Genomic DNA, 65,436 nt, shown 5'->3' on the forward strand with positions numbered 1-65,436 from the left:
AGGCGTTGGAAATTGCTCCCAAGGATGAACCAGACTTGTGGAGGTCTACAATAATTCTTCCAAGGTCTTGGCTGATTTCTTTTGATTTCCCCATGATGTCATTCAAAGAGGTACTGAGTTTGAAGGTAGGCCTTGAAATACATCCACATGTACACCTCCAATTGACTCAAATGATATCAATTAGCCTATCAGAAGCTTCTAAAGCCATGACATCATTTTCTGGAATTTTCCAAGCGGTTTAAAGGCACAGTCAACTTAGTGTATGTAAACTTCTGACCCACTGGAATTGTGATACAGTGAATTATAAGTGAAATAATCTGTCTGTAAACAATTGTTGAAAAATTACTTGTGTCATGCACAAAGTAGATGTCCTAACCGACTTGCCAAAACTATAGTTTGTTAACAAGAAATTTGTGGAGTGGTTGAAAAACAAATTTTAATTACTCCAACCTAAGTGTATGTAAACTTACGACTTCAACTGTATATGTCTGCTACCCAACTACATTAAATTCCAAATAAATTAAATTCAAAATTATTAATGGAAAAAGTTCATTGCTTTGCCACATTTTTGCAGTATTACTGTTAGTGCCTTGTTGCAAACAGGATGCATGTTTTGCAATATTTTTGATTCTGTATAGGCTCCTTCATTTCACTCTGTCAATTAGGTTAGAATTTAGCTATTTGATTTTAAATATTAGGACCCATTTAGGTATAAAAAAATGAGAAAAAAGTATTTGATAAAATATCGAATTTAGCCTTTACTATTATAACCCATAGAAATGCAATGAATAACACATAAAACAATTGCAAAAAAGGTGTGTGAATACTTTCTGAAGGCACTGTATGATATCTGTGATCTGACTCACTGATACTTACTGATACTTTCTCCAGCCAACATTTTTTTCCCCCGACATTTCAGAAATGTACAATTGTCTTTTCAAGGGAGTGATTTACATTTTCAAGTTCATGGCACTCAACATCTCAGATGAGTACCGTCTGTATAATAATATGTCGACTACAACATTGATAAGATCAATTTGTGTTTATTTAAGTTTTATTACAATACATCTACAGTCTAAAGTGTATTTATTTATGTGTTTTTCTTAGGCATTATTTATTCAAGCGTTTTCAAAGTAATTTCCAAAGAGTTTGCCAAGAGTTGCGTTACAATTAGGAAGAAACTATATATTACAGAATAGACAATTAGGTTTCCAAGAATTTTATAATTTCCTTAGTTAATTTCATAATATACAAATGTATTTATATTCTATTATATTATTCATAGTCTATTGCAATATACTAAAACAACATATAAATAGAACAACATCACACATTTACTTTCAGCTTCATTACATTACCAGCATTATTTTGTTTTTATACATAATCATATAGACAAGCAATTACTTTAACTAAGATATTACTATTTGATTATTAGTCGTTTCTTAACATATCTTAATCTTAATAGCTGAAGTTATATATGCCTTTATTATAGAATATGTCATACTTAATGGGTTTATTTCAGTCCTAGAGTTATTCTGCTAAGAAGAAATAGATCAGCATTAAAACAATTAGTAAAGTGACCACTTCTTGAGGTCTGTTTCTTGCCATAGTGCTGCTATAGGTAGGTGCAGCCACTGTCGTTTGTGTAGCTGCTGTTGTGGTGGTTGCAGTAGTAGTAGTCGTGGAATTCTGGAATTCTGTTAAAAAAATAAATAAATCAGATTTAGACCATTTAAAAGCCTCTGCCAAGTCTATCCTCTTCCAAAAATATAAAAGACGCCAGATGTAGGCCACATGAGCAAAATCATGATTCATCCAAATCAGGGATGGGCAACTCGCGGCCAATAGCCTCCCTTTATTCTCTCTCTCTCTCTCTCTCTCTCTCTCTCTCTCTCTCTCTCTCATGTGTGCCTTGTTGAAAGTCCCTATTATGGCAAGAACATCTCAAATAAGCAAAGAGAAACGACAGTCCATCATTACTTGAAGACATGAAGGTCAGTCAAGTTTCTTCAAGTGCAGTTGCAAAAACCATCAAGCGCTATGATGAAACTGTCTCTCATGAGGACCGCCACAGGAAAGGAAGACCCAGAGTTACCTCTGCCGCAGAGGATACGTTCATTACAGTTACAAGCCTCAGAAATTGCAGCCCAAAATAAATGTTTCACAGAGTTCAAGTACCAGACACATCTCAACATCAACTGTTCAGAGGAGACTGTGTGAATCTGGCCTTCATGGTCTAATTGCTGCAAAGTAACCACTACTAAAGGACACCAATAAGAAGAAGATACTTGCTCGGGCAAAGAAACACGAACAATGGAAATTAGACTAGTGGAAATCTGTCCATTTGGTCTTCCTTTAAAATGGCAACATTTGCTCCTTGTCCCATGGCAAATGTGAGATGTGGGTATGAAGAATCACGAGCCACTGCAGCTCCTCATGATGAGATCCACTTCTTTGTGGCCCCCACACCCATCAAGTTGCCCATCCATGATCCAACAAAATCAGTGATACAAAACCAGAGCACCAGAATCGTCTTTGCTCATATCTACGGGTAAAGCTAGTCTTATAAGAGACTACCATGACTGAAATGGTTTTGAAATAAAAAGAAAGACCTTTAAATGAGGTACAATATTTCAAGTATGATATCATTTAGTCACAACTGATGAAACCAGAGCTGGTAATTAAGCTGTGGGCATAAAAAACAACAACAACATGGTGACACAGAGGGAAATATTGCTTCAAATAATCATGTGTAATGTATGAATTTACATACATATTGTGTTAAAATTCATTCTTACCCGCTTTGATACTGTCAGTAATAACATCTAAGAAGACGTTGGACGTGTTGATGGATGTCTTGAGGGAGTCCTCTACATTTGTAATGTTAGGGACCACAGACTGGTTTGTGAAGATTAAGTTGGTTGTCACACCCACAGAACCAGACCTAAAAATCAAAGAAATAGAATAAATGTGAAATGTGATAAGTTATTATTATTGGTTGTAGTAGTATTATTAAGGAATGGCAAATGTGAATTATATAATTTTTCTGCCTTCAAGTAAGTTGTAGAAACGTGGACCATAATGATAACTGATCATACCAGAAACTGATGATGATGCATCTGAGGAAGATTCCAGGATATACCTTTTTGTATCCTCGATTCAACTGTAGAAAGTCATCAGGGCACATCATGAGAATTTAAAGGACAAACAAAATGTGTACTAGGTACTAATTACTCTCAAGCAAGATTTTTTCCTAAATGTTCATTTCAAAATTTCTATTAATGTTAATGATCAACTTTTACCTCAGTTGTGACATTTAAAGCCAAAGTAAAGTAATCCTGGGACTGTGGATTTTTGTAGGCTTCCAAAAATTGTCGATTCATCCGGAACTGTAGAATAAGTACACCTTCATTTGCTCTTGGAGGGTCAGTGGATGCGGTGGTTGGGGAAACAGTAGTTGTTGTAGCAAGAGTTGTTGTTGTTGATGGTGAAGCTGTGGTCGTTGTGGGAGCAGCCAGGGTTGTTGTAGCAGCACCTGGTGCTGTGGCTGCAGCAGTGGTAGTTGTAGGGGCAACTGTGGTTGTTGTGGGAGCAGCTGTGGTTGCAGTAGGTGGGGCTGTGGTTGTTGTGGAGTTAGCTGTAGTTGTGGTAGCACCAGCTGTGCTGGTAGTTACAGCAGCTGTTGTTCTTGTGGCAAAAGCTGCTGTTGTTGTTGTGGTGGCAGTTGTAGTGGGAGCAACTGGTGTTATTGTAGCAGCAGCTTTAGTTGTTGTGGGGGCAGCTGTAGCTTTTGAGTGAGCAACTGTTGTTGTGGGAGCTACTGTTTTTGTAAATGGAGCTGTAGTTGTAGTTGCTGCTGCTGTGGTTGTTGTGGTTAAGGTGGGATAAGCTGTGTTTTTTGTGTTGGTGGCTGTGGTTGTTATGGGTAAAATTGTGATTGTTGTGGCAGCAGCTGTGGTTGTTATGTGAGCAGCTGAAATTGTTGTGGGGACGACTGTGGTTGTTGAAGAAACAGCTGTAGATGTCAACAGTGCTGCTGTGGTTGCTGTGGGAGCAGCTGTGGTTGTTGTGGGAGCCACTGTGGTTAACGTTGGTACTGCTGTGGTTGTTGATGGGGCAGCTGCAGTTGTTGTGGGGGTAGCTGTTGTCATAGCAGCAGCTGGGGATATTGTTACTGTTGCTGTTGGTACAGCTGTGGTTGCTGTTGGTGCAGCTGTGGTTGCTGTAGGTGAGGCTGTTGTTGTTGTGGAGTTAGATGTAGTTATGGTAGCTCCAGCTGCGTTGGTAGTTAGAGCAACTGTTGTTGTTCTTGTAGCAAAAGCTGCTGTTGTTGTTGTGGTGGTATTAGTGAGAGAAACTATTGTTATTGTAGGAGCAGCTGTAGTTGATGTGGGAGCAGCTGGGGTTGTTGTGGGAGACGCTGTGGTTGTTGTAACATCAGCTGTGGTTGTTGTGGGAGATGCTGTGGTTGTTGTGGGAGCCGCTGTGCTTGTTGTGGGTGCCGCTGTGGTTGCCGTGGGAGCCTCTGTAGTTGTTGTGGGCGCCGCTATGGTTGTAGTGGGAGAAACTGTGGTCATTTTGGTTGCCACAGTGGTTGTAGTGGGAGCCGCTGTGGTTGTTGTAACATCAGCTGTGGTTGTTGTGGGAGACGCAGTGGTTGTTAAATGAGTCGCTGTAGTTGTAGTAGGAGCCGCTGTGGTTGTAGTGGGAGCTGCTGTCATTGTTGTAACATCAGCTGTGGTTGTTGTGGGAGTTACTGTGGTTATTGTGGGAGTCTCTGTGGTTGTTGTGGGAACCCTTGTGGTTGTAGTGTGAGCCGCTGTGGTTGTAGTGGGAGTCGCTGTGATCGTTGTGGTTGCCACAGTGGTTGTAGTGGGAGACGCTGTGGTTGTAGTGGGAGACGGTGTGGTTGTAGTGGGAGACGCTGTGATTGTAGTGGGAGCAGCTGTGGTTGTAGTGGTAGCCGCTGTGGTTGTAGTGGGAGCCAGTGTGGTTGTAGTGGGAGCCGCTGTGGTAGTTGTGGGAGCTGCTGTGGTTGTTGTGGGAGTTGCTGTGGTTGTTGTGGGAGATGCTGTGGTTGTAGTGGGAGCCGCTGTGGTTGCAGTGGGTGCTGCTGTGGTTGTAGTGGGAACCACTCTGGTTGTAGTGGGAGCCACTGTGGTTGTAATGGGAGTCGCTGTGGTCGTAATGGGAGTCGCTGTGGTCGTTGTGGTTGCCACAGTGGTTGTAGTGGGAGACACTGTGGTTGTAGTGGGAGCCCCTGTGGTCGTAGCGGGAGCCGCTGTGGTTGTCATGGGAGCAGCTGGGGTTATTGTGGGAGACGCTGTGGTTGTTGTAACATCAGCTGTGGTTGTAGTGGAAGCTGCTGTGGTTGAAGTGGGAACCACTGTGGTTGTAGTGGGAGCCACTGTGGTTGTAGTGGGAGCCGCTGTGGTTGTTGTGGGAGCCGCTGTGGTTGTTGTGGGAGCCGCTGTAGTTGTTGTGGGAGCCACTGTGGTTGTTGTGGGGTAAGCTGCAGTTGTTGTGGGAACCACTGTGGTTGTTGTGGGAGCCACTGTGGTTGTAGTGGTAGCTACTGTGGTTGTAATGGGAGTCGCTGTGGTCGTTGTGGTTGCCACAGTGGTTGTAGTGGGATACACTGTGGTTGTAGTGGGAGCCCCTGTGGTCGTAGTGGGAGCCGCTGTGGTTGTTGGAACATCAGCTGTGGTTGTTATGGGAGCAGCTGGGGTTATTGTGGGAGACGCAGTGGTTGTTATAACATCAGCTGTGGTTGTAGTGGGAGCTGCTGTGGTTGTAGTGGGAACCACTGTGGTTGTAGTGGGAGCCACTGTGGTTGTAGTGGGAGCAGCTGTGGTTTTAGTAGTTGCTACTGTGGTTGTAATGGGAGACGCTGTGGTTGTAGTGGGAGCCGCTGTGGTTGTAGTGGGAGCCGCGGTGGATACAGTGGGAGCTGCTGTGGTTGTAGTGGGAGCCGCTGTGGTTGTAGTGGGAGCCGCTGTGGTTGTTGTGGGAGCCGCTGTGGTTGCTGTGGGAGCCGCTGTGGTTGTTGTTGGAGCCGCTGTGGTTGTTGTGGGTGTCGCTGTGGTTGTTGTTGGGTAAGCTGTGGTTGGTGTGGGAGCCGCTGTGGTTGTTGTGGGAAATGCTGTTGTTGTAGTGGGAGTCGCTGTGGTTGTTGTGGGAGCCTCTGTGGTTGTTGTGGGAGCCTCTGTGGTTGTTGTGGGGTAAGCTGTGGTTGTTGTGGGAGCCACTGTGGTTGTTGTGGGAGTCGCTGTGGTTGTTGTGGGAGCTTTTGTGGTTGTTGTGAGGTAAGCTGTGGTTGTTGTGGGAGCCGCGTTGGATATAGTGGGAGCCGCTGTGGTTGTAGTTGGAGCCGCTGTGGTTGTAGTGTGAGCCGCTGTGGTTGTAGTTGGAGCTGCTGTGGTTGTTGTGGGAGCCTCTGTGGTTGTAGTGGGAGTCGCAGTGGTTGTTGTGGGAGTCGCTGTGGTTGTTGTGGGAGCCGATGTGGTTGTAGTGGGAGCCACAGTGGTTGTAGTGGGAGCCACTGTGGTTGTAGTGGGAGCCGCAGTGGTTGTAGTGGGAGATGCTGTGGTCGTAGTGGGAGCTGATGTCGTTGTTATAACATCAGCTGTGGTTGTAGTGGGAGTCGCAGTGGTTGTTGAGGGAGTCGTTGTGGTTGTAGTGGGAGCCACTGTGGTTGTAGTGGGAGCAGCTGTTGTTGTAGTGGGAGCCGCTGTGGTTGTAGTGGGAGCCTCAGTGGTTGTACTGGGAGCCGCTGTGGTTGTAGTGGGAGCAGCTGTGATTGTAGTGGGAGCCGCTGTGGTTGTAGTGGGAGCCACATTGGTTGTAATGGGAGCAGCTGTGGTTGTAGAGGGAGCCGCTGTTATTGTAGTGGGAGCAGCTGTGGTTGTAGTGGGAGCCGATGTGGTTGTAGTGGGAGCCACAGTGGTTGTAGTGGGAGCCACTGTGGTTGTAGTGGGAGCCGCAGTGGTTGTAGTGGGAGATGCTGTGGTCGTAGTGGGAGCTGATGTCGTTGTTATAACATCAGCTGTGGTTGTTGTGGAAGCATATGGGGTTGTTGTGGGAGACGCTGTGGTTGTAGTGGGAGCCGCTGTGGTTGTTGTGGGAGCCACTGTGGTTGTAGTGGGAGCCGCGGTGGTTGTAGTGGGAGCCGCTGTGGTTGTAGTGGGAGCTGTTGTGGTAGTGCCAGCAGTGGATGTTGTCACCTCAGCTTTTGTTGTTGTTATGGGAGCTGTTGTAGTGGGAGACACTGTGGTTGTATTCGGAGCCGCTGTGGTTGTTGTGGGAGTCGCTGTGGTTGTTGTGGGAGCCTCTGTGGGTGTTGTGAGGTAAGCTGTGGTTGTAGTGGGAGTTGCAGTGGTTGTTGAGGGAGTCGTTGTGGTTGTAGTGGGAGCCACTGTGGTTGTAGTGGGAGCCTCTGTGGTTGTTGTGGGGTAAGCTGTGGTTGTTGTGGGAGCCACTGTGGTTGTTGTGGGAGCCACTGTGGTTGTAGTGGTAGCTACTGTGGTTGTAATGGGAGTCGCTGTGGTTGTAGTGGGAGCCGCAGTGGTTGTAATGAGAGCCGCTGTGGTTGTAGTGGGAGCCGCTGTGGTTGTTGTGGTTGCCGCAGTGGTTGTTGTAACATCAGCTGTAGTTGTTGTGGGAGCCGCTGTGGTTGTTGTGGGTGTCACTGTGGTTGTTGTTTGAGCCTCTATGGTTGTTGTGGGAGCCGCTGTGGTTGTTGTGGGAGTCGCTGTGGTTGTTGTGGGAGCTTCTGTGGTTGTTGTGAGGTAAGCTGTGGTTGTTGTGGGAGCCGCGGTGGATATAGTGGGAGCCGCTGTGGTTGTAGTGGGAGCCACTGTGGTTGTAGTGGGAGCGGCTGTGGTTGAAGTGGGAGCCGCTGTGGTTGTTGTGGGAGCCGCTGTAGTCGTTGTGGGAGTCTCTGTTGTTGTTGTGGGAGCCTCTGTTGTTGTAGTGGGAGTCGCAGTGGTTGTTGTGGGAGTCGCTGTGGTTGTTGTGGGAGCTTCTGTGGTTGCTGTGAGGTAAGCTGTGGTTGTAGTGGGAGTCTCTGTGGTTGTAGTGGGAGCCGCAGTGGTTGTAATGAGAGCCGCTGTGGTTGTAGTGGGAGCCGCTGTGGTTGTTGTGGTTGCCGCAGTGGTTGTTGTAACATCAGCTGTAGTTGTTGTGGGAGCCGCAGTGGTTGTAGTGGGAGATGCTGTGGTCGTAGTGGGAGCTGATGTCGTTGTTATAACATCAGCTGTGGTTGTTGTGGAAGCAGATGGGGTTGTTGTGGGAGACGCTGTGGTTGTTGTGGGAGCCACTGTCGTTGCTGTGAGGTAAGCTGTGGTTGTAGTGGGAGTCACAGTGGTTTTTGAGGGAGTCGTTGTGGTTGTAGTGGGAGCCACTGTGGTTGAGATGGGAGCAGCTGTGGTTGTAGTGGGAGCCGCTGTGGTTGTATTGGGAGCCTCAGTGGTTGTACTGGGAGTCGCTGTGGTTGTAGTGGGAGCAGCTGTGGTTGTAGTGGGAGCCGCTGTGGTTTTAGTGGGAGCCGCAGTGGTTTTAGTGGGAGATGCTGTGGTCGTAGTGGGATCTGATGTCGTTGTTATAACATCAGCTGTGGTTGTTGTGGAAGCAGATGGGGTTGTTGTGGGAGATGCTGTGGTTGTAGTGGGAGCCGCTGTGGTTGTTGTGGGAGCCACTGTGGTTGTAGTGGGAGCCGCAGTGGTTGTTGTGGGAGCCACTGTGGTTGTAGTGGGAGCCGCTGTGGTTGTTTTGGGAGCCACTGTGGTTGTAGTGGGAGTCGCAGTGGTTGTAGTGGGAGCCGCTGTGGTTGTAGTGGGAGCCGTTGTGGTAGGGCCAGCAGTGGATGTTGTCACCTCAGCTTTTGTTGTTGATTTGGGAGCTGTTGTAGTGGGAGACACTGTGGTTGTATTTGGAGCCGCTGTGGTTGTTGTGGGAGTCGCTGTGGTTGTTGTGGGAGCCTCTGTGGGTGTTGTGAGGTAAGCTGTGGTTGTAGTGGGAGTCGCAGTGGTTGTTGAGGGAGTTGTTGTGGTTGTAGTGGTAGCCACTGTGGTTGTAGTGGGAGCCTCTGTGGTTGTTGTGGGGTAAGCTGTGGTTGTTGTGGGAGCCACTGTGGTTGTTGTGGGAGCCACTGTGGTTGTAGTGGTAGCTACTGTGGTTGTAATGGGAGTCGCTGTGGTTGTAGTGGGAGCCACAGTGGCTGTAATGAGAGCCGCTGTGGTTGTAGTGGGAGCCGCTGTGGTTGTTGTGGTTGCCGCAGTGGTTGTTGTAACATCAGCTGTAGTTGTTATGGGAGCCGCTGTGGTTGTTGTGGGTGTCGCTGTGGTTGTTGTTTGAGACTCTATGGTTGTTGTGGGAGCCGCTGTGGTTGTTGTGGGAGTCGCTGTGGTTGTTGTGGGAGCTTCTGTGGTTGTTGTGAGGTAAGCTGTGGTTGTTGTGGGAGCCGCGGTGGATATAGTGGGAGCCGCTGTGGTTGTAGTGGGAGCCGCTGTGGTTGTAGTGGGAGCCGCTGTGGTTGAAGTGGGAGCCGCTGTGGTTGTTGTGGGAGCCGCTGTAGTTGTTGTGGGAGTCTCTGTGGTTGTTGTGGGAGCCTCTGTTGTTGTAGTGGGAGTCGCAGTGGTTGTTGTGGGAGTCGCTGTGGTTGTTGTGGGAGCTTCTGTGGTTGCTGTGAGGTAAGCTGTGGTTGTAGTGGGAGTCGCAGTGGTTGTAGTGGGAGTCGTTGTGGTTGTAGTGGGAGCCACTGTGGTTGTAGTGGGAGCAGCTGTGGTTGTAGTGGGAGCCGCTGTGGTTGTAGTGGGAGCCTCAGTGGTTGTACTGGGAGCCGCTGTGGTTGTAGTGGGAGCAGCTGTGGTTTTAGTGGGAGCCGCTGTGGTTGTAGTGGGAGCCGCAGTGGTTGTAGTGGGAGATGCTGTGGTCGTAGTGGGATCTGATGTCGTTGTTATAACATCAGCTGTGGTTGTTGTGGAAGCAGATGGGGTTGTTGTGGGAGATGCTGTGGTTGTAGTGGGAGCCGCTGTGGTTGTTGTGGGAGCCACTGTGGTTGTAGTGGGAGCCGCAGTGGTTGTTGTGGGAGCCACTGTGGTTGTAGTGGGAGCCGCTGTGGTTGTTGTGGGAGCCACTGTTGTTGTAGTGGGAGTCGCAGTGGTTGAAGTGGGAGCCGCTGTGGTTGTAGTGGGAGCCGTTGTGGTAGGGCCAGCAGTGGATGTTGTTACCTCAGCTTTTGTTGTTGATTTGGGAGCTGTTGTAGTGGGAGACACTGTGGTTGTAGTGGGAGCCGTAGTGGTTGTAGTGGGAGCCGCTGTGGTTGTAGTGGGAGCCGTTGTGGTAGTGCCAGCAGTTGATTTTGTCACCTCAGCTTTTGTTTTTGATATGGGAGCTGTTGTAGTGGGAGACACTGTGGTTGTATTTGGAGCCGCTGTGGTTGTTGTGGGAGTCGCTGTGGTTGTTGTGGGAGCCGCTGTGGTTGAAGTGGGAGCTGCTGTGGTTGTTGTGGGAGCCGCTGTAGTTGTTGTGGGAGCCGCTGTGGTTGTAGTGGGAGTCACAGTGGTTGTTGAGGGAGTCGTTGTGGTTGTTGTGGGAGCCGCTGTAGTTGTTGTGGGAGTCTCTGTGGTTGTTGTGGGAGCCTCTGTTGTTGTAGTGGGAGTCGTAGTGGTTGTTGTGGGAGTCGCTGTGGTTGTTGTGGGAGCTTCTGTGGTTGCTGTGAGGTAAGCTGTGGTTGTAGTGGGAGTCGCAGTGGTTGTTGAGGGAGTCGTTGTGGTTGTAGTGGGAGCCACTGTGGTTGTAGTGGGAGCAGCTGTGGTTGTAGTGGGAGCCGCTGTGGTTGTAGTGGGAGCCTCAGTGGTTGTACTGGGAGCCGCTGTGGTTGTAGTGGGAGCAGCTGTGGTTTTAGTGGGAGCCGCTGTGGTTGTAGTGGGAGCCGCAGTGGTTGTAGTGGGAGCTGCTGTGGTCGTAGTGGGATCTGATGTCGTTGTTATAACATCAGCTGTGGTTGTTGTGGAAGCAGATGGGGTTGTTGTGGGAGATGCTGTGGTTGTAGTGGGAGCCGCTGTGGTTGTTGTGGGAGCCACTGTGGTTGTAGTGGGAGCCGCAGTGGTTGTTGTGGGAGCCACTGTGGTTGTAGTGGGAGCCGCTGTGGTTGTTGTGGGAGCCACTGTTGTTGTAGTGGGAGTCGCAGTGGTTGTAGTGGGAGCCGCTGTGGTTGTAGTGGGAGCCGTTGTGGTAGGGCCAGCAGTGGATGTTGTTACGTCAGCTTTTGTTGTTGATTTGGGAGCTGTTGTAGTGGGAGACACTGTGGTTGTAGTGGGAGCCGTAGTGGTTGTAGTGGGAGCCGCTGTGGTTGTAGTGGGAGCCGTTGTGGTAGTGCCAGCAGTTGATGTTGTCACCTCAGCTTTTGTTGTTGATATGGGAGCTGTTGTAGTGGGAGACACTGTGGTTGTATTTGAAGCCGCTGTGGTTGTTGTGGGAGCCTCTGTGGGTGTTGTGAGGTAAGCTGTGGTTGTAGTGGGAGTCGCAGTGGTTGTTGAGGGAGTCGTTGTGGTTGTAGTGGGAGCCACTGTGGTTGTAGTGGGAGCAGCTGTGGTTGTAGTGGGAGCCGCTGTGGTTGTAGTGGGAGCCTCAGAGGTTGTACTGGGAGCCACTGCGGTTGTAGTGGGAGCAGCTGTGGTTGTAGTGGGAGCCGCTGTGGTTGTAGTGGGAGCCGCAGTGATTGTAGTGGGAGATTCTGTGGTCGTAGTGGGAGCTGATGTCGTTGTTATTACATCAGCTGTGGTTGTAGTGGGAGTAGCAGTGGTTGTTGAGGGAGTCGTTGTGGTTGTAGTGGGAGCCACTGTGGTTGTAGTGGGAGCAGCTGTGGTTGTAGGGGGAGCCGCTGTGGTTGTAGTGGGAGCCTCAGTGGTTGTACTGTGAGATGCTGTGGTTGTAGTGGGAGCCGCTGTGGTTGAAGTGGGAGCCGCTGTGGTTGTTGTGGGAGCCGCTGTATTTGTTGTGGGAGTCTCTGTGGTTGTTGTGGAAGCCTCTGTTGTTGTAGTGGGAGTCGCAGTGGTTGTTGTGGGAGTCGCTGTGGTTGTTGTGGGAGCTTCTGTGGTTGCTGTGAGGTAAGCTGTGGTTGTAGTGGGAGTCTCTGTGGTTGTAGTGGTAGCCGCAGTGGTTGTAATGAGAGCCGCTGTGGTTGTATTGGGAGCCGCTGTGGTTGTTGTGGTTGCCGCAGTGGTTGTTGTAACATCAGCTGTAGTTGTTGTGGGAGCCGCAGTGGTTGTAGTGGGAGATGCTGTGGTCGTAGTGGGAGCTGATGTCGTTGTTATAACATCAGCTGTGGTTGTTGTGGAAGCAGATGGGGTTGTTGTGGGAGACGCTGTGATTGTTGTGGGAGCCACTGTGGTTGCTGTGAGGTAAGCTGTGGTTGTAGTGGGAGTCACAGTGGTTTTTGAGGGAGTCGTTGTGGTTGTAGTGGGAGCCACTGTGGTTGCAGTGGGAGCAGCTGTGGTTGTAGTGGGAGCCGCTGTGGTTGTAGTGGGAGCCTCAGTGGTTGTACTGGGAGCCGCTGTGGTTGTAGTGGGAGCAGTTGTGGTTGTAGTGGGAGCCGCTGTGGTTGTAGTGGGAGCCGCTGTGGTTGTAGTGGGAGCCGCTGTGGTTGTAGTGGGAGCCGCAGTGGTTGTAGTGGGAGATGCTGTGGTCGTAGTGGGATCTGATGTCGTTGTTATAACATCAGCTGTGGTTGTTGTGGAAGCAGATGGGGTTGTGGGAGACGCTGTGGTTGTTGTGGGAGCCACTGTGGTTGTAGTGGGAGCCGCAGTGGTTGTTGTGGGAGCCACTGTGGTTGTAGTGGGAGCCGCTGTGGTTGTTGTGGGAGCCACTGTGGTTGTAGTGGGAGTCGCAGTGGTTGTAGTGGGAGCCGTTGTGGTAGTGCCAGCAGTGGATGTTGTCACCTCAGCTTTTGTTGTTGATATGGGAGCTGTTGTAGTGGGAGACACTGTGGTTGTATTTGGAGCCGCTGTGGTTGTTGTGGGAGCCTCTGTGGGTGTTGTGAGGTAAGCTGTGGTTGTAGTGGGAGTCGCAGTGGTTGTTGCGGGAGGCGTTGTGGTTGTAGTGGGAGCCACTGTGGTTGTAGTGGGAGCAGCTGTGGTTGTAGTGGGAGCCGCTGTGGTTGTAGTGGGAGCCTCAGTGGTTGTACTGGGAGCCGCTGTGGTTGTAGTGGGAGCAGCTGTGGTTGTAGGGGGAGCCGCTGTGGTTGTAGTGGGAGCCGCAGTGGTTGTAGTGGGAGATTCTGTGGTCGTAGTGGGAGCTGATGTCGTTGTTATAACATCAGCTGTGGTTGTAGTGGGAGTAGCAGTGGTTGATGAGGGAGTCGTTGTGGTTGTAGTGGGAGCCACTGTGGTTGTAGTGGGAGCAGCTGTGGTTGTAGTGGGAGCCGCTGTGGTTGTAGTGGGAGACTCAGTGGTTGTAGTTGGAGATGCTGTGGTCGTAGTGGGAGCTGATGTCGTTGTTATAACATCAGCTGTGGTTGTTGTGGAAGCAGATGGGGTTGTTGTGGGAGACGCTGTGGTTGTAGTGGGAGCCGCTGTGGTTGTTGTGGGAGCCACTGTGGTTGTAGTGGGAGCCGCAGTGGTTGTAGTGGGAGCCGCTGTGGTTGTAGTTGGAGCCGTTGTGGTAGGGCCAGCAGTGGATGTTGTCACCTCAGCTTTTGTTGTTGATATGGAAGCTGTTGTAGTGGGAGACACTGTGGTTGTATTTGGAGCCGCTGTGGTTGTTGTGGGAGTCGCTGTGGTTGTTGTGGGAGCCTCTGTGGGTGTTGTGAGGTAATATGTGGTTGTAGTGGGAGTCGCAGTGGTTGTTGAGGGAGTCGTTGTGGTTGTAATGGGAGCCACTGTGGTTGTAGTGGGAGCCTCTGTGGTTGTTGTGGGGTAAGCTGTGGTTGTTGTGGGAGCCACTGTGGTTGTTGTGGGAGCCACTGTGGTTGTAGTGGTAGCTACTGTGGTTGTAATGGGAGTCGCTGTGGTTGTAGTGGGAGCCATAGTGGTTGTAATGAGAGCCGCTGTGGTTGTAGTGGGAGCCGCTGTGGTTGTTGTGGTTGCAGCAGTGGTTGTTGTAACATCAGCTGTAGTTGTTGTGGGAGCCGCTGTGGTTGTTGTGGGTGTCGCTGTGGTTGTTGTTTGAGCCTCTATGGTTGTTGTGGGAGCCGCTGTGGTTGTTGTGGGAGTCGCTGTGGTTGTTGTGGGAGCTTCTGTGGTTGTTGTGAGGTTTGCTGTGGTTGTTGTGGGAGCCGCGGTGGATATAGTGGGAGCCGCTGTGGTTGTAGTGGGAGCCACTGTGGTTGTAGTGGGAGCCGCTGTGGTTGAAGTGGGAGCCGCTGTGGTTGTTGTGGGAGCCGCTGTAGTTGTTGTGGGAGTCTCTGTGGTTGTTGTGGGAGCCTCTGTTGTTGTAGTGGGAGTCGCAGTGGTTGTTGTGGGAGTCGCTGTGGTTGTTGTGGGAGCTTCTGTGGATGCTGTGAGGTAAGCTGTGGTTGTAATGGGAGCCACTGTGGTTGTAGTGGGAGCCGCAGTGGTTGTTGTGGGAGCCGCTGTGGTTGTTGTGGGAGCTGCTGTGGTTGTTGTGGGAGCCACTGTGGTTGTAGTGGGAGTCGCAGTGGTTGTAGTTGGAGCCGCTGTGGTTGTAGTGGGAGCCGTTGTGGTAGTGCCAGCAGTGGATGTTGTCACCTCAGCTTTTGTTGTTGATATGGGAGCTGTTGTAGTGGGAGACACTGTGGTTGTATTTGGAGCCGCTGTGGTTGTTGTGGGAGCCTCTGTGGGTGTTGTGAGGTAAGCTGTGGTTGTAGTGGGAGTCGCAGTGGTTGTTGCGGGAGTCGTTGTGGTTGTAGTGGGAGCAGCTGTGGTTGTAGTGGGAGCCGCTGTGGTTGTAGTGGGAGCCTCAGTGGTTGTAGTGGGAGCCGCAGTGGTTGTATTGGGAGATTCTGTGGTCGTAGTGGGAGCTGATGTCGTTGTTATAACATCAGCTGTGGTTGTAGTGGGAGTAGCAGTGGTTGTTGAGGGAGTCGTTGTGGTTGTAGTGGGAGCCACTGTGGTTGTAGTGGGAGCAGCTGTGGTTGTAGTGGGAGCCACTGTGGTTGTAGTGGGAGCCTCAGTGGTTGTAGTTGGAGATGCTGTGGTCGTAGTGGGAGCTGATGTCGTTGTTATAACATCAGCTGTGGTTGTTGTGGAAGCAGATGGGGTTGTTGTGGGAGACGCTGTGGTTGTAGTGGGAGCCGCTGTGGTTGTTGTGGGAGCCACTGTGGTTGTAGTGGGAGCCGCAGTGGTTGTAGTGGGAGCCGCTGTGGTTGTAGTTGGAGCCGTTGTGGTAGGGCCAGCAGTGGATGTTGTCACCTCAGCTTTTGTTGTTGATATGGAAGCTGTTGTAGTGGGAGACACTGTGGTTGTATTTGGAGCCGCTGTGGTTGTTGTGGGAGTCGCTGTGGTTGTTGTGGGAGCCTCTGTGGGTGTTGTGAGGTAATATGTGGTTGTAGTGGGAGTCGCAGTGGTTGTTGAGGGAGTCGTTGTGGTTGTAATGGGAGCCACTGTGGTTGTAGTGGGAGCCTCTGTGGTTGTTGTGGGGTAAGCTGTGATTGTTGTGGGAGCCACTGTGGTTGTTGTGGGAGCCACTGTGGTTGTAGTTGTAGCTACTGTGGTTGTAATGGGAGTCGCTGTGGTTGTAGTGGGAGCCGTAGTGGTTGTAATGAGAGCCGCTGTGGTTGTTGTGGGAGCCGCTGTGGTTGTTGTGGGTGTCGCTGTGGTTGTTGTTTGAGCCTCTATGGTTGTTGTGGGAGCCGCTGTGGTTGTTGTGGGAGTCGCTGTGGTTGTTGTGGGAGCTTCTGTGGTTGTTGTGAGGTAAGCTGTGGTTGTTGTGGGAGCCGCGGTGGATATAGTGGGAGCCTCAGTGGTTGTACTGGGAGCCGCTGTGGTTGTTGTGGGAGCAGCTGTGGTTGTAGTGGGAGCCGCTGTGGTTGTAGTGGGAGCCGCAGTGGTTGTAGTGGGAGATTCTGTGGTTGTAGTGGGAGCCGCTGTGGTTGTAGTGGGAGCCTCTGTGGTTGTACTGGGAGCCGCTGTGGTTGTAGTGGGAGCAGCTGTGGTTGTAGTGGGAGCCGCTGTGGTTGTAGTGGGAGCCGCAGTGGTTGTAGTGGGAGATTCTGTGGTCGTAGTGGGAGCTGATGTCGTTGTTATAATATCAGCTGTGGTTGTAGTGGGAGTAGCAGTGGTTGTTGAGGGAGTCGTTGTGGTTGTAGTGGGAGCCACTGTGGTTGTAGTGGGAGCAGCTGTGGTAGTAGTGGGAGCCGCAGTGGTTGTAGTGGGAGCCTCAGTGGTTTTACTGGGAGATGCTGTGGTCATAGTGGGATCTGATGTCGTTGTTATAACATCAGCTGTGGTTGTTGTGGAAGCAGATGGGGTTGTTGTGGGAGACGCTGTGGTTGTAGTGGGAGCCACTGTGGTTGTTGTGGGAGCCACTGTGGTTGTAGTTGGAGCCGCAGTGGTTGTTGTGGGAGCCACTGTGGTTGTAGTGGGAGCCGGTGTGGTTGTTGTGGGAGCCACTGTAGTTGTTGTGGGAGCCGCAGTGGTTGTAGTGGGAGCCGCTGTGGTTGTAGTGGGAGCCGTTGTGGTAGGGCCAGCAGTGGATGTTGTCACCTCAGCTTTTGTTGTTAATATGGGAGCTGTTGTAGTGGGAGGCACTGTGGTTGTAGTGGGAGCCACAGTGGTTGTAGTGAGAGCCGCTGTGGTTGTAGTGGGAGCCGTTGTGGTAGGACCAGCAGTGGATGTTGTCACCTCAGCTTTTGTTGTTGATATGGGAGCTGTTGTAGTTGGAGACACTGTGGTTGTATTTGGAGCCGCTGTGGTTGTTGTGGGAGTCGCTGTGGTTGTACTGGGAGCCGCTGTGGTTGTAGTGGGAGCCGCTGCGGTTGTAGTGGGAGCCGCAGTGGTTGTAGTGGGAGATGCTGTGGTCCAGAGCGATGCTGTGGCCGCTGTGGTTGTAGTGGGAGCTGATGTCATTGTTATAACATCAGCTGTGGTTGTAGTGGGAGTCGCAGTGGTTGTAGTGGGAGCAGCTGTGGTTGTAGTGGGAGCCGCTGTGGTTGTAGTGGGAGCCTCAGTGGTTGTACTGGGAGCCGCTGTGGTTGTAGTGGGCGCTGCTGTGGTTGTAGTGGGAGCTGCTGTGGTTGTAGTGGGAGCCGCAGTGGTTGTAGTGGGAGATGCTGTGGTCGTAGTGGGAGCTGATGTCGTTGTTATAACATCAGCTGTGGTTGTAGTGGGAGCCGCTGTGGTTGTAGTGGGAGCCGCTGTGGTTGTAGTGGGAGCCGCTGTGGTTGTTGTGGGAGCCGCTGTAGTTGTTGTGGGAGTCGCTGTGGTTGTTGTGGGAGCCTCTGTGGTTGTAGTGTGAGTCGCAGTGGTTGTTGTGGGAGTCGCTGTGGTTGTTGTGGAAGCCTCTGTGGTTGCTGTGAGGTAAGCTGTGGTTGTAGTGGGAGTCGCAGTGGTTGTTGAGGGAGTCGTTGTGGTTGTAGTGGGAGCCGCTGTGGTTGTAGTTGGAGCAGCTGTGGTTGTTGTGGGAGCCGCTGTGGTTGTAGTGGGAGCCGCTGTGGTTGTAGTGGGAGCCACTGTGGTTGTAGTGGGAGCCGCAGTGGTTGTAGTGGGAGATGCTGGGGTCGTAGTGGGAGCTGATGTCGTTGTTATAACATCAGCTGTGGTTGTTGTGGAAGCAGATGGGGTTGTTGTGGGAGACTCTGTGGTTGTTGTGGGAGCCTCTGTGGGTGTTGTGAGGTAATATGTGGTTGTAGTGGGAGTCGCAGTGGTTGTTGAGGGAGTCGTTGTGGTTGTAGTGGGAGCCACTGTGGTTGTAGTGGGAGCCTCTGTGGTTGTTGTGGGGTAAGCTGTGGTTGTTGTGGGAGCCACTGTGGTTGTTGTGGGAGCCACTGTGGTTGTAGTTGTAGCTACTGTGGTTGTAATGGGAGTCGCTGTGGTTGTAGTGGGAGCCGTAGTGGTTGTAATGAGAGCCGCTGTGGTTGTTGTGGGAGCCGCTGTGGTTGTTGTGGGTGTCGCTGTGGTTGTTGTTTGAGCCTCTATGGTTGTTGTGGGAGACGCTGTGGTTGTTGTGGGAGCCACTGTGGTTGTAGTGGGAGCCGCAGTGGTTGTTGTGGGAGCCACTGTGGTTGTTGTGGGAGCTGCTGTGGTTGTTGTGGGAGCCACTGTGGTTGTAGTGGGAGTCGCAGTGGTTGTAGTGGGAGCCGCTGTGGTTGTAGTGGGAGCCGTTGTGGTAGGGCCAGCAGTGGATGTTGTCACCTCAGCTTTTGTTGTTGATATGGGAGCTGTTGAAGTGGGAGACACTGTGGTTGTTGTGGGAGCCGCAGTGGTTGTAGTAGGAGCCGCTGTGGTTGTAGTGGGAGCCGTTGTGGTAGGGCCAGCAGTGGATGTTGTCACCAAAGCTTTTGTTGTTGATATGGGAGCTGTTGTAGTGGGAGACACCGTGGTTGTATTTGGAGCCGCTGTGGTTGATGTGGGAGCCACTGTGGTTGTAGTGGGAGCCGCAGTGGTTGTAGTGGGAGATGCTGTGGTCGTAGTGGGAGCTGATGTCGTTGTTATAACATCAGCTGTGGTTGTTGTGGAAGCAGATGGGGTTGTTGTGGGAGCCTCAGTGGTTGTACTGGGAGCCGCTGTGGTTGTAGTGGGAGCAGCTGTGGTTGTAGTGGGAGACGCTGTGGTTGTAGTGGGAGCCGCAGTGGTTGTACTGGGAGATGCTGTGGTCATAGCTGGATCTGATGTCGTTGTTATAACATCAGCTGTGGTTGTTGTGGAAGCAGATGGGGTTGTTGTGGGAGACGCTGTGGTTGTAGTGGGAGCCACTGTGGTTGTTGTGGGAGCCACTGTGGTTGTAGTGGGAGCCGCTGTGGTTGTAGTGGGAGCCTCAGTGGTTGTACTGGGAGCCGCTGTGGTTGTAGTGGGAGCAGCTGTGGTTGTAGTGGGAGCCGCTGTGGTTGTAGTGGGAGCCGCAGTGGTTGTAGTGGGAGATGCTGTGGTCTTAGTGGGATCTGATGTCGTTGTTATAACATCAGCTGTGGTTGTTGTGGAAGCAGATGGGGTTGTTGTGGGAGACGCTGTGGTTGTTGTGGGAGCCACTGTGGTTGTAGTGGGAGCCGCAGTGGTTGTTGTGGGAGCCACTGTGGTTGTAGTGGGAGCTGCTGTGGTTGTTGTGGGAGCCACTGTGGTTGTAGTGGGAGTCGCAGTGGTTGTAGTGGGAGCCGCTGTGGTTGTAGTGGGAGCCGTTGTGGTAGGGCCAGCAGTGGATGTTGTCACCTCAGCTTTTGTTGTTGATATGGGAGCTGTTGTAGTGGGAGACACTGTGGTTGTAGTGGGAGCCGCAGTGGTTGTAGTGGGAGCCGCTGTGGTTGTAGTGGGAGCAGCAGTGGTTGTAGTGGGAGATGCTGTGGTCGTATTGGGAGCTGATGTCGTTGTCATAACATCAGCTGTGGTTGTAGTGGGAGCCGCTGTGGTTGTTGTGGGAGCCTCTGTGGTTGTAGTGGGAGTCGCAGTGGTTGTTGTGGGAGTCTCTGTGGTTGTTGTGGGAGCTTCTGTGGTTGCTGTGAGGTAAGCTGTGGTTGTTGTGGGAGCAGCTGTGGTTGTAGTGGGAGACACCGTGGTTGTATTTGGAGCCGCTGTGGTTGTTGTGGGAGCCGCTGTGGTTGTTGTGGGAGTCGCTGTGGTTGTTGTGGGAGCTTCTGTGGTTGTTGTGAGGTAAGCTGTGGTTGTTTTGGGAGCCGCAGTGGATATAGTGGGAGCCGCTGTGGTTGTGGTGGGAGCCGCTGTGGTTGTAGTGGGAGCAGCTGTGGTTGTAGTGGGAGCCGCTGTGGTTGTGGTGGGAGCCGCTGTGGTTGTAGTGGGAGCAGCTGTGGTTGTAGTGGGAGCCGCTGTGGTTGTAGTGGGAGCCGTTGTGATAGGGCCAGCAGTGGATGTTGTTACCTCAGCTTTTGTTGTTGATATGGTAGCTGTTGAAGTGGGAGACACTGTGGTTGTTGTGGGAGCCGCAGTGGTTGTAGTAGGAGCCGCTGTGGTTGTAGTGGGAGCCGTTGTGGTAGGGCCAGCAGTGGATGTTGTCACCAAAGCTTTTGTTGTTGATATGGGAGCTGTTGTAGTGGGAGACACCGTGGTTGTATTTGGAGCCGCTGTGGTTGATGTGGGAGCCACTGTGGTTGTAGTGGGAGCCGCAGTGGTTGTAGTGGGAGATGCTGTGGTCGTAGTGGGAGCTGATGTCGTTGTTATAACATCAGCTGTGGTTGTTGTGGAAGCAGATGGGGTTGTTGTGGGAGACGCTGTGGTTGTAGTGGGAGCCGAAGTGGTTGTTGTGGGAGCCACTGTGGTTGTAGTGGGAGCCGCAGTGGTTGTAGTGGGAGCTGCTGTGGTTGTAGTGGGAGCCGTTGTGGTAGGGCCAGCAGTGGATGTTGTCACCTCAGCTTTTGTTGTTGATATGGGAGCTGTTGTAGTGCGATACACTGCGGTTGTAGTGGGAGCCGCAGTGGTTGTAGTGGGAACCGTTGTGGTAGGGCCAGCAGTGAATGTTGTCACCTCAGCTTTTGTTGTTGATATGGGAGCTGTTGTAGTGGGAGACACTGTGGTTGTATTTGGAGCCGCTGTGGTTGTTGTGGGAGTCGCTGTGGCTGTTGTGGGAGCCTCTGTGGGTGTTGTGAGGTAAGCTGTGGTTGTAGTGGGAGTCGCAGTGGTTGTTGAGGGAGTCCTTGTGGTTGTAGTGGGAGCCACTGTGGTTGTAGTGGGAGCCTCTGTGGTTGTTGTGGGAGTCGCTCTGCTTGTTGTGGGAGCTTCTGTGGTTGTTGTGAGGTAAGCTGTGGTTGTTGTGGGAGCCGCGGTGGATATAGTGGGAGCCGCTGTGGTTGTAGTGGGAGCCGCTGTGGTTGTAGTGGGAGCAGCTGTGGTTGTAGTGGGGGCCGCTGTGGTTGTAGTGGGAGCCTCAGTGGTTGTACTGGGAGCCTCAGTGGTTGTACTGGGAGCAGCTGTGGTTGTAGTGGGAGCTGCTGTGGTTGTTGTGGGAGCCGCTGTGGTTGTTGTGGGAGCCTCTGTGGGTGTTGTGAGGTAAGCTGTGGTTGTAGTGGGAGTCGCAGTGGTTGTTGAGAGAGTCGTTGTGGTTGTAGTGGGAGCCACTGTGGTTGTAGTGGGAGCAGCTGTGGTTGTAGTGGGAGCCGCTGTGGCTGTAGTGGGAGCCTCAGTGGTTGTACTGGGAGCCGCTGTGGTTGTAGTGGGAGCAGCTGTGGTTGTAGTGGGAGCCGCTGTGGTTGTAGTGGGAGCAGCAGTGGTTGTAGTGGGAGATGCTGTGGTCGTAGTGGGAGCTGATGTCGTTGTCATAACATCAGCTGTGGTTGTAGTGGGAGCCGCTGTGGTTGTTGTGGGAGCCTCTGTGGTTGTAGTGGGAGTCGCAGTGCTTGTTGTGGGAGTCGCTGTGGTTGTTGTGGGAGCTTCTGTGGTTGCTGTGAGGTAAGCTGTGGTTGTTGTGGGAGCAGCTGTGGTTGTAGTGGGAGCCACTGTGGTTGTAGTGGGAGCAGCTGTGGTTGTAGTGGGAGCCGCTGTGGTTGTAGTGGGAGCCGCTGTGGTTGTAGTGGGAGCCTCAGTGGTTGTACTGGGAGCAGCTGTGGTTGTAGTGGGAGCTGCTGTGGTTGTTGTGGGAGCCGCTGTGGTTGTTGTGGGAGCCTCTGTGGGTGTTGTGAGGTAAGCTGTGGTTGTAGTGGGAGTCGCAGTGGTTGTTGAGAGAGTCGTTGTGGTTGTAGTGGGAGCCACTGTGGTTGTAGTGGGAGCAGCTGTGGTTGTAGTGGGAGCCGCTGTGGCTGTAGTGGGAGCCTCAGTGGTTGTACTGGGAGCCGCTGTGGTTGTAGTGGGAGCAGCTGTGGTTGTAGTGGGAGCCGCTGTGGTTGTAGTGTGAGCAGCAGTGGTTGTAGTGGGAGATGCTGTGGTCGTAGTGGGAGCTGATGTCGTTGTCATAACATCAGCTGTGGTTGTAGTGGGAGCCGCTGTGGTTGTTGTGGGAGCCTCTGTGGTTGTAGTGGGAGTCGCAGTGGTTGTTGTGGGAGTCTCTGTGGTTGTTGTGGGAGCTTCTGTGGTTGCTGTGAGGTAAGCTGTGGTTGTTGTGGGAGCAGCTGTGGTTGTAGTGGGAGCCACTGTGGTTGTAGTGGGAGCAGCTGTGGTTGTAGAGGGAGCCGCTGTGGTTGTAGTGGGAGCCGCTGTGGTTGTAGTGGGAGCCGCTGTGGTTGTAGTGGGAGCCGCTGTGGTTGTAGTGGGAGCCGCAGTGGTTGTAGTGGGAGATGCTGTGGTCGTAGTGGGAGCTGATGTCATTGTTATAACATCAGCTGTGGTTGTTTTGGAAGCAGATGGGGTTGTTGTGGGAGACGCTGTGGTTGTAGTTGGAGCCGCTGTGGTTGTTGTGGGAGCCACTGTGGTTGTAGTGGGAGCGGCAGTTGTTGTAGTGGGAGCCGCTGTGGTTGTAGTGGGAGCCGTTGTGGTAGGGCCAGCAGTGGATGTTGTCAACTCAGCTTTTGTTGTTGATATGGGAGCTGTTGTAGTGGGAGACACCGTGGTTGTATTTGGAGCCGCTGTGGTTGTTGTGGGAGCCGCTGTGGTTGTTGTGGGAGCATCTGTGGGTGTTGTGGGAGCAGCAGTGGTTGTAGTGGGAGCCTCAGTGGTTGTACTGGGAGCCTCAGTGGTTGTACTGGGAGCAGCTGTGGTTGTAGTGGGAGCTGCTGTGGTTGTTGTGGGAGCCGCTGTGGTTGTTGTGGGAGCCTCTGTGGGTTTTGTGAGGTAAGCTGTGGTTGTAGTGGGAGTCGCAGTGGTTGTTGAGAGAGTCGTTGTGGTTGTAGTGGGAGCCACTGTGGTTGTAGTGGGAGCAGCTGTGGTTGTAGTGGGAGCCGCTGTGGTTGTAGTGGGAGCCTCAGAGGTTGTACTGGGAGCCGCTGTGGTTGTAGTGGGAGCAGCTGTGGTTGTAGTGGGAGCTGCTGTGGTTGCTGTGGGAGCCGCTGTGGTTGTAGTGGGAGCCTCTGTGGGTGTTGTGAGGTAAGCTGTGGTTGTAGTGGGAGTCGCTGTGGTTGTTGAGAGAGTCGTTGTGGTTGTAGTGGGAGCCACTGTGGTTGTAGTGGGAGCAGCTGTGGTTGTAGTGGGAGCCGCTGTGGTTGTTGTGGGAGCCTCAGTGGTTGTACTGGGAGCCGCTGTGGTTGTAGTGGGAGCAGCTGTGGTTGTAGTGGGAGCCGCTGTGGTTGTAGTGGGAGCAGCAGTGGTTGTAGTGGGAGATGCTGTGGTCGTAGTGGGAGCTGATGTCGTTGTCATAACATCAGCTGTGGTTGTAGTGGGAGCCGCTGTGGTTGTTGTGGGAGCCTCTGTGGTTGTAGTGGGAGTCGCAGTGGTTGTTGTGTGAGTCTCTGTGGTTGTTGTGGGAGCTTCTGTGGTTGATGTGAGGTAAGCTGTGGTTGTTGTGGGAGCAGCTGTGGTTGTAGTGGGAGCCACAGTGGTTGTAGTGGGAGCAGCTGTGGTTGTAGAGGGAGCCGCTGTGGTTGTAGTGGGAGCAGCTGTGGTTGTAGTGTGAGCCGCTGTGGTTGTAGTGGGAGCCGCTGTGGTTGTAGTGGGAGCCGCTGTGGTTGTAGTGGGAGCCGCAGTGGTTGTAGTGGGAGATGCTGTGGTTGTAGTGGGAGCTGATGTCATTGTTATAACATCAGCTGTGGTTGTTTTGGAAGCAGATGGGGTTGTTGTGGGAGACGCTGTGGTTGTAGTTGGAGCCGCTGTGGTTGTTGTGGGAGCCACTGTGGTTGTAGTGGGAGCGGCAGTTGTTGTAGTGGGAGCCGCTGTGGTTGTAGTGGGAGCCGTTGTGGTAGGGCCAGCAGTGGATGTTGTCAACTCAGCTTTTGTTGTTGATATGGGAGCTGTTGTAGTGGGAGACACCGTGGTTGTATTTGGAGCCGCTGTGGTTGTTGTGGGAGCCGCTGTGGTTGTTGTGGGAGCATCTGTGGGTGTTGTGGGAGCAGCAGTGGTTGTAGTGGGAGCCTCAGTGGTTGTACTGGGAGCCTCAGTGGTTGTACTGGGAGCAGCTGTGGTTGTAGTGGGAGCTGCTGTGGTTGTTGTGGGAGCCGCTGTGGTTGTTGTGGGAGCCTCTGTGGGTTTTGTGAGGTAAGCTGTGGTTGTAGTGGGAGTCGCAGTGGTTGCTGAGAGAGTCGTAGTGGTTGTAGTGGGAGCCACTGTGGTTGTAGTGGGAGCAGCTGTGGTTGTAGTGGGAGCCGCTGTGGTTGTAGTGGGAGCCTCAGTGGTTGTACTGGGAGCCGCTGTGGTTGTAGTGGGAGCAGCTGTGGTTGTAGTGGGAGCTGCTGTGGTTGTTGTGGGAGCCGCTGTGGTTTTAGTGGGAGCCTCTGTGGGTGTTGTGAGGTAAGCTGTGGTTGTAGTGGGAGCCGCTGTGGTTGTAGTGGGAGCCGCAGTGGTTGTAGTGGGAGATGCTGTGGTCGTAGTGGGAGCTGATGTCATTGTTATAACATCAGCTGTGGTTGTTTTGGAAGCAGATGGGGTTGTTGTGGGAGACGCTGTGGTTGTAGTTGGAGCCGCTGTGGTTGTTGTGGGAGCCACTGTAGTTGTAGTGGGAGCGGCAGTTGTTGTAGTGGGAGCCGCTGTGGTTGTAGTGGGAGCCGTTGTGGTAGGGCCAGCAGTGGATGTTGTCAACTCAGCTTTTGTTGTTGATATGGGAGCTGTTGTAGTGGGAGACACCGTGGTTGTATTTGGAGCCGCTGTGGTTGTTGTGGGAGCCGCTGTGGTTGTTGTGGGAGCATCTGTGGGTGTTGTGGGAGCAGCAGTGGTTGTAGTGGGAGCCTCAGTGGTTGTACTGGGAGCCTCAGTGGTTGTACTGGGAGCAGCTGTGGTTGTAGTGGGAGCAGCTGTGGTTGTTGTGGGAAACGCTGTGGTTGTTGTGGGAGCCTCTGTGGGTTTTGTGAGGTAAGCTGTGGTTGTAGTGGGAGTCGCAGTGGTTGTTGAGAGAGTCGTTGTGGTTGTAGTGGGAGCCACTGTGGTTGTAGTGGGAGCAGCTGTGGTTGTAGTGGGAGCCGCTGTGGTTGTAGTGGGAGCCTCAGTGGTTGTAGTGGGAGCCGCTGTGGTTGTAGTGGGAGCAGCTGTGGTTGTAGTGGGAGCTGCTGTGGTTGTTGTGGGAGCCGCTGTGGTTGTAGTGGGAGCCTCTGTTGGTGTTGTGAGGTAAGCTGTGGTTGTAGTGGGAGTCGCAGTGGTTGTTGAGAGAGTCGTTGTGGTTGTAGTGGGAGCCACTGTGGTTGTAGTGGGAGCAGCTGTGGTTGTAGTGGGAGCCGCTGTGGTTGTAGTGGGAGCCTCAGTGGTTGTACTGGGAGCCGCTGTGGTTGTAGTGGGAGCAGCTGTGGTTGTAGTGGGAGCCGCTGTGGTTGTAGTGGGAGCAGCAGTGGTTGTAGTGGGAGATGCTGTGGTCGTAGTGGGAGCTGATGTCGTTGTCATAACATCAGCTGTGGTTGTAGTGGGAGCCGCTGTGGTTGTTGTGGGAGCCTCTGTGGTTGTAGAGGGAGTCGCAGTGGTTGTTGTGGGAGTCTCTGTGGTTGTTGTGGGATCTTCTGTGGTTGCTGTGAGGTAAGCTGTGGTTGTTGTGGGAGCAGCTGTGGTTGTAGTGGGAGCCACAGTGGTTGTAGTGGGAGCAGCTGTGGTTGTAGAGGGAGCCGCTGTGGTTGTAGTGGGAGCAGCTGTGGTTGTAGTGGGAGCCGCTGTGGTTGTAGTGGGAGCCGCTGTGGTTGTAGTGGGAGCCGCTGTGGTTGTAGTGGGAGCCGCAGTGGTTGTAGTGGGAGATGCTGTGGTCGTAGTGGGAGCTGATGTCATTGTTATAACATCAGCTGTGGTTGTTTTGGAAGCAGATGGGGTTGTTGTGGGAGACGCTGTGGTTGTAGTTGGAGCCGCTGTGGTTGTTGTGGGAGCCACTGTGGTTGTAGTGGGAGCGGCAGTTGTTGTAGTGGGAGCCGCTGTGGTTGTAGTGGGAGCCGTTGTGTTAGGGCCAGCAGTGGATGTTGTCAACTCAGCTTTTGTTGTTGATATGGGAGCTGTTGTAGTGGGAGACACCGTGGTTGTATTTGGAGCCGCTGTGGTTGTTGTGGGAGCCGCTGTGGTTGTTGTGGGAGCATCTGTGGGTGTTGTGGGAGCAGCAGTGGTTGTAGTGGGAGCCTCAGTGGTTGTACTGGGAGCCTCAGTGGTTGTACTGGGAGCAGCTGTGGTTGTAGTGGGAGCTGCTGTGGTTGTTGTGGGAGCCGCTGTGGTTGTTGTGGGAGCCTCTGTGGGTTTTGTGAGGTAAGCTGTGGTTGTAGTGGGAGTCGCAGTGGTTGCTGAGAGAGTCGTAGTGGTTGTAGTGGGAGCCACTGTGGTTGTAGTGGGAGCAGCTGTGGTTGTAGTGGGAGCCGCTGTGGTTGTAGTGGGAGCCTCAGTGGTTGTACTGGGAGCCGCTGTGGTTGTAGTGGGAGCAGCTGTGGTTGTAGTGGGAGCTGCTGTGGTTGTTGTGGGAGCCGCTGTGGTTGTAGTGGGAGCCTCTGTGGGTGTTGTGAGGTAAGCTGTGGTTGTAGTGGGAGCCGCTGTGGTTGTAGTGGGAGCCGCAGTGGTTGTAGTGGGAGATGCTGTGGTCGTAGTGGGAGCTGATGTCATTGTTATAACATCAGCTGTGGTTGTTTTGGAAGCAGATGGGGTTGTTGTGGGAGACGCTGTGGTTGTAGTTGGAGCCGCTGTGGTTGTTGTGGGAGCCACTGTAGTTGTAGTGGGAGCGGCAGTTGTTGTAGTGGGAGCCGCTGTGGTTGTAGTGGGAGCCGTTGTGGTAGGGCCAGCAGTGGATGTTGTCAACTCAGCTTTTGTTGTTGATATGGGAGCTGTTGTAGTGGGAGACACCGTGGTTGTATTTGGAGCCGCTGTGGTTGTTGTGGGAGCCGCTGTGGTTGTTGTGGGAGCATCTGTGGGTGTTGTGGGAGCAGCAGTGGTTGTAGTGGGAGCCTCAGTGGTTGTACTGGGAGCCTCAGTGGTTGTACTGGGAGCAGCTGTGGTTGTAGTGGGAGCAGCTGTGGTTGTTGTGGGAAACGCTGTGGTTGTTGTGGGAGCCTCTGTGGGTTTTGTGAGGTAAGCTGTGGTTGTAGTGGGAGTCGCAGTGGTTGTTGAGAGAGTCGTTGTGGTTGTAGTGGGAGCCACTGTGGTTGTAGTGGGAGCAGCTGTGGTTGTAGTGGGAGCCGCTGTGGTTGTAGTGGGAGCCTCAGTGGTTGTAGTGGGAGCCGCTGTGGTTGTAGTGGGAGCAGCTGTGGTTGTAGTGGGAGCTGCTGTGGTTGTTGTGGGAGCCGCTGTGGTTGTAGTGGGAGCCTCTGTGGGTGTTGTGAGGTAAGCTGTGGTTGTAGTGGGAGTCGCAGTGGTTGTTGAGAGAGTCGTTGTGGTTGTAGTGGGAGCCACTGTGGTTGTAGTGGGAGCAGCTGTGGTTGTAGTGGGAGCCGCTGTGGTTGTAGTGGGAGCCTCAGTGGTTGTACTGGGAGCCGCTGTGGTTGTAGTGGGAGCAGCTGTGGTTGTAGTGGGAGCCGCTGTGGTTGTAGTGGGAGCAGCAGTGGTTGTAGTGGGAGATGCTGTGGTCGTAGTGGGAGCTGATGTCGTTGTCATAACATCAGCTGTGGTTGTAGTGGGAGCCGCTGTGGTTGTTGTGGGAGCCTCTGTGGTTGTAGAGGGAGTCGCAGTGGTTGTTGTGGGAGTCTCTGTGGTTGTTGTGGGATCTTCTGTGGTTGCTGTGAGGTAAGCTGTGGTTGTTGTGGGAGCAGCTGTGGTTGTAGTGGGAGCCACAGTGGTTGTAGTGGGAGCAGCTGTGGTTGTAGAGGGAGCCGCTGTGGTTGTAGTGGGAGCAGCTGTGGTTGTAGTGGGAGCCGCTGTGGTTGTAGTGGGAGCCGCTGTGGTTGTAGTGGGAGCCGCTGTGGTTGTAGTGGGAGCCGCAGTGGTTGTAGTGGGAGATGCTGTGGTCGTAGTGGGAGCTGATGTCATTGTTATAACATCAGCTGTGGTTGTTTTGGAAGCAGATGGGGTTGTTGTGGGAGACGCTGTGGTTGTAGTTGGAGCCGCTGTGGTTGTTGTGGGAGCCACTGTGGTTGTAGTGGGAGCGGCAGTTGTTGTAGTGGGAGCCGCTGTGGTTGTAGTGGGAGCCGTTGTGTTAGGGCCAGCAGTGGATGTTGTCAACTCAGCTTTTGTTGTTGATATGGGAGCTTTTGTAGTGGGAGACACCGTGGTTGTATTTGGAGCCGCTGTGGTTGTTGTGGGAGCCGCTGTGGTTGTTGTGGGAGCATCTGTGGGTGTTGTGGGAGCAGCAGTGGTTGTAGTGGGAGCCGCAGTGGTTGTTGTGGGAGCCACTGTGGTTGTAGTGGGAGCCGCTGTGGTTGTTGTGGGAAATGTTGTTGTTGTGGGAGTCGTTGTGGTTGTAGTGGGAGCCACTGTGGTTGTAGTGTGAGCCTCTGTGGTTGTTGTGGGGTAAGCTGTGGTTGTTGTGGGAGCCACTGTGGTTGTAGTGGTAGCTACTGTGGTTGTAATGGGAGTCGCTGTGGTTGTAGTGGGAGCCGCAGTGGTTGTAGTGGGAGCCGCTGTGGTTGTAGTGGGATCCGCTTTGGTTGTTGTTGTTGCCGCAGTGGTTGTTGTAACATCAGCTGTAGTTGTTGTGGGAGCCGCTGTGGTTGTTGTGGGTGTCGCTGTGGTTGTTGTTTGAGCCTCTATGGTTGTTGTGGGAGCCGTTGTGGTTGTTGTGGGAGTCGCTGTGGTTGTTGTGGGAGCTTCTGTGGTTGTTGTGAGGTAAGCTGTGGTTGTTGTGGGAGCCGCAGTGGATATAGTGGGAGCCGCTGTGGTTGTAGTGGGAGCCTCAGTGGTTGTACTGGGAGCCGCTGTGGTTGTAGTGGGAGCCGCTGTGGTTGTAGTGGGAGCCGTTGTGATAGGGCCAGCAGTGGATGTTTTTACCTCAGCTTTTGTTGTTGATATGGTAGCTGTTGAAGTGGGAGACACTGTGGTTGTAGTGGGAGCCGCAGTGGTTGTAGTGGGAGCCGCTGTGGTTGTAGTGGGAGCCGTTGTGGTAGGGCCAGCAGTGGATGTTGTCACCAAAGCTTTTGTTGTTGATATGGGAGCTGTTGTAGTGGGAGACACCGTGGTTGTATTTGGAGCCGCTGTGGTTGTTGTGGGAGCCACTGTGGTTGTAGTGGGAGCCGCAGTGGTTGTAGTGGGAGATGCTGTGGTTGTAGTGGGAGCTGATGTCGTTGTTATAACATCAGCTGTGGTTGTTGTGGAAGCAGATGGGGTTGTTGTGGGAGACGCTGTGGTTGTAGTGGGAGCCGCTGTGGTTGTTGTGGGAGCCACTGTGGTTGTAGTGGGAGCCGCAGTGGTTGTAGTGGGAGCCGCTGTGGTTGTAGTGGGAGCCGTTGTGGTAGGGCCAGCAGTGGATGTTGTCACCTCAGCTTTTGTTGTTGATATGGGAGCTGTTGTAGTGGGATACACTGTGGTTGTAGTGGGAGCCGCAGTGGTTGTTGTGGGAGCCGCTGTGGTTGTAGTGGGAACCGTTGTGGTAGGGCCAGCAGTGGATGTTGTCACCTCAGCTTTTGTTGTTGATATGGGAGCTGTTGTAGTGGGAGACACTGTGGTTGTATTTGGAGCCGCTGTGGTTGTTGTGGGAGTCGCTGTGGCTGTTGTGGGAGCCTCTGTGGGTGTTGTGAGGTAAGCTGTGGTTGTGGTGGGAGTCGCAGTGGTTGTTGAGGGAGTCCTTGTGGTTGTAGTGGGAGCCACTGTGGCTGTAGTGGGAGCCTCTGTGGTTGTTGTGGTAGTCGCTGTAGTTGTTGTGGGAGCTTCTGTGGTTGTTGTGAGGTAAGCTGTGGTTGTTGTGGGAGCCGCGGTGGATATAGTGGGAGCCGCTGTGGTTGTAGTGGGAGCCGCTGAGGTTGTAGTGGGAGCAGCTGTGGTTGTAGTGGGAGCCGCTGTGGTTGTAGTGGGAGCCTCAGTGGTTGTACTGGGAGCCTCAGTGGTTGTACTGGGAGCAGCTGTGGTTGTAGTGGGAGCTGCTGTGGTTGTTGTTGGAGCCGCTGTGGTTGTTGTGGGAGCCTCTGTGGGTGTTGTGAGGTAAGCTGTGGTTGTAGTGGGAGTTGCAGTGGTTGTTGAGAGACTCATTGTGGTTGTAGTGGGAGCCACTGTGGTTGTAGTGGGAGCAGCTGTGGTTGTAGTGGGAGCCGCTGTGGTTGTAGTGGGAGCCTCAGTGGTTGTACTGGGAGCCGCTGTGGTTGTAGTGGGAGCCTCAGTGGTTGTACTGGGAGCCGCTGTGGTTGTAGTGGGAGCAGCTGTGGTTGTAGTGGGAGCCGCTGTGGTTGTAGTGGGAGCAGCAGTGGTTGTAGTGGGAGATGCTGTGGTCGTAGTGGGAGCTGATGTCATTGTCATAACATCAGCTGTGGTTGTAGTGGGAGCCGCTGTGGTTGTTGTGGGAGCCTCTGTGGTTGTAGTGGGAGTCGCAGAGGTTGTTGTGGGAGTCTCTGTGGTTGTTGTGGGAGCCTCTGTGGTTGTTGTGGGAGCTTCTGTGGTTGCTGTGAGGTAAGCTGTGGTTGTTGTGGGAGCCGCTGTGGTTGTAGTGGGAGCCACAGGGGTTGTAGTGGGAGCAGCTGTGGTTGTAGAGGGAGCCGCTGTGGTTGTAGTTGGAGCAGCTGTGGTTGTAGTGGGAGCCGCTGTGGTTGTAGTGGGAGCCGCTGTGGTTGTTGTGGGAGCCGCTGTGGTTGTAGTGGGAGCCGCAGTGGTTGTAGTGGGAGATGCTGTGGTCGTAGTGGGAGCTGATGTCATTGTTATAACATCAGCTGTGGTTGTTTTGGAAGCAGATGGGGTTGTTGTGGGAGACACTGTGGTTGTAGTGGGAGCCGCTGTGGTTGTTGTGGGAGCCACTGTGGTTGTAGTGGGAGCCGCAGTGGTTGTAGTGGGAGCCGCTGTGGTTGTAGTGGGAGCCGTTGTGGTAGGGCCAGCAGTGGATGTTGTCAACTCAGCTTTTGTTGTTGAGATGGGAGCTGTTGTAGTGGGAGACACCGTGGTTGTATTTGGAGCCGCTGTGGTTGTTGTGGGAGCCGCTGTGGTTGTTGTGGGAGCATCTGTGGGTGTTGTGAGGTAAGCTGTGGTTGTAGTGGGAGTCGCAGTGGTTGTTGAGGGAGTCGTTGTGGTTGTAGTGGGAGCCACTGTGGTTGTAGTGGGAGCAGCTGTGGTTGTAGTAGGAGCAGCTGTGGTTGTAGTGGGAGCCTCAGTGGTTGTACTGTGAGCCGCTGTGGTTGTAGTGGGAGCAGCTGTGGTTGTAGTGGGAGCCACTGTGGTTGTAGTGGGAGCAGCAGTGGTTGTAGTGGGAGATGCTGTGGTCGTAGTGGGAGCTGATGTCATTGTTATAACATCAGCTGTGGTTGTCGTGGGAGCCGCTGTGGTTGTTGCGGGAGCCTCTGTGGTTGTAGTGGGAGTCGCAGTGGTTGTTGTGGGAGTCTCTGTGGTTGTTGTGGTAGCTTCTGTGGTTGCTGTGAGGTAAGCTGTGGTTGTTGTGGGAGCCGCTGTGGTTGTAGTGGGAGCCAAAGTGGTTGTATTGGGAGCCAAAGTGGTTGTAGTGGGAGCAGCTGTGGTTGTAAAGGGAGCCGCTGTGGTTGTAGTGGGAGCAGCTGTGGTTGTAGTGGGAGCCGCTGTGGTTGTAGTGGGATTCTCAGTGGTTGTACTGGGAGCCGCTGTGGTTGTAGTGGGAGCAGCTGTGGTTGTAGTGGGAGCCGCTGTGGTTGTAGTGGGAGCCAATGTGGTTGTAGTCGAAGCCGCTGTGGTTGTAGTGGGAGCCGCTGTGGTAGGGCCAGCAGTGGATGTTGTCAACTCAGCTTTTGTTGTTGATATGGGAGCTGTTGTAGTGGGAGACACTGTGGTTGTAGTGGGAGCCGCAGTGTTTGTAGTGGGAGCCGCTGTGGTTGTAGTGGGAGCCGTTGTGGTAGGGCCAGCAGTGGATGTTGTCACCTCAGCTTTTGTTGTTGATATGGCAGCTGTTGTAGTGGGAGACACCGTGGTTGTATTTGGAGCCGCTGTGGTTGTTGTGGGAGTCGCTGTGGTTGTTCTGGGAGCCTCTGTTGGTGTTGTGAGGTAAGCTGTGGTTGTAGTGGGAGTCGCAGTGGTTGTTGAGGGAGTCGTTGTGGTTGTAGTGGGAGCCACAGTGGCTGTAGTGGGAGCAGATGTGGTTGTAGTGGGAGCCGCTGTGGTTGTAGTGGGATTCTCAGTGGTTGTACTGGGAGCCACTGTGGTTGTAGTGGGAGCAGCTGTGGTTGTAATGAGAGCCGCTGTGGTTGTAGTGGGAGCAGCTGTGGTCGTTGTGGGAGCCGCTGTGGGTTTTGTGGGAGCCGCTGTGGTTGTTGTGGGAGTCGCTGTGGTTGTTGTGGGAGCCTCTGTGGTTGTTGTGCGAGCCACTGTAGTTGTTGTGGGAGTCGCTGTGGTTGTTGTGGGAGCCGCTGTGGCTGTTGTGGGAGCCGCTGTAGTTGTTGTGGGAGTCGCTGTAGTTGTTGTGGGAGCCTCTGTGGTTGTTGTGGGAGCCAATGTGGTTGTAGTCGAAGCCGCTGTGGTTGTAGTGGGAGCCACTGTGGTTGTTGTGGGAGCCGCTGTGGTTGTAGTGGGAGCCACTGGGGTTGTAGTAGGAGCCGTTGTGGTAGGGCCAGCAGTGGATGTTGTTACCTCAGCTTTTGTTGTTGATATGGGAGCTGTTGTAGTGGGAGACACTGTGGTTGTAGTGGGAGCCGCAGTGGTTGTAGTGGGAGCCGTTGTGGTAGGGCCAGCAGTGGATGTTGTCACCTCAGCTTTTGTTGTTGATATGGGAGCTGTTGTAGTGGGAGACACCGTGGTTGTATTTGGAGCCGCTGTGGGTGTTGTGGGAGTCGCTGTGGTTGTTGTGGGAGACTCTGTGGGTGTTGTGAGGTAAGCTGTGGTTGTAGTGGGAGTCGCAGTGGTTGTTGAGGGAGTCGTTGTAGTTGTAGTGGGAGCCACTGTGGTTGTAGTGGGAGCCGCTGTGGTTGTAGTGGGAGCCGCTGTGGTTTTAGTGGGAGCCTCAGTTGTTGTACTGGGAGCCGCTGTGGTTGTAGTGGGAGCAGCTGTGGTTTTAGTGGGAGCCGCTTTGGTTGTAGTGGGAGCCGCAGTGGTTGTAGTGTGAGATGCTGTGGTCGTAGTGGGAGCTGATGTCGTTGTTATAACATCAGCTGTGGTTGTAGTGGGAGCCGCTGTGGTTGTAGTGGGAGCCGCTGTGGTTGTAGTGGGAGCCGCTGTGGTTGTTGTGGGAGTCGCTGTGGTTGTTGTGGGAGCTTCTGTGGTTGCTGTGAGGTAAGCTGTGGTTGTTGTGGGAGCCGCTGTGGTTGTAGTGGGAGCCACAGTGGTTGTTGTGGGAGTCGCTGTGGTTGTTTTGGGAGCTTCTGTGGTTGCTGTGAGATAAGCTGTGGTTGTTGTGGGAGCCGCTGTGGTTGTAGTGGGAGCCACAGTGGTTGTAGTGGGAGCAGCTGTGGTTGTCGAGGGAGCCGCTGTGGTTGTAGTGGGAGCAGCTGTGGTTGTAGTGGGAGCCGCTGTGGTTGTAGTGGGAGCCGCTGTGGTTGTACTGGGAGCCACTGTGGTTGTAGTGGGAGCCGCAGTGGTTGTAGTGGGAGATGCTGTGGTCGTAGTGGGAGCTGATGTCGTTGTTATAACATCAGCTGTGGTTGTTGTGGAAGCAGATGGGGTTGTTGTGGGAGATGCTGTGGTTGTAGTGGGAGCCGCTGTGGTTGTTGTGGGAGCCACTGTGGTTGTAGTGGGAGCCGCAGTGGTTGTAGTGGGAGCCGCTGTGGTTGTTGTGGGAGCCGCTGTGGTTGTAGTGGGAGCCGCAGTGGTTGTAGTGGGAGCCGTTGTGGTAGGGCCAGCAGTGGAAGTTCTTACCTCAGCTTTTGTTGTTGATATGGCAGCTGTTGTAGTGGGAGACGCTGTGGTTGTAGTGGGAGCCGCAGTGGTTGTAGTAGGAGCCGCTGTGGTTGTAGTGGGAGCTGTTGTGGTAGGGCCAGCAGTGGATTTTGTCACCTCAGCTTTTGTTGTTGATATGGGAGCTGTTGTAGTGGGAGACACCGTGGTTGTATTTGGAGCCGCTGTGGTTGTTGTGGGAGTCGCTGTGGTTGTTGAGGGAGTCGTTGTGGTTGTAGTGGGAGCCGCTGTGGTTGTAGTGGGAGCCGCAGTGGTTGTAGTGGGAGCCGCAGTGGTTGTAGTGGGAGATGCTGTGGTCGTAGTGGGAGCTGATGTCGTTGTTATAACATCAGCTGTGGTTGTTGTGGAAGCAGATGGGGTTGTTGTGGGAGACGCTGTGGTTGTAGTGGGAGCAGCTGTGGTTGTTGTGGGAGCCACTGTGGTTGTAGTGGAAGCCGCAGTGGTTGTAGTGGGAGCCGCTGTGGTTGTAGTGGGAGCCGTTGTGGTAGGGCCAGCAGTGGATGCTGTCACCTCAGCTTTTGTTGTTGATATGGGAGCTGTTGTAGTGGGAGCCGCTGTGGTTGTAATGGGAGCCGCTGTGGTTGTAGTGGGAGCCACTGTGATTGTTGTGGGAGCCGCTCTAGTTGTTGTGGGAGCCGCTGTAGTTGTTGTGGGAGTCGCTGTGGTTGTTGTGGGAGCCTCTGTGGTTGTTGTGGGAGCCAATGTGGTTGTAGTCGGAGCCTCTGTGGTTGTTGTGGGAGCCAATGTGGTTGTAGTCGGAGCCGCTGTGGTTGTAGTGGGAGCCGCTGTGGTTGTTGTGGGAGCCACTGTGGTTGTAGTGGGAGCCGCTGTGGTTGTAGTGGGAGAATTAGTGGTTGTAGTGGGAGATGTTGTGGTCGTAGTGGGAGCTGATGTCGTTGTTATAACATCAGCTGTGGTTGTAGTGGGAGCCGCTTTGGTTGTAATGGGAGCCGCTGTGGTTGTAGTGGGAGCCGCTGTGGTTGTTGTGGGTGTCGCTGTGGTTGTTGTGGGGTAAGCTGTGGTCGGTGTGGGAGCCGCTGTGGTTGTTGTGGGAAATGTTGTTGTAGTGGGAGTCGCTGTGGTTGTTGTGGGAGCCTCTATGGTTGTTGTGGGAGCCTCTGTGGTTGTTGTGGGGTAAGCTGTGGTTGTTGTGGGAGCCACTGTGGTTGTTGTGGGAGCCACTGTGGTTGTTGTGGGAGTCGCTGTGGTTGTTGAGGGAGCTTCTGTGGATGTTGTGAGGTAAGCTGTGGTTGTTGTGGTAGCCGCGGTGGATATAGTGGGAGCCGCTGTGGTTGTAGTGGGAGCCTCTGTGGTTGTAGTGGGAGCTGCTGTCGTTGTAGTGGAAGCCACAGTGGTTGTAGTGGGAGCAGCTGTGGTTGTACTGGGAGCCGCTGTGGTTGTAGTGGGAGCAGCTGCGGTTGTAGTGGGAGCCGCTGTGGTTGTAGTGGGAGAATTAGTGGTTGTAGTGGGAGATGTTGTGGTCGTAGTGGGAGCTGATGTCGTTGTTATAACATCAGCTGTGGTTGTAGTGGGAGCCGCTGTGGTTGTAGTGGGAGCCGCTGTGGTTGTAGTGGGAGCCGCTGTGGTTGTTGTGGGAGCCGCTGTAGTTGTTGTGGGAGTCTCTGTGGTTGTTGTGGAAGCCTCTGTGGTTGTAGTGGGAGTCACAGTGGTTGTTGTGGGAGTCGCTGTGGTTGTTGTGGGAGCTTCTGTGGTTGTTGTGAGGTAAGCTGTGGTTGTTGTGGGAGCCGCTGTGGTTGTTGTGGGAGCCACAGTGGTTGTAGTGGGAGCAGCTGTGGTTGTAGAGCGAGCCGCTGTGGTTGTAGTGGGAGCCACAGTGGTTGTAGTGGGAGCAGCTGTGGTTGTAGAGGGAGCCGCTGTGGTTGTAGTGGGAGCCGCTGTGGTTGTAGTGGGAGCCGCTGTGGTTGTAGTGGGAGCCGCAGTGGTTGTAGTGGGAGCCGCTGTGGTTGTAGTGGGAGCCACAGTGGTTGTAGTGGGAGCAGCTGTGGTTGTAGAGGGAGCCGCTGTGGTTGTAGTGGGAGCCACAGTGGTTGTAGTGGGAGCAGCTGTGGTTGTAGAGGGAGCCGCTGTGGTTGTAGTGGGAGCCGCTGTGGTTGTAGTGGGAGCAGCTGTGGTTGTAGAGGGAGCCGTTGTGGTTGTAGTGGGAGCCGCTGTGGTTGTATTGGGAGCCGCTGTGGTTGTAGTGGGAGCCGCAGTGGTTGTTGTGGGAGCCACAGTGGTTGTAGTGGGAGCAACTGTGGTTGTAGAGGGAGCCGCTGTGGTTGTAGTGGGAGCCACAGTGGTTGTAGTGGGAGCAGCTGTGGTTGTAGAGGGAGCCGCTGTGGTTGTAGTGGGAGCCGCTGTGGTTGTAGTGGGAGCCGCTGTGGTTGTAGTGGGAGCCGCAGTGGTTGTAGTGGGAGCCGCTGTGGTTGTAGTGGGAGCCACAGTGGTTGTAGTGGGAGCAGCTGTGGTTGTAGAGGGAGCCGCTGTGGTTGTAGTGGGAGCCACAGTGGTTGTAGTGGGAGCAGCTGTGGTTGTAGAGGGAGCCGCTGTGGTTGTAGTGGGAGCCGCTGTGGTTGTAGTGGGAGCAGCTGTGGTTGTAGAGGGAGCCGCTGTGGTTGTAGTGGGAGCCGCTGTGGTTGTAGTGGGAGCCGCTGTGGTTGTAGTGGGAGCCGCAGTGGTTGTAGTGGGAGCCGCTGTGGTTGTAGTGGGAGCCGCTGTGGTTTTAGTGGGAGCCGCTGTGGTTGTAGTGGGAGCCGCATTGGTTGTAGTGGGAGCCGCAGTGGTTGTAGTGGGAGATGCTGTGGTTGTAGGGGGAGCTGATGTCGTTGTTATAACATCAGCTGTGGTTGTTGTGGAAGCAGATGGGGTTGTTGTGGGAGACGCTGTGGTTGTAGTGGGAGCCGCTGTGGTTGTTGTGGGAGCCACTGTGGTTGTAGTGGGAGCCGCAGTGGTTGTAGTGGGAGCCGCTTTGGTTGTAGTGGGAGCCGTTGTGGTAGGGCCAGCAGTGGATGCTGTCACCTCAGCTTTTGTTGTTGATATGGGAGCTGTTGTAGTGGGAGATACTGTGGTTGTAGTTGGAGCCGCTGTGGTTATTGTGGGAGCCGCTGTGGTTGTAGTGGGGGCCACTGTGGTTGTTGTGGGAGGCGCTGCGGTTGTTGTGGGAGCCGCAGTAGTTGTTGTGGGAGCCGCTGTGTTTGTAGTGGGAGCCGCTGTGGTTGTAGTGGGAGCCGTTGTGGTAGGGCCAGCAGTGGATGTTGTTACCTTAGCATTTGTTGTTGATATGGGAGCTGTTGTAGTGGGAGACACTGTGGTTGTAGTTGGAGCCGCTGTGGTTGTTGTGGGAGGCGCTGCGGTTGTTGTGGGAGCCACAGTAGTTGTTGTGGGAGTCGCTGTAGTTGTTGTGGGAGTCGCTGTGGTTGTTGTGGGAGCCTCTGTGGTTGTTGTGGGAGCCAATGTGGTTGTAGTCGGAGCCGCTGTGGTTGTTGTGGGAGCCGCTGTGGTTGTTGTGGGAGCCACTGTGGTTGTTGTGGGAGCCGCTGTGGTTGTAGTGGGAGCCGTTGTGGTAGGGCCAGCAGTGGATGTTGTTACCTCAGCATTTGTTGTTGATATGGCAGCTGTTGTAGTGGGAGACACTGTGGTTGTAGTTGGAGCCGCTGTGGTTGTTGTGGGAGCCGCTGTGGTTGTAGTGGGGGCCACTGTGGTTGTTGTGGGAGGCGCTGCGGTTGTTGTGGGAGCCGCAGTAGTTGTTGTGGGAGTCGCTGTGGTTGTTGTGGGAGCCTCTGTTGTTTTTGTGGGAGCCAGTGTGGTTGTACTGGGAGCCGCTGTGGTTGGTGTGGGAGTTGCTGTGGTTGCAGTGAGAGCAGCTGTGGTTGTTGTGGGAGCCGTTGTTGTAGGGCCAGCAGTGGATGTTGTTACACCAGCTTTTGTTGTTCCTATGTGAGCTGTTGTAGTGGGAGCCGCTGTGGTTGTAGTGGGATCAGCTGTGGTTGTAGTGGTAGCCACTGTGGTTGTAGTGGGAGATGCTGTGGTCGTAGTGGGAGCTGATGTCGTTGTTATAACATCAGCTGTGGTTGTTGTGGAAGCAGCTGGGGTTGTTGTGGGAGACGCTGTGGATGTAGTAGGAGCCGCTGTGGTTGTTGTGGGAGCCGCTGTGGTTGTAGTGGGAGCCGTTGTGGTAGGGCCAGCAGTGGATGTTGTCACCTCAGCTTTTGTTGTTGATATGGGAGCTGTTGTAGTGGGAGACACTGTGGTTGTAGTGGGAGCCGCTGTGGTTGTTGTAACATCAGCTGTGGTTGTAGTGGGAGCTGCTGTGGTTGTAGTGGGAGACGCTGTGGTTGTAGTGGTAGCTACTGTGGTTGTAATGGGAGACACTGTGGTTGTAGTGGGAGCCGCTGTGGTTGTAGTGAGAGCCGCGGTGGATATAGTGGGAGCCGCTGTGGTTGTAGTGGGAGCCGCTGTGTTTGTAGTGGGAGCCGCTGTGGTTGTTGTGGGAGCCGCTGTGGTTGTTGTGGGAGGCGCTGCGGTTGTTGTGGGAGTCGCTGTGGTTGTTGTGGGAGCCTCTGTGGTTGTTGTGGGAGCCAATGTGGTTGTAGTCGGAGCCGCTGTGGTTGTAGTGGGAGCCGCTGTGGTTGTTGTGGGAGCCGCTGTGGTTGTAGTGGGAGCCGCTGTGGTTGTTGTGGGAGCCGCTGTGGTTGTAGTGGGAGCCGCTGTGGTTGTAGTGGGAGCCGTTGTGGTAGGGCCAGCAGTGGATGTTGTTACCTCAGCATTTGTTGTTGATATGGCAGCTGTTGTAGTGGGAGACACTGTGGTTGTAGTTGTAGCCGCTGTGGTTGTTGTGAGAGCCGCTGTGGTTGTAGTGGGGGCCACTGTGGTTGTTGTGGGAGGCGCTGCGGTTGTTGTGGGAGCCGCAGTAGTTGTTGTGGGAGCCTCTGTGGTTGTAGTGGGAGCCGCTGTGGTTGTAGTGGGAGCCGTTGTGGTAGGGCCAGCAGTGGATGTTGTTACCTCAGCATTTGTTGTTGATATGGGAGCTGTTGTAGTGGGAGACACTGTGGTTGTTGTTGGAGTCGCTGTGGTTGTTGTGGGAGGCGCTGCGGTTGTTGTGTGAGCCGCAGTAGTTGTTGTGGTAGTCGCTGTAGTTGTTGTGGGAGTCGCTGTGGTTGTTGTGGGAGCCTCTGTGGTTGTTGTGGGAGCCAATGTGGTTGTAGTCGAAGCCGCTGTGGTTGTAGTGGGAGCCGCTGTGGTTGTAGTGGGAGCCGTTGTGGTAGGGACAGCAGTGGATGTTGTTACCTCAGCATTTGTTGTTGATATGGCAGCTGTTGTAGTGGGAGACACTGTGGTTGTAGTTGGAGCCGCTGTGGTTGTTGTGGGAGCCGCTGTGGTTGTAGTGGGGGCCACTGTGGTTGTTGTGGGAGGCGCTGCGGTTGTTTTGGGAGCCGCAGTAGTTGTTGTGGGAGCCGCTGTGGTTGTAGTGGGAGCCGTTGTGGTAGGGCCAGCAGTGGATGTTGTTACCTCAGCATTTGTTGTTGATATGGGAGCTGTTGTAGTGGGAGACACTGTGGTTGTAGTTGGAGCCGCTGTGGTTGTTGTGGGAGGCGCTGCGGTTGTTGTGGGAGCCACAGTAGTTGTTGTGGGAGTCGCTGTAGTTGTTGTGGGAGTCGCTGTGGTTGTTGTGGGAGCCAATGTGGTTGTAGTCGGAGCCGCTGTGGTTGTAGTTGGAGCCGCTGTGGTTGTTGTGGGAGCCGCTGTGGTTGTTGTGGGAGCCGTTGTGGTAGGGCCAGCAGTGGATGTTGTTACCTCAGCATTTGTTGTTGATATGGCAGCTGTTGTAGTGGGAGACACTGTGGTTGTAGTTGGAGCCGCTGTGGTTGTTGTGAGAGCCGCTGTGGTTGTAGTGGGGGCCACTGTGGTTGTTGTGGGAGGCGCTGCGGTTGTTGTGGGAGCCGCAGTAGTTGTAGTGGGAGCCGCTGTGGTTGTAGTGGGAGCCGTTGTGGTAGGGCCAGCAGTGGATGTTGTTACCTCAGCATTTGTTGTTGATATGAGAGCTGTTGTAGTGGGAGACACTGTGGTTGTAGTTGGAGTCGCTGTGGTTGTAGTGGGAGCCGCTGTGGTTGTAGTGGGAGCCGTTGTGGTAGGGCCAGCAGTGGATGTTGTTACCTCAGCATTTGTTGTTGATATGGCAGCTGTTGTAGTGGGAGACACTGTGGTTGTAGTTGGAGCCGCTGTGGTTGTAGTGGGGGCCACTGTGGTTGTTGTGGGAGGCGCTGCGGTTGTTTTGGGAGCCGCAGTAGTTGTTGTGGGAGCCGCTGTGGTTGTAGTGGGAGCCGTTGTGGTAGGGCCAGCAGTGGATGTTGTTACCTCAGCATTTGTTGTTGATATGGGAGCTGTTGCAGTGGGAGACACTGTGGTTGTAGTTGGTGCCGCTGTGGTTGTTGTGGGAGGCGCTGCGGTTGTTGTGGGAGCCACAGTAGTTGTTGTGGGAGTCGCTGTAGTTGTTGTGGGAGTCGCTGTGGTTGTTGTGGGAGCCAATGTGGTTGTAGTCGGAGCCGCTGTGGTTGTAGTTGGAGCCGCTGTGGTTGTTGTGGGAGCCGCTGTGGTTGTTGTGGGAGCCGCTGTGGTTGTAGTGGGAGCCGTTGTGGTAGGGCCAGCAGTGGATGTTGTTACCTCAGCATTTGTTGTTGATATGGCAGCTGTTGTAGTGGGAGACACTGTGGTTGTAGTTGGAGCCGCTGTGGTTGTTGTGAGAGCCGCTGTGGTTGTAGTGGGGGCCACTGTGGTTGTTGTGGGAGGCGCTGCGGTTGTTGTGGGAGCCGCAGTAGTTGTTGTGGGAGCCGCTGTGGTTGTAGTGGGAGCCGCTGTGGTTGTAGTGGGAGCCGTTGTGGTAGGGCCAGCAGTGGATGTTGTTACCTCAGCATTTGTTGTTGATATGGGAGCTGTTGTAGTGGGAGACACTGTGGTTGTAGTTGGAGTCGCTGTGGTTGTTGTGGGAGGCGCTGCGGTTGTTGTGGGAGCCGCAGTAGTTGTTGTGGTAGTCGCTGTAGTTGTTGTGGGAGTCGCTGTGGTTGTTGTGGGAGCCTCTGTGGTTGTTGTGGGAGCCAATGTGGTTGTAGTCGGAGCCGCTGTGGTTGTAGTGAGAGCCGCTGTGGTTGTAGTGGGAGCCGCTGTGGTTGTAGTGGGAGCCGCTGTGGTTGTAGTGGGAGCCGTTGTGGTAGGGCCAGCAGTGGATGTTGTTACCTCAGCATTTGTTGTTGATATGGCAGCTGTTGTAGTGGGAGACACTGTGGTTGTAGTTGGAGCCGCTGTGGTTGTTGTGAGAGCCGCTGTGGTTGTAGTGGGGGCCACTGTGGTTGTTGTGGGAGGCTCTGCGGTTGTTGTGGGAGCCGCAGTAGTTGTTGTGGGAGCCGCTGTGGTTGTAGTGGGAGCCGCTGTGGTTGTAGTGGGAGCCGTTGTGGTAGGGCCAGCAGTGGATGTTGTTACCTCACCATTTGTTGTTGATATGGGAGCTGTTGTAGTGGGAGCCGCTGTGGTTGTAGTGGGATCAGCTGTGGTTGTAGTGGTAGCCACTGTGGTTGTAGTGGGAGATGCTGTGGTCGTAGTGGGAGCTGATGTCGTTGTTATAACATCAGCTGTGGTTGTTGTGGAAGCAGCTGGGGTTGTTGTGGGAGACGCTGTGGATGTAGTAGGAGCCGCTGTGGTTGTTGTGGGAGCCGCTGTGGTTGTAGTGGGAGCCGTTGTGGTAGGGCCAGCAGTGGATGTTGTTACCTCAGCATTTGTTGTTGATATGGCAGCTGTTGTAGTGGGAGACACTGTGGTTGTAGTTGTAGCCGCTGTGGTTGTTGTGAGAGCCGCTGTGGTTGTAGTGGGGGCCACTGTGGTTGTTGTGGGAGGCGCTGCGGTTGTTGTGGGAGCCGCAGTAGTTGTTGTGGGAGCCTCTGTGGTTGTAGTGGGAGCCGCTGTGGTTGTAGTGGGAGCCGTTGTGGTAGGGCCAGCAGTGGATGTTGTTACCTCAGCATTTGTTGTTGATATGGGAGCTGTTGTAGTGGGAGACACTGTGGTTGTTGTTGGAGTCGCTGTGGTTGTTGTGGGAGGCGCTGCGGTTGTTGTGTGAGCCGCAGTAGTTGTTGTGGTAGTCGCTGTAGTTGTTGTGGGAGTCGCTGTGGTTGTTGTGGGAGCCTCTGTGGTTGTTGTGGGAGCCAATGTGGTTGTAGTCGAAGCCGCTGTGGTTGTAGTGGGAGCCGCTGTGGTTGTAGTGGGAGCCGTTGTGGTAGGGACAGCAGTGGATGTTGTTACCTCAGCATTTGTTGTTGATATGGCAGCTGTTGTAGTGGGAGACACTGTGGTTGTAGTTGGAGCCGCTGTGGTTGTTGTGGGAGCCGCTGTGGTTGTAGTGGGGGCCACTGTGGTTGTTGTGGGAGGCGCTGCGGTTGTTTTGGGAGCCGCAGTAGTTGTTGTGGGAGCCGCTGTGGTTGTAGTGGGAGCCGTTGTGGTAGGGCCAGCAGTGGATGTTGTTACCTCAGCATTTGTTGTTGATATGGGAGCTGTTGTAGTGGGAGACACTGTGGTTGTAGTTGGAGCCGCTGTGGTTGTTGTGGGAGGCGCTGCGGTTGTTGTGGGAGCCACAGTAGTTGTTGTGGGAGTCGCTGTAGTTGTTGTGGGAGTCGCTGTGGTTGTTGTGGGAGCCAATGTGGTTGTAGTCGGAGCCGCTGTGGTTGTAGTTGGAGCCGCTGTGGTTGTTGTGGGAGCCGCTGTGGTTGTTGTGGGAGCCGTTGTGGTAGGGCCAGCAGTGGATGTTGTTACCTCAGCATTTGTTGTTGATATGGCAGCTGTTGTAGTGGGAGACACTGTGGTTGTAGTTGGAGCCGCTGTGGTTGTTGTGAGAGCCGCTGTGGTTGTAGTGGGGGCCACTGTGGTTGTTGTGGGAGGCGCTGCGGTTGTTGTGGGAGCCGCAGTAGTTGTAGTGGGAGCCGCTGTGGTTGTAGTGGGAGCCGTTGTGGTAGGGCCAGCAGTGGATGTTGTTACCTCAGCATTTGTTGTTGATATGGGAGCTGTTGTAGTGGGAGACACTGTGGTTGTAGTTGGAGTCGCTGTGGTTGTAGTGGGAGCCGCTGTGGTTGTAGTGGGAGCCGTTGTGGTAGGGCCAGCAGTGGATGTTGTTACCTCAGCATTTGTTGTTGATATGGCAGCTGTTGTAGTGGGAGACACTGTGGTTGTAGTTGGAGCCGCTGTGGTTGTAGTGGGGGCCACTGTGGTTGTTGTGGGAGGCGCTGCGGTTGTTTTGGGAGCCGCAGTAGTTGTTGTGGGAGCCGCTGTGGTTGTAGTGGGAGCCGTTGTGGTAGGGCCAGCAGTGGATGTTGTTACCTCAGCATTTGTTGTTGATATGGGAGCTGTTGCAGTGGGAGACACTGTGGTTGTAGTTGGTGCCGCTGTGGTTGTTGTGGGAGGCGCTGCGGTTGTTGTGGGAGCCACAGTAGTTGTTGTGGGAGTCGCTGTAGTTGTTGTGGGAGTCGCTGTGGTTGTTGTGGGAGCCAATGTGGTTGTAGTCGGAGCCGCTGTGGTTGTAGTTGGAGCCGCTGTGGTTGTTGTGGGAGCCGCTGTGGTTGTTGTGGGAGCCGCTGTGGTTGTAGTGGGAGCCGTTGTGGTAGGGCCAGCAGTGGATGTTGTTACCTCAGCATTTGTTGTTGATATGGCAGCTGTTGTAGTGGGAGACACTGTGGTTGTAGTTGGAGCCGCTGTGGTTGTTGTGAGAGCCGCTGTGGTTGTAGTGGGGGCCACTGTGGTTGTTGTGGGAGGCGCTGCGGTTGTTGTGGGAGCCGCAGTAGTTGTTGTGGGAGCCGCTGTGGTTGTAGTGGGAGCCGCTGTGGTTGTAGTGGGAGCCGTTGTGGTAGGGCCAGCAGTGGATGTTGTTACCTCAGCATTTGTTGTTGATATGGGAGCTGTTGTAGTGGGAGACACTGTGGTTGTAGTTGGAGTCGCTGTGGTTGTTGTGGGAGGCGCTGCGGTTGTTGTGGGAGCCGCAGTAGTTGTTGTGGTAGTCGCTGTAGTTGTTGTGGGAGTCGCTGTGGTTGTTGTGGGAGCCTCTGTGGTTGTTGTGGGAGCCAATGTGGTTGTAGTCGGAGCCGCTGTGGTTGTAGTGAGAGCCGCTGTGGTTGTAGTGGGAGCCGCTGTGGTTGTAGTGGGAGCCGCTGTGGTTGTAGTGGGAGCCGTTGTGGTAGGGCCAGCAGTGGATGTTGTTACCTCAGCATTTGTTGTTGATATGGCAGCTGTTGTAGTGGGAGACACTGTGGTTGTAGTTGGAGCCGCTGTGGTTGTTGTGAGAGCCGCTGTGGTTGTAGTGGGGGCCACTGTGGTTGTTGTGGGAGGCTCTGCGGTTGTTGTGGGAGCCGCAGTAGTTGTTGTGGGAGCCGCTGTGGTTGTAGTGGGAGCCGCTGTGGTTGTAGTGGGAGCCGTTGTGGTAGGGCCAGCAGTGGATGTTGTTACCTCACCATTTGTTGTTGATATGGGAGCTGTTGTAGTGGGAGACACTGTGGTTGTAGTTGGAGTCGCTGTGGTTGTTGTGGGAGGCGCTGCGGTTGTTGTGGGAGCCGCAGTAGTTGTTGTGGTAGTCGCTGTAGTTGTTGTGGAAGTCGCTGTGGTTGTTGTGGGAGCCTCTGTGGTTGTTGTGGGAGCCAATGTGGTTGTAGTCGGAGCCGCTGTGGTTGTAGTGGGAGCCGCTGTGGTTGTAGTGGGAGCCGCTGTGGTTGTAGTGGGAGCCGCTGTGGTTGTTGTATGAGCCGTTGTGGTAGGGACAGCAGTGGATGTTGTTACCTCAGCATTTGTTGTTGATATGGCAGCTGTTGTAGTGGGAGACACTGTGGTTGTAGTTGGAGCCGCTGTGGTTGTTGTGGGAGCCGCTGTGGTTGTAGTGGGGGCCACTGTGGTTGTTGTGGGAGGCGCTGCGGTTGTTGTGGGAGCCGCAGTAGTTGTTGTGGGAGCCGCTGTGGTTGTAGTGGGAGCCGTTGTGGTAGGGCCAGCAGTGGATGTTGTTACCTCAGCATTTTTTGTTGATATGGGAGCTGTTGTAGTGGGAGACACTGTGGTTGTAGTTGGAGCCGCTGTGGTTGTTGTGGGAGGCGCTGCGGTTGTTGTGGGAGCCACAGTAGTTTTTGTGGGAGTCGCTGTAGTTGTTGTGGGAGTCGCTGTGATTGTTGTGGGAGCCAATGTGGTTGTAGTCGGAGCCGCTGTGGTTGTAGTTGGAGCCGCTGTGGTTGTTGTGGGAGCCGCTGTGGTTGTTGTGGGAGCCGCTGTGGTTGTAGTGGGAGCCGTTGTGGTAGGGCCAGCAGTGGATGTTGTTACCTCAGCATTTGTTGTTGATATGGCAGCTGTTGTAGTGGGAGACACTGTGGTTGTAGTTGGAGCCGCTGTGGTTGTTGTGGGAGCCGCTGTGGTTGTAGTGGGGGCCACTGTGGTTGTTGTGGGAGGCGCTGCTGTTGTTGTGGGAGCCGCAGTAGTTGTTGTGGGAGTCGTTGTGGTTGTTGTGGGAGCCTCTGTTGTTTTTGTGGGAGCCAATGTGGTTGTACTGGGAGCCGCTGTGGTTGGTGTGGGAGTTGCTGTGGTTGCAGTGAGAGCAGCTGTGGTTGTTGTGGGAGCCGTTGTTGTAGGGCCAGCAGTGGATGTGGTTACACCAGCTTTTGTTGTTCCTATGTGAGCTGTTGTAGTGGGAGATGCTGTGGTTGTAGTGGGAGGCGCTGTGGTTGTAGTGGGAGCAGCTGTGGTTGTAGTGGGAGCCGCTGTGGTTGTTGTGGGTGTCGCTGTGGTTGTTGTGGGGTAAGCTGTGGTTGGTGTGGGAGCCACTGTGGTTGTTGTGGGAAGTGTTGTTGTAGTGGGAGTCGCTGTGGTTGTTGTGGGAGCTTCTATGGTTGTTGCGGGAGCCTCTGTGGTTGTTGTGGGGTAAGCTGTGGTTGTTGTGGGAGCCACTGTGGTTGTTGTGGGAGCCACTGTGGTTGTTGTGGGAGTCGATGTGGTTGTTGAGGGAGGTTCTGTGGATGTTGTGAGGTAAGCTGTGGTTGTTGTGGTAGCCGCGGTGGATATAGTGGGAGCCGCTGTGGTTGTAGTGGGAGCCGCTGTGGTTGTAGTGTGAGCAGCTGTGGTTGTTATGAGAGCCGCTGTGGTTGTAGTGGAAGCCACAGTGGTTGTAGTGGGAGCAGCTGTGGTTGTACTGGGAGCCGCTGTGGTTGTAGTGGGAGCAGCTGCGGTTGTAGTGGGAGCCGCTGTGGTTGTAGTGGGAGCCGCAGTGGTTGTAGTGGGAGATGTTGTGGTCGTAGTGGGAGCTGATGTCGTTGTTATAACATCAGCTGTGGTTGTAGTGGGAGCCGCTGTGGTTGTAGTGGGAGCCGCTGTGGTTGGTGTGGGAGTTGCTGTGGTTGCAGTGAGAGCAGCTGTGGTTGTTGTGGGAGCCGTTGTTGTAGGGCCAGCAGTGGATGTGGTTACACCAGCTTTTGTTGTTCCTATGTGAGCTGTTGTAGTGGGAGATGCTGTGGTTGTAGTGGGAGGCGCTGTGGTTGTAGTGGGAGCAGCTGTGGTTGTAGTGGGAGCCGCTGTGGTTGTTGTGGGTGTCGCTGTGGTTGTTGTGGGGTAAGCTGTGTTTGGTGTGGGAGCCACTGTGGTTGTTGTGGGAAGTGTTGTTGTAGTGGGAGTCGCTGTGGTTGTTGTGGGAGCTTCTATGGTTGTTGTGGGAGCCTCTGTGGTTGTTGTGGGGTAAGCTGTGGTTGTTGTGGGAGCCACTGTGGTTGTTGTGGGAGCCACTGTGGTTGTTGTGGGAGTCGATGTGGTTGTTGTGGGAGGTTCTGTGGATGTTGTGAGGTAAGCTGTGGTTGTTGTGGTAGCCGCGGTGGATATAGTGGGAGCCACTGTGGTTGTAATGGGAGCCGCTGTGGTTGTAGTGGGAGCCGCTGTGGTTGTTGTGGGAGCCGCTGTGGTTGTAGTGGAAGCCACAGTGGTTGTAGTGGGAGCAGCTGTGGTTGTACTGGGAGCCGCTGTGGTTGTAGTGGGAGCAGCTGCGGTTGTAGTGGGAGCCGCTGTGGTTGTAGTGGGAGCCGCAGTGGTTGTAGTGGGAGATGTTGTGGTCGTAGTGGGAGCTGATGTCGTTGTTATAACATCAGCTGTGGTTGTAGTGGGAGCCGCTGTGGTTGTAGTGGGAGCCGCTGTGGTTGTAGTGGGAGCCGCTGTGGTTGTTGTGGGAGCCGCTGTAGTTGTTGTGGGAGTCTCTGTGGTTGTTGTGGGAGCCTCTGTTGTTGTAGTGGGAGTCACAGTGGTTGTTTTGGGAGTCGCTGTGGTTGTTGTGGGAGCTTCTGTGGTTGTTGTGAGGTAAGCTGTGGTTGTTGTGGGAGCCGCTGTGGTTGTTTTGGGAGCCACAGTGGTTGTAGTGGGAGCAGCTGTGGTTGTAGAGGGAGCCGCTGTGGTTGTAGTGGGAGCCACAGTGGTTGTTGTGGGAGCAGCTGTGGTTGTAGAGGGAGCCGCTGTGGTTGTAGTGGGAGCCGCTGTGGTTGTAGTGGGAGCCGCTGTGGTTGTAGTGGGAGCCGCAGTGGTTGTAGTGGGAGCCGCTGTGGTTGTAGTGGGAGCCGCTGTGGTTGTAGTGGGAGCCGCTGTGGTTGTAGTGGGGGCCACTGTGGTTGTTGTGGGAGGCGCTGCGGTTGTTGTGGGAGCCGCAGTAGTTGTTGTGGGAGCCGCTGTGGTTGTAGTGGGAGCCGCTGTGGTTGTAGTGGGAGCCGTTGTGGTAGGGCCAGCAGTGGATGTTGTTACCTCAGCATTTGTTGTTGATATGGGAGCTGTTGTAGTGGGAGACACTGTGGTTGTAGTTGGAGTCGCTGTGGTTGTAGTGGGAGCCGCTGTGGTTGTAGTGGGAGCCGTTGTGGTAGGGCCAGCAGTGGATGTTGTTACCTCAGCATTTGTTGTTGATATGGCAGCTGTTGTAGTGGGAGACACTGTGGTTGTAGTTGGAGCCGCTGTGGTTGTTGTGGGAGGCGTTGCGGTTGTTGTGGGAGCCACAGTAGTTGTTGTGGGAGTCGCTGTAGTTGTTGTGGGAGTCGCTGTGGTTGTTGTGGGAGCCAATGTGGTTGTAGTCGGAGCCGCTGTGGTTGTAGTTGGAGCCGCTGTGGTTGTTGTGGGAGCCGCTGTGGTTGTTGTGGGAGCCGCTGTGGTTGTAGTGGGAGCCGTTGTGGTAGGGCCAGCAGTGGATGTTGTTACCTCAGCATTTGTTGTTGATATGGCAGCTGTTGTAGTGGGAGACACTGTGGTTGTAGTTGGAGCCGCTGTGGTTGTTGTGAGAGCCGCTGTGGTTGTAGTGGGGGCCACTGTGGTTGTTGTGGGAGGCGCTGCGGTTGTTGTGGGAGCCACAGTAGTTGTTGTGGGAGCCGCTGTGGTTGTAGTGGGAGCCGCTGTGGTTGTAGTGGGAGCCGTTGTGGTAGGGCCAGCAGTGGATGTTGTTACCTCAGCATTTGTTGTTGATATGGGAGCTGTTGTAGTGGGAGACACTGTGGTTGTAGTTGGAGTCGCTGTGGTTGTTGTGGGAGGCGCTGCGGTTGTTGTGGGAGCCGCAGTAGTTGTTGTGGTAGTCGCTGTAGTTGTTGTGGGAGTCGCTGTGGTTGTTGTGGGAGCCTCTGTGGTTGTTGTGGGAGTCAATGTGGTTGTAGTCGGAGCCGCTGTGGTTGTAGTGGGAGCCGCTGTGGTTGTAGTGGGAGCCGCTGTGGTTGTAGTGGGAGCCGCTGTGGTTGTAGTGGGAGCCGTTGTGGTATGGCCAGCAGTGGATGTTGTTACCTCAGCATTTGTTGTTGATATGGCAGCTGTTGTAGTGGGAGACACTGTGGTTGTAGTTGGAGCCGCTGTGGTTGTTGTGAGAGCCGCTGTGGTTGTAGTGGGGGCCACTGTGGTTGTTGTGGGAGGCGCTGCGGTTGTTGTGGGAGCCGCAGTAGTTGTTGAGGGAGGTTCTGTGGATGTTGTGAGGTAAGCTGTGGTTGTTGTGGTAGCCGCGGTGGATATAGTGGGAGCCGCTGTGGTTGTAATGGGAGCCGCTGTGGTTGTAGTGGGAGCCGCTGTGGTTGTTGTGGGAGCCGCTGTGGTTGTAGTGGAAGCCACAGTGGTTGTAGTGGGAGCAGCTGTGGTTGTACTGGGAGCCGCTGTGGTTGTAGTGGGAGCAGCTGCGGTTGTAGTGGGAGCCGCTGTGGTTGTAGTGGGAGCCGCAGTGGTTGTAGTGGGAGATGTTGTGGTCGTAGTGGGAGCTGATGTCGTTGTTATAACATCAGCTGTGGTTGTAGTGGGAGCCGCTGTGGTTGTAGTGGGAGCCGCTGTGGTTGTAGTGGGAGCCGCTGTGGTTGTTGTGGGAGCCGCTGTAGTTGTTGTGGGAGTCTCTGTGGTTGTTGTGGGAGCCTCTGTTGTTGTAGTGGGAGTCACAGTGGTTGTTGTGGGAGTCGCAGTAGTTGTTGTGGGAGCCTCTGTGGTTGTAGTGGGAGCCGCTGTGGTTGTAGTGGGAGCCGTTGTGGTAGGGCCAGCAGTGGATGTTGTTACCTCAGCATTTGTTGTTGATATGGGAGCTGTTGTAGTGGGAGACACTGTGGTTGTAGTTGGAGTCGCTGTGGTTGTTGTGGGAGGCGCTGCGGTTGTTGTGTGAGCCGCAGTAGTTGTTGTGGTAGTCGCTGTAGTTGTTGTGGGAGTCGCTGTGGTTGTTGTGGGAGCCTCTGTGGTTGTTGTGGGAGCCAATGTGGTTGTAGTCGAAGCCGCTGTGGTTGTAGTGGGAGCCGCTGTGGTTGTAGTGGGAGCCGTTGTGGTAGGGCCAGCAGTGGATGTTGTTACCTCAGCATTTGTTGTTGATATGGCAGCTGTTGTAGTGGGAGACACTGTGGTTGTAGTTGGAGCCGCTGTGGTTGTTGTGGGAGCCGCTGTGGTTGTAGTGGGGGCCACTGTGGTTGTTGTGGGAGGCGCTGCGGTTGTTTTGGGAGCCGCAGTAGTTGTTGTGGGAGCCGCTGTGGTTGTAGTGGGAGCCGTTGTGTCAGGGCCAGCAGTGGATGTTGTTACCTCAGCATTTGTTGTTGATATGGGAGCTGTTGTAGTGGGAGACACTGTGGTTGTAGTTGGAGCCGCTGTGGTTGTTGTGGGAGGCGCTGCGGTTGTTGTGGGAGCCACAGTAGTTGTTGTGGGAGTCGCTGTAGTTGTTGTGGGAGCCGCTGTGGTTGTTGTGGGAGCCAATGTGGTTGTAGTCGGAGCCGCTGTGGTTGTAGTTGGAGCCGCTGTGGTTGTTGTGGGAGCCGCTGTGGTTGTTGTGGGAGCCGCTGTGGTTGTAGTGGGAGCCGTTGTGGTAGGGCCAGCAGTGGATGTTGTTACCTCAGCATTTGTTGTTGATATGGCAGCTGTTGTAGTGGGAGACACTGTGGTTGTAGTTGGAGCCGCTGTGGTTGTTGTGAGAGCCGCTGTGGTTGTAGTGGGGGCCACTGTGGTTGTTGTGGGAGGCGCTGCGGTTGTTGTGGGAGCCACAGTAGTTGTTGTGGGAGCCGCTGTGGTTGTTGTGGGAGCCGCTGTGGTTGTAGTGGGAGCCGTTGTGGTAGGGCCAGCAGTGGATGTTGTTACCTCAGCATTTGTTGTTGATATGGGAGCTGTTGTAGTGGGAGACACTGTGGTTGTAGTTGGAGTCGCTGTGGTTGTAGTGGGAGCCGCTGTGGTTGTAGTGGGAGCCGTTGTGGTAGGGCCAGCAGTGGATGTTGTTACCTCAGCATTTGTTGTTGATATGGCAGCTGTTGTAGTGGGAGACACTGTGGTTGTAGTTGGAGCCGCTGTGGTTGTTGTGGGAGCCGCTGTGGTTGTAGTGGGGGCCACTGTGGTTGTTGTGGGAGGCGCTGCGGTTGTTTTGGGAGCCGCAGTAATTGTTGTGGGAGCCGCTGTGGTTGTAGTGGGAGCCGTTGTGGTAGGGCCAGCAGTGGATGTTGTTACCTCAGCATTTGTTGTTGATATGGGAGCTGTTGTAGTGGGAGACACTGTGGTTGTAGTTGGAGCCGCTGTGGTTGTTGTGGGAGGCGCTGCGGTTGTTGTGGGAGCCACAGTAGTTGTTGTGGGAGTCGCTGTAGTTGTTGTGGGAGCCGCTGTGGTTGTTGTGGGAGCCAATGTGGTTGTAGTCGGAGCCGCTGTGGTTGTAGTTGGAGCCGCTGTGGTTGTTGTGGGAGCCGCTGTGGTTGTTGTGGGAGCCGCTGTGGTTGTAGTGGGAGCCGTTGTGGTAGGGCCAGCAGTGGATGTTGTTACCTCAGCATTTGTTGTTGATATGGCAGCTGTTGTAGTGGGAGACACTGTGGTTGTAGTTGAAGCCGCTGTGGTTGTTGTGAGAGCCGCTGTGGTTGTAGTGGGGGCCACTGTGGTTGTTGTGGGAGGCGCTGCGGTTGTTGTGGGAGCCGCAGTAGTTGTTGTGGGAGCCGCTGTGGTTGTAGTGGGAGCCGCTGTGGTTGTAGTGGGAGCCGTTGTGGTAGGGCCAGCAGTGGATGTTGTTACCTCAGCATTTGTTGTTGATATGGGAGCTGTTGTAGTGGGAGACACTGTGGTTGTAGTTGGAGTCGCTGTGGTTGTAGTGGGAGCCGCTGTGGTTGTAGTGGGAGCCGTTGTGGTAGGGCCAGCAGTGGATGTTGTTACCTCAGCATTTGTTGTTGATATGGCAGCTGTTGTAGTGGGAGACACTGTGGTTGTAGTTGGAGCCGCTGTGGTTGTAGTGGGGGCCACTGTGGTTGTTGTGGGAGGCGCTGCGGTTGTTTTGGGAGCCGCAGTAGTTGTTGTGGGAGCCGCTGTGGTTGTAGTGGGAGCCGTTGTGGTAGGGCCAGCAGTGGATGTTGTTACCTCAGCATTTGTTGTTGATATGGGAGCTGTTGCAGTGGGAGACACTGTGGTTGTAGTTGGTGCCGCTGTGGTTGTTGTGGGAGGCGCTGCGGTTGTTGTGGGAGCCACAGTAGTTGTTGTGGGAGTCGCTGTAGTTGTTGTGGGAGTCGCTGTGGTTGTTGTGGGAGCCAATGTGGTTGTAGTCGGAGCCGCTGTGGTTGTAGTTGGAGCCGCTGTGGTTGTTGTGGGAGCCGCTGTGGTTGTTGTGGGAGCCGCTGTGGTTGTAGTGGGAGCCGTTGTGGTAGGGCCAGCAGTGGATGTTGTTACCTCAGCATTTGTTGTTGATATGGCAGCTGTTGTAGTGGGAGACACTGTGGTTGTAGTTGGAGCCGCTGTGGTTGTTGTGAGAGCCGCTGTGGTTGTAGTGGGGGCCACTGTGGTTGTTGTGGGAGGCGCTGCGGTTGTTGTGGGAGCCGCAGTAGTTGTTGTGGGAGCCGCTGTGGTTGTAGTGGGAGCCGCTGTGGTTGTAGTGGGAGCCGTTGTGGTAGGGCCAGCAGTGGATGTTGTTACCTCAGCATTTGTTGTTGATATGGGAGCTGTTGTAGTGGGAGACACTGTGGTTGTAGTTGGAGTCGCTGTGGTTGTTGTGGGAGGCGCTGCGGTTGTTGTGGGAGCCGCAGTAGTTGTTGTGGTAGTCGCTGTAGTTGTTGTGGGAGTCGCTGTGGTTGTTGTGGGAGCCTCTGTGGTTGTTGTGGGAGCCAATGTGGTTGTAGTCGGAGCCGCTGTGGTTGTAGTGGGAGCCGCTGTGGTTGTAGTGGGAGCCGCTGTGGTTGTAGTGGGAGCCGCTGTGGTTGTAGTGGGAGCCGTTGTGGTAGGGCCAGCAGTGGATGTTGTTACCTCAGCATTTGTTGTTGATATGGCAGCTGTTGTAGTGGGAGACACTGTGGTTGTAGTTGGAGCCGCTGTGGTTGTTGTGAGAGCCGCTGTGGTTGTAGTGGGGGCCACTGTGGTTGTTGTGGGAGGCGCTGCGGTTGTTGTGGGAGCCGCAGTAGTTGTTTTGGGAGCCGCTGTGGTTGTAGTGGGAGCCGCTGTGGTTGTAGTGGGAGCCGTTGTGGTAGGGCCAGCAGTGGATGTTGTTACATCACCATTTGTTGTTGATATGGGAGCTGTTGTAGTGGGAGACACTGTGGTTGTAGTTGGAGTCGCTGTGGTTGTTGTGGGAGGCGCTGCGGTTGTTGTGGGAGCCGCAGTAGTTGTTGTGGTAGTCGCTGTAGTTGTTGTGGAAGTCGCTGTGGTTGTTGTGGGAGCCTCTGTGGTTGTTGTGGGAGCCAATGTGGTTGTAGTCGGAGCCGCTGTGGTTGTAGTGGGAGCCGCTGTGGTTGTAGTGGGAGCCGCTGTGGTTGTAGTGGGAGCCGCTGTGGTTGTTGTATGAGCCGTTGTGGTAGGGACAGCAGTGGATGTTGTTACCTCAGCATTTGTTGTTGATATGGCAGCTGTTGTAGTGGGAGACACTGTGGTTGTAGTTGGAGCCGCTGTGGTTGTTGTGGGAGCCGCTGTGGTTGTAGTGGGGGCCACTGTGGTTGTTGTGGGAGGCGCTGCGGTTGTTGTGGGAGCCGCAGTAGTTGTTGTGGGAGCCGCTGTGGTTGTAGTGGGAGCCGTTGTGGTAGGGCCAGCAGTGGATGTTGTTACCTCAGCATTTTTTGTTGATATGGGAGCTGTTGTAGTGGGAGACACTGTGGTTGTAGTTGGAGCCGCTGTGGTTGTTGTGGGAGGCGCTGCGGTTGTTGTGGGAGCCACAGTAGTTTTTGTGGGAGTCGCTGTAGTTGTTGTGGGAGTCGCTGTGATTGTTGTGGGAGCCAATGTGGTTGTAGTCGGAGCCGCTGTGGTTGTAGTTGGAGCCGCTGTGGTTGTTGTGGGAGCCGCTGTGGTTGTTGTGGGAGCCGCTGTGGTTGTAGTGGGAGCCGTTGTGGTAGGGCCAGCAGTGGATGTTGTTACCTCAGCATTTGTTGTTGATATGGCAGCTGTTGTAGTGGGAGACACTGTGGTTGTAGTTGGAGCCGCTGTGGTTGTTGTGGGAGCCGCTGTGGTTGTAGTGGGGGCCACTGTGGTTGTTGTGGGAGGCGCTGCTGTTGTTGTGGGAGCCGCAGTAGTTGTTGTGGGAGTCGCTGTGGTTGTTGTGGGAGCCTCTGTTGTTTTTGTGGGAGCCAATGTGGTTGTACTGGGAGCCGCTGTGGTTGGTGTGGGAGTTGCTGTGGTTGCAGTGAGAGCAGCTGTGGTTGTTGTGGAAGCCGTTGTTGTAGGGCCAGCAGTGGATGTGGTTACACCAGCTTTTGTTGTTCCTATGTGAGCTGTTGTAGTGGGAGATGCTGTGGTTGTAGTGGGAGGCGCTGTGGTTGTAGTGGGATTAGCTGTGGTTGTAGTGGGAGCCGCTGTGGTTGTTGTGGGTGTCGCTGTGGTTGTTGTGGGGTAAGCTGTGGTTGGTGTGGGAGCCACTGTGGTTGTTGTGGGAGTCGATGTGGTTGTTGAGGGAGGTTCTGTGGATGTTGTGAGGTAAGCTGTGGTTGTTGTGGTAGCCGCGGTGGATATAGTGGGAGCCGCTGTGGTTGTAGTGGGAGCCGCTGTGGTTGTAGTGTGAGCCGCTGTGGTTGTTATGAGAGCCGCTGTGGTTGTAGTGGAAGCCACAGTGGTTGTAGTGGGAGCAGCTGTGGTTGTACTGGGAGCCGCTGTGGTTGTAGTGGGAGCAGCTGCGGTTGTGGTAGGGACAGCAGTGGATGTTGTTACCTCAGCATTTGTTGTTGATATGGCAGCTGTTGTAGTGGGAGACACTGTGGTTGTAGTTGGAGCCGCTGTGGTTGTTGTGGGAGCCGCTGTGGTTGTAGTGGGGGCCACTGTGGTTGTTGTGGGAGGCGCTGCGGTTGTTGTGGGAGCCGCAGTAGTTGTTGTGGGAGCCGCTGTGGTTGTAGTGGGAGCCGTTGTGGTAGGGCCAGCAGTGGATGTTGTTACCTCAGCATTTGTTGTTGATATGGCAGCTGTTGTAGTGGGAGACACTGTGGTTGTAGTTGGAGCCGCTGTGGTTGTTGTGGGAGGCGCTGCGGTTGTTGTGGGAGCCACAGTAGTTTTTGTGGGAGTCGCTGTAGTTGTTGTGGGAGTCGCTGTGATTGTTGTGGGAGCCAATGTGGTTGTAGTCGGAGCCGCTGTGGTTGTAGTTGGAGCCGCTGTGGTTGTTGTGGGAGCCGTTGTGGTAGGGCCAGCAGTGGATGTTGTTACCTCAGCATTTGTTGTTGATATGGCAGCTGTTGTAGTGGGAGACACTGTGGTTGTAGTTGGAGCCGCTGTGGTTGTTGTGGGAGCCGCTGTGGTTGTAGTGGGGGCCACTGTGGTTGTTGTGGGAGGCGCTGCTGTTGTTGTGGGAGCCGCAGTAGTTGTTGTGGGAGTCGCTGTGGTTGTTGTGGGAGCCTCTGTTGTTTTTGTGGGAGCCAATGTGGTTGTACTGGGAGCCGCTGTGGTTGGTGTGGGAGTTGCTGTGGTTGCAGTGAGAGCAGCTGTGGTTGTTGTGGGAGCCGTTGTTGTAGGGCCAGCAGTGGATGTGGTTACACCAGCTTTTGTTGTTCCTATGTGAGCTGTTGTAGTGGGAGATGCTGTGGTTGTAGTGGGAGGCGCTGTGGTTGTAGTGGGAGCAGCTGTGGTTGTAGTGGGAGCCGCTGTGGTTGTTGTGGGTGTCGCTGTGGTTGTTGTGGGGTAAGCTGTGGTTGGTGTGGGAGCCACTGTGGTTGTTGTGGGAAGTGTTGTTGTAGTGGGAGTCGCTGTGGTTGTTGTGGGAGCTTCTATGGTTGTTGTGGGAGCCTCTGTGGTTGTTGTGGGGTAAGCTGTGGTTGTTGTGGGAGCCACTGTGGTTGTTGTGGGAGCCACTGTGGTTGTTGTGGGAGTCGATGTGGTTGTTGAGGGAGGTTCTGTGGATGTTGTGAGGTAAGCTGTGGTTGTTGTGGTAGCCGCGGTGGATATAGTGGGAGCCACTGTGGTTGTAATGGGAGCCGCTGTGGTTGTAGTGGGAGCCGCTGTGGTTGTTGTGGGAGCCGCTGTGGTTGTAGTGGAAGCCACAGTGGTTGTAGTGGGAGCAGCTGTGGTTGTACTGGGAGCCGCTGTGGTTGTAGTGGGAGCAGCTGCGGTTGTAGTGGGAGCCGCTGTGGTTGTAGTGGGAGCCGCAGTGGTTGTAGTGGGATATGTTGTGGTCGTAGTGGGAGCTGATGTCGTTGTTATAACATCAGCTGTGGTTGTAGTGGGAGCCGCTGTGGTTGTAGTGGGAGCCGCTGTGGTTGTAGTGGGAGCCGCTGTGGTTGTTGTGGGAGCCGCTGTAGTTGTTGTGGGAGTCTCTGTGGTTGTTGTGGGAGCCTCTGTTGTTGTAGTGGGAGTCACAGTGGTTGTTTTGGGAGTCGCTGTGGTTGTTGTGGGAGCTTCTGTGGTTGTTGTGAGGTAAGCTGTGGTTGTTGTGGGAGCCGCTGTGGTTGTTTTGGGAGCCACAGTGGTTGTAGTGGGAGCAGCTGTGGTTGTAGAGGGAGCCGCTGTGGTTGTAGTGGGAGCCACAGTGGTTGTTGTGGGAGCAGCTGTGGTTGTAGATGGAGCCGCTGTGGTTGTAGTGGGAGCCGCTGTGGTTGTAGTGGGAGCCGCTGTGGTTGTAGTGGGAGCCGCAGTGGTTGTAGTGGGAGCCGCTGTGGTTGTAGTGGGAGCCGCTGTGGTTGTAGTGGGAGTCTCTGTGGTTGTTGTGGGAGCCTCTGTTGTTGTAGTGGGAGTCACAGTGGTTGTTTTGGGAGTCGCTGTGGTTGTTGTGGGAGCTTCTGTGGTTGTTGTGAGGTAAGCTGTGGTTGTTGTGGGAGCCGCTGTGGTTGTTTTGGGAGCCACAGTGGTTGTAGTGGGAGCAGCTGTGGTTGTAGAGGGAGCCGCTGTGGTTGTAGTGGGAGCCACAGTGGTTGTTGTGGGAGCAGCTGTGGTTGTAGAGGGAGCCGCTGTGGTTGTAGTGGGAGCCGCTGTGGTTGTAGTGGGAGCCGCTGTGGTTGTAGTGGGAGCCGCAGTGGTTGTAGTGGGAGCCGCTGTGGTTGTAGTGGGAGCCGCTGTGGTTGTAGTGGGAGCCTCTGTGGTTGTAGTGGGGGCCACTGTGGTTGTTGTGGGAGCCGCTGTAGTTGTTGTGGGAGTCTCTGTGGTTGTTGTGGGAGCCTCTGTTGTTGTAGTGGGAGTCACAGTGGTTGTTTTGGGAGTCGCTGTGGTTGTTGTGGGAGCTTCTGTGGTTGTTGTGAGGTAAGCTGTGGTTGTTGTGGGAGCCGCTGTGGTTGTTTTGGGAGCCACAGTGGTTGTAGTGGGAGCAGCTGTGGTTGTAGAGGGAGCCGCTGTGGTTGTAGTGGGAGCCACAGTGGTTGTTGTGGGAGCAGCTGTGGTTGTAGAGGGAGCCGCTGTGGTTGTAGTGGGAGCCGCTGTGGTTGTAGTGGGAGCCGCTGTGGTTGTAGTGGGAGCCGCAGTGGTTGTAGTGGGAGCCGCTGTGGTTGTAGTGGGAGCCGCTGTGGTTGTAGTGGGAGCCGCTGTGGTTGTAGTGGGGGCCACTGTGGTTGTTGTGGGAGGCGCTGCGGTTGTTGTGGGAGCCGCAGTAGTTGTTGTGGGAGCCGCTGTGGTTGTAGTGGGAGCCGCTGTGGTTGTAGTGGGAGCCGTTGTGGTAGGGCCAGCAGTGGATGTTGTTACCGCAGCATTTGTTGTTGATATGGGAGCTGTTGTAGTGGGAGATACTGTGGTTGTAGTTGGAGTCGCTGTGGTTGTAGTGGGAGCCGCTGTGGTTGTAGTGGGAGCCGTTGTGGTAGGGCCAGCAGTGGATGTTGTTACCTCAGCATTTGTTGTTGATATGGCAGCTGTTGTAGTGGGAGACACTGTGGTTGTAGTTGGAGCCGCTGTGGTTGTTGTGAGAGTCGCTGTGGTTGTAGTGGGGGCCACTGTGGTTGTTGCGGGAGGCGCTGCGGTTGTTGTGGGAGCCGCAGTAGTTGTTGTGGGAGCCGCTGTGGTTGTAGTGGGAGCCGCTGTGGTTGTAGTGGGAGCCGTTGTGGTAGGGCCAGCAGTGGATGTTGTTACCTCAGCATTTGTTGTTGATATGGGAGCTGTTGTAGTGGGAGACACTGTGGTTGTAGTTGGAGTCGCTGTGGTTGTAGTGGGAGCCGCTGTGGTTGTAGTGGGAGCCGTTGTGGTAGGGCCAGCAGTGGATGTTGTTACCTCAGCATTTGTTGTTGATATGGCAGCTGTTGTAGTGGGAGACACTGTGGTTGTAGTTGGAGCCGCTGTGGTTGTAGTGGGGGCCACTGTGGTTGTTGTGGGAGGCGCTGCGGTTGTTTTCGGAGCCGCAGTAGTTGTTGTGGGAGCCGCTGTGGTTGTAGTGGGAGCCGTTGTGGTAGGGCCAGCAGTGGATGTTGTTACCTCAGCATTTGTTGTTGATATGGGAGCTGTTGCAGTGGGAGACACTGTGGTTGTAGTTGGTGCCGCTGTGGTTGTTGTGGGAGGCGCTGCGGTTGTTGTGGGAGCCACAGTAGTTGTTGTGGGAGTCGCTGTAGTTGTTGTGGGAGTCGCTGTGGTTGTTGTGGGAGCCAATGTGGTTGTAGTCGGAGCCGCTGTGGTTGTAGTTGGAGCCGCTGTGGTTGTTGTGGGAGCCGCTGTGGTTGTTGTGGGAGCCGCTGTGGTTGTAGTGGGAGCCGTTGTGGTAGGGCCAGCAGTGGATGTTGTTACCTCAGCATTTGTTGTTGATATGGCAGCTGTTGTAGTGGGAGACACTGTGGTTGTAGTTGGAGCCGCTGTGGTTGTTGTGAGAGCCGCTGTGGTTGTAGTGGGGGCCACTGTGGTTGTTGTGGGAGGCGCTGCGGTTGTTGTGGGAGCCGCAGTAGTTGTTGTGGGAGCCGCTGTGGTTGTAGTGGGAGCCGCTGTGGTTGTAGTGGGAGCCGTTGTGGTAGGGCCAGCAGTGGATGTTGTTACCTCAGCATTTGTTGTTGATATGGGAGCTGTTGTAGTGGGAGACACTGTGGTTGTAGTTGGAGTCGCTGTGGTTGTTGTGGGAGGCGCTGCGGTTGTTGTGGGAGCCGCAGTAGTTGTTGTGGTAGTCGCTGTAGTTGTTGTGGGAGTCGCTGTGGTTGTTGTGGGAGCCTCTGTGGTTGTTGTGGGAGCCAATGTGGTTGTAGTCGGAGCCGCTGTGGTTGTAGTGGGAGCCGCTGTGGTTGTAGTGGGAGCCGCTGTGGTTGTAGTGGGAGCCGCTGTGGTTGTAGTGGGAGCCGTTGTGGTAGGGCCAGCAGTGGATGTTGTTACCTCAGCATTTGTTGTTGATATGGCAGCTGTTGTAGTGGGAGACACTGTGGTTGTAGTTGGAGCCGCTGTGGTTGTTGTGAGAGCCGCTGTGTTTGTAGTGGGGGCCACTGTGGTTGTTGTGGGAGGCGCTGCGGTTGTTGTGGGAGCCGCAGTAGTTGTTTTGGGAGCCGCTGTGGTTGTAGTGGGAGCCGCTGTGGTTGTAGTGGGAGCCGTTGTGGTAGGGCCAGCAGTGGATGTTGTTACCTCACCATTTGTTGTTGATATGGGAGCTGTTGTAGTGGGAGACACTGTGGTTGTAGTTGGAGTCACTGTGGTTGTTGTGGGAGGCGCTGCGGTTGTTGTGGGAGCCGCAGTAGTTGTTGTGGTAGTCGCTGTAGTTGTTGTGGAAGTCGCTGTGGTTGTTGTGGGAGCCTCTGTGGTTGTTGTGGGAGCCAATGTGGTTGTAGTCGGAGCCGCTGTGGTTGTAGTGGGAGCCGCTGTGGTTGTAGTGGGAGCCGCTGTGGTTGTAGTGGGAGCCGCTGTGGTTGTTGTATGAGCCGTTGTGGTAGGGACAGCAGTGGATGTTGTTACCTCAGCATTTGTTGTTGATATGGCAGCTGTTGTAGTGGGAGACACTGTGGTTGTAGTTGGAGCCGCTGTGGTTGTTGTGGGAGCCGCTGTGGTTGTAGTGGGGGCCACTGTGGTTGTTGTGGGAGGCGCTGCGGTTGTTGTGGGAGCCGCAGTAGTTGTTGTGGGAGCCGCTGTGGTTGTAGTGGGAGCTGTTGTGGTAGGGCCAGCAGTGGATGTTGTTACCTCAGCATTTTTTGTTGATATGGGAGCTGTTGTAGTGGGAGACACTGTGGTTGTAGTTGGAGCCGCTGTGGTTGTTGTGGGAGGCGCTGCGGTTGTTGTGGGAGCCACAGTAGTTTTTGTGGGAGCCGCTGTAGTTGTTGTGGGAGTCGCTGTGATTGTTGTGGGAGCCAATGTGGTTGTAGTCGGAGCCGCTGTGGTTGTAGTTGGAGCCGCTGTGGTTGTTGTGGGAGCCGCTGTGGTTGTTGTGGGAGCCGCTGTGGTTGTAGTGGGAGCCGTTGTGGTAGGGCCAGCAGTGGATGTTGTTACCTCAGCATTTGTTGTTGATATGGCAGCTGTTGTAGTGGGAGACACTGTGGTTGTAGTTGGAGCCGCTGTGGTTGTTGTGGGAGCCGCTGTGGTTGTAGTGGGGGCCACTGTGGTTGTTGTGGGAGGCGCTGCTGTTGTTGTGGGAGCCGCAGTAGTTGTTGTGGGAGTCGCTGTGGTTGTTGTGGGAGCCTCTGTTGTTTTTGTGGGAGCCAATGTGGTTGTACTGGGAGCCGCTGTGGTTGGTGTGGGAGTTGCTGTGGTTGCAGTGAGAGCAGCTGTGGTTGTTGTGGGAGCCATTGTTGTAGGGCCAGCAGTGGATGTGGTTACACCAGCTTTTGTTGTTCCTATGTGAGCTGTTGTAGTGGGAGATGCTGTGGTTGTAGTGGGAGGCGCTGTGGTTGTAGTGGGAGCAGCTGTGGTTGTAGTGGGAGCCGCTGTGGTTGTTGTGGGTGTCGCTGTGGTTGTTGTGGGGTAAGCTGTGGTTGGTGTGGGAGCCACTGTGGTTGTTGTGGGAACTGTTGTTGTAGTGGGAGTCGCTGTGGTTGTTGTGGGAGCTTCTATGGTTGTTGCGGGAGCCTCTGTGGTTGTTGTGGGGTAAGCTGTGGTTGTTGTGGGAGCCACTGTGGTTGTTGTGGGAGCCGCAGTAGTTGTTGTGGGAGCCGCTGTGGTTGTAGTGGGAGCTGTTGTGGTAGGGCCAGCAGTGGATGTTGTTACCTCAGCATTTTTTGTTGATATGGGAGCTGTTGTAGTGGGAGACACTGTGGTTGTAGTTGGAGCCGCTGTGGTTGTTGTGGGAGGCGCTGCGGTTGTTGTGGGAGCCACAGTAGTTTTTGTGGGAGCCGCTGTAGTTGTTGTGGGAGTCGCTGTGATTGTTGTGGGAGCCAATGTGGTTGTAGTCGGAGCCGCTGTGGTTGTAGTTGGAGCCGCTGTGGTTGTTGTGGGAGCCGCTGTGGTTGTTGTGGGAGCCGCTGTGGTTGTAGTGGGAGCCGTTGTGGTAGGGCCAGCAGTGGATGTTGTTACCTCAGCATTTGTTGTTGATATGGCAGCTGTTGTAGTGGGAGACACTGTGGTTGTAGTTGGAGCCGCTGTGGTTGTTGTGGGAGCCGCTGTGGTTGTAGTGGGGGCCACTGTGGTTGTTGTGGGAGGCGCTGCTGTTGTTGTGGGAGCCGCAGTAGTTGTTGTGGGAGTCGCTGTGGTTGTTGTGGGAGCCTCTGTTGTTTTTGTGGGAGCCAATGTGGTTGTACTGGGAGCCGCTGTGGTTGGTGTGGGAGTTGCTGTGGTTGCAGTGAGAGCAGCTGTGGTTGTTGTGGGAGCCGTTGTTGTAGGGCCAGCAGTGGATGTGGTTACACCAGCTTTTGTTGTTCCTATGTGAGCTGTTGTAGTGGGAGATGCTGTGGTTGTAGTGGGAGGCGCTGTGGTTGTAGTGGGAGCAGCTGTGGTTGTAGTGGGAGCCGCTGTGGTTGTTGTGGGTGTCGCTGTGGTTGTTGTGGGGTAAGCTGTGGTTGGTGTGGGAGCCACTGTGGTTGTTGTGGGAACTGTTGTTGTAGTGGGAGTCGCTGTGGTTGTTGTGGGAGCTTCTATGGTTGTTGCGGGAGCCTCTGTGGTTGTTGTGGGGTAAGCTGTGGTTGTTGTGGGAGCCACTGTGGTTGTTGTGGGAGCCACTGTGGTTGTTGTGGGAGTCGATGTGGTTGTTGAGGGAGGTTCTGTGGATGTTGTGAGGTAAGCTGTGGTTGTTGTGGTAGCCGCGGTGGATATAGTGGGAGCCGCTGTGGTTGTAGTGGGAGCCGCTGTGGTTGTAGTGTGAGCCGCTGTGGTTGTTATGAGAGCCGCTGTGGTTGTAGTGGAAGCCACAGTGGTTGTAGTGGGAGCAGCTGTGGTTGTACTGGGAGCCGCTGTGGTTGTAGTGGGAGCAGCTGCGGTTGTAGTGGGAGCCGCTGTGGTTGTAGTGGGAGCCGCAGTGGTTGTAGTGGGAGATGTTGTGGTCGTAGTGGGAGCTGATGTCGTTGTTATAACATCAGCTGTGGTTGTAGTGGGAGCCGCTGTGGTTGTAGTGGGAGCCGCTGTGGTTGGTGTGGGAGTTGCTGTGGTTGCAGTGAGAGCAGCTGTGGTTGTTGTGGGAGCCGTTGTTGTAGGGCCAGCAGTGGATGTGGTTACACCAGCTTTTGTTGTTCCTATGTGAGCTGTTGTAGTGGGAGATGCTGTGGTTGTAGTGGGAGGCGCTGTGGTTGTAGTGGGAGCAGCTGTGGTTGTAGTGGGAGCCGCTGTGGTTGTTGTGGGTGTCGCTGTGGTTGTTGTGGGGTAAGCTGTGTTTGGTGTGGGAGCCACTGTGGTTGTTGTGGGAAGTGTTGTTGTAGTGGGAGTCGCTGTGGTTGTTGTGGGAGCTTCTATGGTTGTTGTGGGAGCCTCTGTGGTTGTTGTGGGGTAAGCTGTGGTTGTTGTGGGAGCCACTGTGGTTGTTGTGGGAGCCACTGTGGTTGTTGTGGGAGTCGATGTGGTTGTTGAGGGAGGTTCTGTGGATGTTGTGAGGTAAGCTGTGGTTGTTGTGGTAGCCGCGGTGGATATAGTGGGAGCCACTGTGGTTGTAATGGGAGCCGCTGTGGTTGTAGTGGGAGCCGCTGTGGTTGTTGTGGGAGCCGCTGTGGTTGTAGTGGAAGCCACAGTGGTTGTAGTGGGAGCAGCTGTGGTTGTACTGGGAGCCGCTGTGGTTGTAGTGGGAGCAGCTGCGGTTGTAGTGGGAGCCGCTGTGGTTGTAGTGGGAGCCGCAGTGGTTGTAGTGGGAGATGTTGTGGTCGTAGTGGGAGCTGATGTCGTTGTTATAACATCAGCTGTGGTTGTAGTGGGAGCCGCTGTGGTTGTAGTGGGAGCCGCTGTGGTTGTAGTGGGAGCCGCTGTGGTTGTTGTGGGAGCCGCTGTAGTTGTTGTGGGAGTCTCTGTGGTTGTTGTGGGAGCCTCTGTTGTTGTAGTGGGAGTCACAGTGGTTGTTTTGGGAGTCGCTGTGGTTGTTGTGGGAGCTTCTGTGGTTGTTGTGAGGTAAGCTGTGGTTGTTGTGGGAGCCGCTGTGGTTGTTTTGGGAGCCACAGTGGTTGTAGTGGGAGCAGCTGTGGTTGTAGAGGGAGCCGCTGTGGTTGTAGTGGGAGCCACAGTGGTTGTTGTGGGAGCAGCTGTGGTTGTAGAGGGAGCCGCTGTGGTTGTAGTGGGAGCCGCTGTGGTTGTAGTGGGAGCCGCAGTGGTTGTAGTGGGAGCCGCTGTGGTTGTAGTGGGAGCCGCTGTGGTTGTAGTCGGAGCCGCTGTGGTTGTAGTTGGAGCCGCTGTGGTTGTTGTGGGAGCCGCTGTGGTTGTTGTGGGAGCCGCTGTGGTTGTAGTGGGAGCCGTTGTGGTAGGGCCAGCAGTGGATGTTGTTACCTCAGCATTTGTTGTTGATATGGCAGCTGTTGTAGTGGGAGACACTGTGGTTGTAGTTGGAGCCGCTGTGGTTGTTGTGAGAGCCGCTGTGGTTGTAGTGGGGGCCACTGTGGTTGTTGTGGGAGGCGCTGCGGTTGTTGTGGGAGCCGCAGTAGTTGTTGTGGGAGCCGCTGTGGTTGTAGTGGGAGCCGCTGTGGTTGTAGTGGGAGCCGTTGTGGTAGGGCCAGCAGTGGATGTTGTTACCTCAGCATTTGTTGTTGATATGGGAGCTGTTGTAGTGGGAGACACTGTGGTTGTAGTTGGAGTCGCTGTGGTTGTTGTGGGAGGCGCTGCGGTTGTTGTGGGAGCCGCAGTAGTTGTTGTGGTAGTCGCTGTAGTTGTTGTGGGAGTCGCTGTGGTTGTTGTGGGAGCCTCTGTGGTTGTTGTGGGAGCCAATGTGGTTGTAGTCGGAGCCGCTGTGGTTGTAGTGGGAGCCGCTGTGGTTGTAGTGGGAGCCGCTGTGGTTGTAGTGGGAGCCGCTGTGGTTGTAGTGGGAGCCGTTGTGGTATGGCCAGCAGTGGATGTTGTTACCTCAGCATTTGTTGTTGATATGGCAGCTGTTGTAGTGGGAGACACTGTGGTTGTAGTTGGAGCCGCTGTGGTTGTTGTGAGAGCCGCTGTGGTTGTAGTGGGGGCCACTGTGGTTGTTGTGGGAGGCGCTGCGGTTGTTGTGGGAGCCGCAGTAGTTGTTGAGGGAGGTTCTGTGGATGTTGTGAGGTAAGCTGTGGTTGTTGTGGTAGCCGCGGTGGATATAGTGGGAGCCGCTGTGGTTGTAATGGGAGCCGCTGTGGTTGTAGTGGGAGCCGCTGTGGTTGTTGTGGGAGCCGCTGTGGTTGTAGTGGGAGCCGCTGTGGTTGTAGTGGGAGCCGCAGTGGTTGTAGTGGGAGCCGCTGTGGTTGTAGTGGGAGCCGCTGTGGTTGTAGTGGGAGCCGCTGTGGTTGTAGTGGGGGCCACTGTGGTTGTTGTGGGAGGCGCTGCGGTTGTTGTGGGAGCCGCAGTAGTTGTTGTGGGAGCCGCTGTGGTTGTAGTGGGAGCCGCTGTGGTTGTAGTGGGAGCCGTTGTGGTAGGGCCAGCAGTGGATGTTGTTACCTCAGCATTTGTTGTTGATATGGGAGCTGTTGTAGTGGGAGACACTGTGGTTGTAGTTGGAGTCGCTGTGGTTGTAGTGGGAGCCGCTGTGGTTGTAGTGGGAGCCGTTGTGGTAGGGCCAGCAGTGGATGTTGTTACCTCAGCATTTGTTGTTGATATGGCAGCTGTTGTAGTGGGAGACACTGTGGTTGTAGTTGGAGCCGCTGTGGTTGTTGTGGGAGGCGCTGCGGTTGTTGTGGGAGCCACAGTAGTTGTTGTGGGAGTCGCTGTAGTTGTTGTGGGAGTCGCTGTGGTTGTTGTGGGAGCCAATGTGGTTGTAGTCGGAGCCGCTGTGGTTGTAGTTGGAGCCGCTGTGGTTGTTGTGGGAGCCGCTGTGGTTGTTGTGGGAGCCGCTGTGGTTGTAGTGGGAGCCGTTGTGGTAGGGCCAGCAGTGGATGTTGTTACCTCAGCATTTGTTGTTGATATGGCAGCTGTTGTAGTGGGAGACACTGTGGTTGTAGTTGGAGCCGCTGTGGTTGTTGTGAGAGCCGCTGTGGTTGTAGTGGGGGCCACTGTGGTTGTTGTGGGAGGCGCTGCGGTTGTTGTGGGAGCCGCAGTAGTTGTTGTGGGAGCCGCTGTGGTTGTAGTGGGAGCCGCTGTGGTTGTAGTGGGAGCCGTTGTGGTAGGG

At 54.5% G+C, this 65,436-nt stretch overlaps 3 protein-coding genes across 3 annotated transcripts; all 3 read right to left on the reverse strand.

Annotated features, from left to right (window-relative positions):
* Positions 1–1,027: 1,027 nt before the first annotated feature.
* LOC110497474 (mucin-5AC-like) lies at positions 1,028–4,984 on the reverse strand. The gene is made up of 4 exons (XM_021573596.2): positions 3,303–4,984; positions 3,099–3,163; positions 2,799–2,944; positions 1,028–1,697 (listed from the first exon to the last, which is right to left on the reverse strand). The coding sequence occupies exons 1-4, from the start codon at positions 4,719–4,721 to the stop codon at positions 1,531–1,533; spliced, it is 1,797 nt and encodes a 598-aa protein (XP_021429271.1). The 5' UTR covers positions 4,722–4,984; the 3' UTR covers positions 1,028–1,530.
* A 6,157-nt stretch (positions 4,985–11,141) lies between these two features.
* On the reverse strand, positions 11,142–13,493 carry LOC118941463 (mucin-5AC-like; the record flags this gene model as incomplete). The annotated part of the gene is made up of 1 exon (XM_036954414.1): positions 11,142–13,493. A coding segment is annotated over one exon (2,352 nt), but the record flags the coding sequence as incomplete, so codon positions are not given.
* A 20,611-nt stretch (positions 13,494–34,104) lies between these two features.
* On the reverse strand, positions 34,105–56,804 carry LOC118941546 (mucin-2-like; the record flags this gene model as incomplete). Its single annotated transcript, XM_036955484.1, has 2 exons — positions 34,105–34,231; positions 55,945–56,804. Coding segments are annotated over 2 exons (987 nt in total), but the record flags the coding sequence as incomplete, so codon positions are not given.
* Positions 56,805–65,436: the final 8,632 nt, after the last annotated feature.

This window comes from Oncorhynchus mykiss, chromosome 19 (genome assembly GCF_013265735.2).
Source record: "Oncorhynchus mykiss isolate Arlee chromosome 19, USDA_OmykA_1.1, whole genome shotgun sequence".
Classification (NCBI taxonomy): domain Eukaryota; kingdom Metazoa; phylum Chordata; class Actinopteri; order Salmoniformes; family Salmonidae; genus Oncorhynchus; species Oncorhynchus mykiss.

Bases quoted from the DNA above. Each gene is read 5' to 3' on its own strand.
- LOC110497474 (XM_021573596.2), bottom strand. From the start codon at position 4,721: ATGACAGCAGCTCCCACTACAACCACAGCGGCTCCTACTACAACTACA. The intron at 2,945-3,098 runs GTATGATCAGTT...TTTGATTTTTAG, and splicing joins TGCATCATCATCAGTTTCTG to GTCTGGTTCTGTGGGTGTGA. The intron at 1,698-2,798 runs GTAAGAATGAAT...TTTTTTTAACAG, and splicing joins TACTGACAGTATCAAAGCGG to AATTCCAGAATTCCACGACT.